Source organism: Littorina saxatilis, linkage group LG14, assembly GCF_037325665.1.
Source record: "Littorina saxatilis isolate snail1 linkage group LG14, US_GU_Lsax_2.0, whole genome shotgun sequence".
NCBI classification, from domain to species: Eukaryota; Metazoa; Mollusca; class Gastropoda; order Littorinimorpha; family Littorinidae; genus Littorina; species Littorina saxatilis.
The window spans coordinates 1726019-1793518 of record NC_090258.1 but is presented as its reverse complement, the minus strand read 5'-3'; the positions used below and the strand labels follow the sequence as shown (position 1 = coordinate 1793518).

Here is a 67500-nt window from a genome sequence, read left to right as displayed (position 1 = left end):
ATTTAAATGTAACGGTTTTTAACTGCCAAAATTATGTTTTTCTTCTGGAAAAGTATGGAGTGAAAATCAGTTGGGGACAACGAACCTACCCACAAAATTTCATAAATATCGATGAAGAATTGAGATTTAACGGTTTTTAACTGCCAAAAATAAGGTTTTTTGTCTGGAAAAGTATGTCTTAAAATTCAGTTTGGGACAACGGACCCACCCTCTAAATTTCATAAAGATAGGTGAAGAATTGAAATTTAACGTTTTTTAACTGCCAAAATTATGTCTTTCTTCTGGAAAAGTATAGAGTGAAAATCAGTTGGGGACAACGAACCTACCCACAAAATTTCATAAATATCGGTGAAGAATTGAAATTTAACGGTTTTTAACTGCCAAAATTATGTTTTTCTTCTGGAAAAGTATGGAGTGAAAATAAGTTGGGGACAACAAACCTACCTTTAAAATTTCATAAGAATCAGTGAAGAAATAGGATTCAACGATTTTTTAACAGCCTTGACACTGAACATTTGATAAATCATTGGTGATGTCATCATAACCCAGTCGTTGTAGTTGTCGTCGTAGTTGTTGGTGTTGTTGTTGTCATGTTCGTTGTCGTGATTGTTGTTGTTCTCGTGTTGTTGTTGTTGTTGTTGTTGTTGTTGTTGTTGTTGTTGTTGTTATTGTTGTCGTCGTCGTCGTCGATGTCATTTGTTGTTGTTGTTGTTATCGTCGTCGTCATCGTCGTCGTTGTCAGAGGTTATTTCTAAAGATTTCATTGATAGTCTTTGTTCTCGTCCCCAAGACTTGCTAAGAACAAGCTTGGAACAGCAAGAGTTCCAAGAACAAGATTAGAACAACTCATTACAACACTACCAGTACGTCATTTGTATTTAGAACACACTTTAGAAAAAAACTCTTCAGCTACAAACCAGTCACCCTCACATGTCGGAGGTGTTTGTCTAAACCACTTACTGAAATGTTTTGAGGTTTAATGACCATACACATGTTGAACCGGTGAGTGTCTTCCGCTGCTTAATTCGCAAATAACTATTTTATTAAAGTCCGCTTGAAACGCTCAAAGATGAAATTCCATGTTAAAAAGTGACAAAAGTTTCACATTTTCCCGTTGTAACAGCTTCCGATGATATTATATGAAAATTCTGATCCTCTGAGAGGATTCCCCGAAACAAAATCAGTTTGTACGCCTAATTTTAATAGAATTGTCCAAACAGTGTCGCTAATATTGTGCTAAAAGATGAATTCTAGAACAATGTTCACAGACAGACACCACTTGGCAAAAAAATTTTCAGTGCTGGGAGATGAAAAAAAAAACTACCTCGCTACGCGCGGGCTTCGCCCGCGCTCCGCTTGGATTAAAAATATAAAAATTATGATCAAAATTAAATTTTCGAAATCAATTTAATAACACTTTCATCTTATTCCTTGTCGGTTCCTGATTCCAAAAACATATAGATATGATATGTTTGGATTGAAAACACGCTCAGAAAGTTAAAACGAAGAGAGGTACAGAAAAGCGTGCATGCTATCCTTCTCAGCGCAACTACTACCCCGCTCTTCTTGTCAATTTCACTGCCTTTGCCATGAGCGGTGGACTGACGATGCTACGAGTATACGGTCTTGCTGAAAAATTGCATTGCGTTCAGTTTCATTCTGTGAGTTCGACAGCTACTTGACTAAATGTTGTATTTTTGCCTTACGCGACTTGTTGTATACTATAAACAGCAAAAAACACAGCTCAGAGTATACGTTTTTAAGTATACGGTGATATCGTTTTCTCCCATTATTACGCGCGCTCGCAGATTAAAGAAACTAAACACTGTCAAGTTTACCAAAAAACACCCTGCCCACACAACCCCACCAACAATTCACTCCAACACTGAGACAAGGAAAACACAACGTAACAGAAACCCACCCAAATATAAACACAACGTAACAGAAACCCACCCAAATATAAACACAACGTAACAGAAACCCACCCAAATATAAACACAACGTAACAGAAACCCACCCAAATATAAACACAACGTAACAGAAACCCACCCAAATATAAACACAACGTAACAGAAACCCAAATATAAACAAAACAACACGAGTCCACCGTTGTTCGCGCGCTTAAAGCTATACTAAAACATTTAGTCCTTGTCAGCCTTAAACTTTGAAAATAAACACACTTGATACTTTTCACCTAAAAAGACTAGTAAGTCCTTGACTGGCCAGTATTAACAGCTAGTGTGTTTTTAGCGTAGCAATAGGCTCCGATATTTAGACGAGACAAGTATAATTCAGACGAATCAAAGCATAATACTTGTTCGAGTCTAAATATCGGACCTTATTGCTACGCTGACAACACAATAGCGTTTATATTGCTAGTCTGACGTGAAATTCTATGTTTGAAACTTGTTTTTATCAGCGACAACTACCCGCATGGTCCATGCTGGCTGTTGCGGACGACGTTTTAGTGCGCAAATCTCGGTCGCATGTACAGACGGAAGCACGGAGAAGACCGAGATAACCGGATGCTTTGCATTGCGTCACTTTGCCTGGTTTCATATTTCGTCACAAAGCATATAAATATGTAACATTCCATTTGCTATTCAAAAGTCTGGCTTCTGCTGCGAATAGCTTTTTCGCGAATTGTTATAATTACTGCAGTTACTCTGTTGATGCTAGGAGAACAAGAATTGTTTCAGAAGAGAGTCAACGATTGAATTTTTCAGATTCTCGCGATCACCATTCAAACGCAATTCATTCAGTGAAGCATTGACCTAATCTAAAACACAAATGAGAACAAAAAACCGATTAATTTCAGAACAACAACACATTCCCCACACAATCCCAAAGCCAGACTAGACAGACTGGATTACACCACCCAAAGACAAAACAAAGTGACACCACAAAAACACAACTTAAGCGACAAACAGATATATAGTAACGCCCCCTCTCACTACGACGACTGCTATACCCATCATGGACACCATAACCGCCACATCCATCATCATAAACCCCAGCCGTTCCAAAATGGCTGTAGACAGACAGTTCACAGACGGTTAACGTTCACAAACATCATTCAGACAGTCAACACAGCTGCGACTATCTTCCAGAGACTCGTATCTCCCTTTCTCATCCATGGACAATTTAAAACCTTCTGGCAGAAAGTCTTTAGAGTCTTGGCACTGTGTCCCTTGTCGGAAATGCGCATCTCTCGCCATCGTCCATTAGCGACTTAGAACCTTCTGGCAAGAAAAAAGTCACTACAATCTCATGATACTCGTGTATTTTCAAATCCACCCCCGCGTATTGGTACCCGCACAAGAATGGCGGAAGACCAGTACGAGAGAAACGCTGTTCAAATTCCCATCAACGTTATCAGATTTGAAGTACTGTCATCACCACCTACTCTTTCCCTCAAGGGCGTGATTGCACGAGCGAAAGGCCTGGGTTTAATTCACACCCTTAAGCCCGTGTTAGACTTAGGAATCACCAGTCAAACCGAGACAGTGTACTCCAAGGGGATATGGGGAGAGCCGCCATCTGGTGGGAGAGTTGGTACCTCGTCCAATTTATGGTCCAATTTCTTCTCAAGGCATTAAGCCGGGCTAAAATGATGCGTAGGAGATTGAGAGAGAGAGAGGGGGATCTTTGTAGGGACCTAAATCAGGTTAGTCGGTTCGCGAGTGACTATGGTCGCGGCCTGTGGTGATTCGTTTCTCTTATTTCGTTTTCATGTCTGGTCGGATTGTTACTTTTGTTTGTATAGTGTCTGTACGGGCTGTGTGCTTGTCATGCCTTGTTTGTTTAGTGTCTGTACGGGCTGTGTGCTTGTCATGCCTTGTTTGTTTAGTGTCTGTACGGGCTGTGTGCTTGTCATGCCTTGTTTGTTTTGTGTCTGTACGGGCTTTGTGCTTGTCATGCCTTGTTTGTTTTGTGTCTGTACGGGATGTGTGCTTGTCATGCCTTGTTTGTTTTGTGTCTGTACGGGCTGTGTGCTTGTCATGCCTTGTTTGTTTAGTGTCTGTACGGGCTGTGTGCTTGTCATGCCTTGTTTGTTTTGTGTCTGTACGGGATGTGTGCTTGTCATGCCTTGTTTGTTTAGTGTCTGTACGGGCTGTGTGCTTGTCATGCCTTGTTTGTTTAGTGTCTGTACGGGCTGTGTGCTTGTCATGCCTTGTTTGTTTTGTGTCTGTACGGGCTGTGTGCTTGTCATGCCTTGTTTGTTTTGTGTCTGTACGGGCTGTGTGCTTGTCATGCCTTGTTTGTTTTGTGTCTGTACGGGCTGTGTGCTTGTCATGCCTTGTTTGTTTTGTGTTTGTACGGGCTTTCTGCTTTCCATGCCTTGTTTGTTTAGTGTCTGTACGGGCTTTGTGCTTGTCATGCCTTGTTTGTTTTGTGTCTGTACGGGCTGTGTGCTTGTCATGCCTTGTTTGTTTTGTGTTTGTACGGGCTTTCTGCTTTCCATGCCTTGTTTGTTTAGTGTCTGTACGGGCTTTGTGCTTGTCATGCCTTGTTTGTTTAGTGTCTGTACGGGCTTTGTGCTTTCCATGCCTTGTTTGTTTTGTGTCTGTACGGGCTGTGTGCTTGTCATGCCTTGTTTGTTTTGTGTCTGTACGGGCTGTGTGCTTTCCATGCCTTGTTTGTTTTGTGTCTGTACGGGCTGTGTGCTTTCCATGCCTTGTTTGTTTAGTGTCTGTACGGGCTTTGTGCTTGTCATGCCTTGTTTGTTTTGTGTCTGTACGGGCTGTGTGCTTGTCATGCCTTGTTTGTTTTGTGTCTGTACGGGCTTTGTGCTTGTCATGCCTTGTTTGTTTTGTGTCTGTACGGGCTTTGTGCTTGTCATGCCTTGTTTGTTTTGTGTCTGTACGGGCTGTGTGCTTCTCATGCCTTGTTTGTTTAGTGTCTGTACGGGCTGTGTGCTTGTCATGACTTGTTTGTTTTGTGTCTGTACGGGCTGTGTGCTTGTCATGCCTTGTTTGTTTTGTGTTTGTACGGGCTTTCTGCTTTCCATGCCTTGTTTGTTTAGTGTCTGTACGGGCTTTGTGCTTGTCATGCCTTGTTTGTTTTGTGTCTGTACGGGCTGTGTGCTTGTCATGCCTTGTTTGTTTTGTGTCTGTACGGGCTGTGTGCTTGTCATGCCTTGTTTGTTTTGTGTCTGTACGGGCTGTGTGCTTGTCATGCCTTGTTTGTTTAGTGTCTGTACGGGCTGTGTGCTTTCCATGCCTTGTTTGTTTTGTGTCTGTACGGGCTGTGTGCTTGTCATGCCTTGTTTGTTTTGTGTCTGTACGGGCTGTGTGCTTGTCATGCCTTGTTTGTTTTGTGTCTGTACGGGCTGTGTGCTTGTCATGCCTTGTTTGTTTAGTGTCTGTACGGGCTGTGTGCTTGTCATGCCTTGTTTGTTTTGTGTCTGTACGGGCTGTGTGCTTTCCATGCCTTGTTTGTTTAGTGTCTGTACGGGCTGTGTGCTTGTCATGCCTTGTTTGTTTTGTGTCTGTACGGGCTTTGTGCTTGTCATGCCTTGTTTGTTTAGTGTCTGTACGGGCTGTGTGCTTGTCATGCCTTGTTTGTTTTGTGTCTGTACGGGCTGTGTGCTTGTCATGCCTTGTTTGTTTTGTGTCTGTACGGGCTGTGTGCTTGTCATGCCTTGTTTGTTTAGTGTCTGTACGGGCTGTGTGCTTGTCATGCCTTGTTTGTTTTGTGTCTGTACGGGCTGTGTGCTTGTCATGCCTTGTTTGTTTAGTGTCTGTACGGGCTGTGTGCTTGTCATGCCTTGTTTGTTTTGTGTCTGTACGGGCTGTGTGCTTGTCATGCCTTGTTTGTTTTGTCTCTGTACGGGCTGTGTGCTTGTCATGCCTTGTTTGTTTAGTGTCTGTACGGGCTGTGTGCTTGTCATGCCTTGTTTGTTTTGTGTCTGTACGGGCTGTGTGCTTGTCATGCCTTGTTTGTTTTGTGTCTGTACGGGCTGTGTGCTTGTCATGCCTTGTTTGTTTTGTGTCTGTACGGGCTGTGTGCTTGTCATGCCTTGTTTGTTTAGTGTCTGTACGGGCTTTGTGCTTGTCATGCCTTGTTTGTTTTGTGTCTGTACGGGCTGTGTGCTTGTCATGCCTTGTTTGTTTTGTGTCTGTACGGGCTTTGTGCTTGTCATGCCTTGTTTGTTTTGTGTCTGCGCGGGCTTTGTGCTTGTCATGCCTTGTTTGTTTTGTGTCTGTACGGGCTGTGTGCTTGTCATGCCTTGTTTGTTTAGTGTCTGTACGGGCTTTGTGCTTGTCATGCCTTGTTTGTTTTGTGTCTGTACGGGCTGTGTGCTTGTCATGCCTTGTTTGTTTAGTGTCTGTACGGGCTTTATGCTTTCCATGCCTTGTTTGTTTAGTGTCTGTACGGGCTGTGTGCTTGTCATGCCTTGTTTGTTTTGTGTCTGTACGGGCTGTGTGCTTTCCATGCCTTGTTTGTTTTGTGTCTGTACGGGCTTTGTGCTTGTCATGCCTTGTTTGTTTTGTGTCTGTACGGGCTGTGTGCTTGTCATGCCTTGTTTGTTTAGTGTCTGTACGGGCTGTGTGCTTTCCATGCCTTGTTTGTTTTGTGTCTGTACGGGCTGTGTGCTTGTCATGCCTTGTTTGTTTTGTGTCTGTACGGGCTTTGTGCTTGTCATGCCTTGTTTGTTTTGTGTCTGTACGGGCTGTGTGCTTGTCATGCCTTGTTTGTTTTGTGTCTGTACGGGCTGTGTGCTTGTCATGCCTTGTTTGTTTTGTGTCTGTACGGGCTGTGTGCTTGTCATGCCTTGTTTGTTTAGTGTCTGTACGGGCTTTGTGCTTGTCATGCCTTGTTTGTTTTGTGTCTGTACGGGCTTTGTGCTTGTCATGCCTTGTTTGTTTAGTGTCTGTACGGGCTTTGTGCTTGTCATGCCTTGTTTGTTTTGTGTCTGTACGGGCTGTGTGCTTGTCATGCCTTGTTTGTTTTGTGTCTGTACGGGCTTTGTGCTTGTCATGCCTTGTTTGTTTAGTGTCTGTACGGGCTTTGTGCTTGTCATGCCTTGTTTGTTTTGTGTCTGTACGGGCTGTGTGCTTGTCATGCCTTGTTTGTTTTGTGTCTGTACGGGCTGTGTGCTTGTCATGCCTTGTTTGTTTTGTGTCTGTACGGGCTTTGTGCTTGTCATGCCTTGTTTGTTTTGTGTCTGTACGGGCTGTGTGCTTGTCATGCCTTGTTTGTTTTGTCTCTGTACGGGCTGTGTGCTTGTCATGCCTTGTTTGTTTAGTGTCTGTACGGGCTTTGTGCTTGTCAAGCCTTGTTTGTATAGTGTCTGTACGGGCTTTGTGCTTGTCATGCCTTGTTTGTTTAGTGTCTGTACGGGCTGTGTGCTTGTCATGCCTTGTTTGTTTTGTGTCTGTACGGGCTGTGTGCTTGTCATGCCTTGTTTGTTTAGTGTCTGTACGGGCTGTGTGCTTTCCATGCCTTGTTTGTTTAGTGTCTGTACGGGCTGTGTGCTTTCCATGCCTTGTTTGTTTAGTGTCTGTACGGGCTGTGTGCTTGTCATGCCTTGTTTGTTTTGTGTCTGTACGGGCTGTGTGCTTGTCATGCCTTGTTTGTTTTGTGTCTGTACGGGCTGTGTGCTTGTCATGCCTTGTTTGGGTTCTTCTCAAGGTCAGTTTGGTCTCGCTGTTCTTTCCGACAGTAAGGATAATGTTGACCTTGGGGAGATAACTGTCCTCGGCCATTGTTGTCCTGGAAGATTATCTTCCTTGGTGATTACAGTCATTAGAGTGTTGCCTCGTATGCAGAATTCCAGTTTTGACAATATCGACGATTGTTTTCGATGTGACGAAATATTTGCTTTTCAACGCTACTAGGCGTTAACTGTAGGTCTGGGGTTTTCAGCTTGGATAATGCAGGAACATGAAGGTTTTTTTCCCTTTAAATTATTCCCCCCTCTGCTGCTTTCCCTCTGTACACTAGAAAGGGTGTTTATTCGCGGTAATCACCCAGCACCTGAGCGATAACCGCCCAGCAACCCCCGTGAATCCTCGAGAGCTCACGGGAAAGTAGTCATAGTTTGTCGGGACTACTTTTTCGCACTAAGAAGTTCTAAATGCCCAAAATGTATATAACACACATCTCTGGTGCATATAACACATACATGAAGCATTTAGACTGGCAACTGGACGCTTAAACACATGCACATCAATACAAAAAAATAACTTAAAAAACCCTCTAAAAATAAATCCAAAGACTATTTAAGCTTGTTACTAATTGTTTGTCTGTGCACTTAAAAGACCGTTGAGTCAATATATTCGTCATTGTAACGTATTGTTGTGTCAATAACACACGTTGCAACAGCTTACCTTTCTTGGGTTTTGATTCTATAAAAACAAAACAAAACAAGAAATTCCTCCGAGGTAGGAAAAACACCCCCGTCAAAGGGAAATAACCTTCTCAGTTAGTGGCAGTGACTGAGTGAGAATGGTTATTTCCCTTTGACCATTAAGATGTCCCTCTATAAGTCCTTGTATAATTTTAATCCACCAATAACTCCCTAACCGTGTGTTTGACTGGTCCCAATTTTTGTAAGGACCGTCTCAGGAATGTATAGAACCTGTTCATCAAGTTTGGTGACGATCGGTCCGTTCATTCTTGAGATCTATATGCGAACACAAACACACAAACAAACAAACAAACAAACAAACAAACAAACACATCGACCGAAACCTATACACACCCCTATACCGGGGGTGTAAAGACTTGGGCTGTGTTCTGAATCAATATTTACTTTGTACGAAACAGCGCGAGTGAACCTGCAAACTATGACAGTAGCGTCCCTTGGTATGAACCAAGGGCCGCCACTTTCTTTCTTCAAAACTTCGTCGACTGCGAGTCGTTTCGAAAATCAACAATATTTAATTCTAAAACAAAACACACCCCAAAAAAGCACACACTCAATCAAATCTAAGCAGAATAACAACTTAACAGTCTACTTGATTTTATTCAAAACAAAACAAAACTACCATCAAGGGCTGGCAGAATTGAATGATTTTTACGGACGTAGTATAATCACTTACCTACGCGAATACACTGGCAAGTGATCAGGATTGGATCAAACTGTGGCACAAAAACGCCTTTTTTCTTTGAAAAGTGAAGAAAGGAGGAACAAAAAGATTACACACCTCGTCTCAGTTGATATTGAAAATAACGGTCTCAGTTCCCGGTTATGAAAAATCTTGCTTAAGCTAGCATTTGTCATGATCCGCAAACTTCGACCATTATTTTTCATATCCACTGACATTCGGCGCGTAACATTTACATGTGTACGAACAAGGAGAAAAAGATAAATTGGTATTTAAAACTTTTTTTCTTACATCTCGGGACATGTTTTGTCACATCATTTTTATATTTAGTCAAGTTTTGACTAAATATTTTAACATCGAGGGGGAATCGAAACGAGGGTCGTGGTGTATGTGCGTGTGTGTGTGTGTGTGTGTGTGTGTGTGTGTGTGTGTGTGTGTCTGTGTGTGTGTGTATGTGTGTGTAGAGTGATTCAGACTAAACTACTGGACCGATCTTTATGAAATTTGACATGAGAGTTTCTGGGTATGAAATCCCCGAACGTTTTTTTCATTTTTTTGATAAATGTCTTTGATGACGTCATATCCGGCTTTTCGTGAAAGTTGAGGCGGCACTGTCACGCCCTCATTTTTCAACCAAATTGGTTGAAATTTTGGTAAAGTAATCTTCGACGAAGCCCGGACTTCGGTATTGCATTTCAGCGTGGTGGCTTAAAAATTAATTAATGACTTTGGTCATTAAAAATCTGAAAATTGTAAAAAAAAAAAAAAAATTTATAAAACGATCCAAATTTACGTTTATCTTATTCTCCATCATTTGCTGATTCCAAAAACATATAAATATGTTATATTTGGATTAAAAACAAGCTCTGAAAATTAAATATATAAAAATTATTATCAAAATTAAATTGTCGAAATCAATTTAAAAACACTTTCATCTTATTCCTTGTCGGTTCCTGATTCCAAAAACATATAGATATGATATGTTTGGATTAAAAAGACGCCTCCCACCCCTAACAAAGAATACAAGGAGTTTCTTTTTGTTTTGTTTTAATCTCCCTCTCTCTCTCTCTCTCTCTCTCTCTCTCTCTCTCTCTCTCTCTCTCTCTCTCTCTCTCTCTCTCTCTCCCTCTCTCTCTCTTTCTCTCTCTCTCTGTCTGTCTGTCTCTCTCTCTCTCTCTCCCTCTCTCTCTCTCTCTCTCTCTCTCTCTTTCTCTCTCTCTCTCTCTCTCTCTCTCTCTCTCTCTCTCTCACTTGAAGAAGCTGAACTCGCTCCAGCGTAGAGCTGCTAAACTAGTTCTGCCCAGTCCATCTCTTTCTACAAAGGAAAAGATGAAAAGTATTGGGATGTTAAGCTTAAAAAAGCAGCTTTTGTATAATAAATGTTCATTTATGTATAAAGTCGTCTATAAGGACGCCCCAACATATCTTATACAACTCTTCAAATCATCTCCGTCATATTATTCAAACACTCGAAATAACCTTGCCTTGTCAAGGCCCCGCATCGATTTGTTTAAAACTAGTTTTTCTTATTCTGGTGCGTTCCTTTGGAATTCACTACCTGTAAATATCAAGTCATGTCTGTCATTATCTTCTTTTAAAAGACAGCTCCGAAAGCACCTCTCTAACGACTAAGTCGGTGTACAATTTGTGCGAGTGTGTGTGAAAGAGAAAGTGTATAGTATGCTTCCATTAACAAGCACACTTTTGACTTTTTTTATTTTGTTATACTTTTCCCCACATAATTTTGTTTTATTTGATTTTTTGTTTAAATGTTTTCATTCTTCATATTTGTTCTTTGTTTCATGTGTGTATTATAGTAGGGACTAGCTGTAAGAAAGGACCATATGGACCTAATGCTATCATCCCTCGGTAATAAAGTTTTCGAGTTCGAGTTCGAGTTCGAGTTCTCCCTCTCTCTCTCCCTCTCCCATCCTCTCTCTCTCGCTTTTTCTACCCACCCCCCCCCCCCTCCCCCTGCTTTTTCCAAATCATTCCCCAAACACAACCCCTCACTCTCCCCTCCCACACACGTTTTTGTCAAATCGTAAGTACCTTGTCAGATGTCTCACATTAAAAGCGCACGCCACCACCACTGCCTGACGAAGAGGCACGACACAAGAGAACACACACATACAATCGATACCATCCCAACAGTTTATGAAGAAAGACACAATGTCTGGAGTGTTCATCGGGTCTTGTGCAATCAGAACACCTCTAAAATTGCGCGTTGGGACAATCGCGTAGCACGTGCCAGAGACTTCGGACAATGGCGTTTTGCACCAGACCACCACGCTTATCGGTGAGACGCGAAAAATCAAATATCCTTCAATTTGCTTTCGATACTCTGGATCATAGTTGTTTTTGCTTTGAATTTTTCATGGAGAAGTGAGTTGGGGTGTTATTGCCCGGGCAGACACACATGGAGCTTGTTTTTGATGTTTGAAACTGATACTGCGGAGTAAGACATAAAATCCGAGTGCCATAAGGTAGAATAACGAATAAGAATAATAATAATAATAAATGAGAATTGATATAGCGCAACATCATAACTTTACAATTATGCTCTTTGCGCTTGACACATTTAAAATTAAAACACAGTTATACAAGCATTTACATCTACATTCATGGTCAGCAACGCTGAATTAAAAGCATACACCATCAAACATACATTACAACAGATTCTTCCACTAACTAAGTAATAAAAACATGAATAAAATAGATAGTGAAAACAAGGAAATACCAGCTGAATACCCTTAATCAAACAGAACATGTTATCAACAATACTGAAAACAGCCCTAGATGTTTATATACATTATCACATTATCACTAAAACAACAAATACACTACATGTAGCCTACTGATGGACTGAGAAAACAAAATCAGGGGTTGTATTTCTTGAAGAGGTGCGTTTTAAGTGCTCGTTTGAATGCTTGGGGTGACTGAGAGTGGCGGATGTGCAAGGGGAGAGAATTCCATTGTGTGGGTGCGCAGAAAGTAAAAGTGCGTTGTCCGTATGTTTTGGTTTTGGTGTGTGGAATGGTGAGGATGCGACAGTCAGAAGAGGCACGGAGTTGTCTTGCTGGAGAATAGACGGTGAGGAGTTCAGAGAAGTAAGCAGGAGACGAGCCAGAAAAGAAGTTAAAGCAGAGGGTGGACAGTTTGTAGGCAATGCGGGTTTGAATAGGTAACCAGTGCAGTGTGTGAATAAGTGGTGTTGCGTGATCTCGTTTTCGTGCTTTCAGAATAAGGCGTGCTGCCGAGTTTTGGACTTTTTGTAGTTTATGCAGGGGGTACAGAGGACAGCCAGAGAGAAGAGAGTTGCAGTAGTCAAGTTTAGAAAGAACAAAGGCACAGACAAGAGTGTTAGTTGTGTAGCGGGAGAGCCCTACTAGCTCAGAGTTGCAGGTACTCAGTGACCCCACCTTCCTTCTAGTCACCCCCACCTTTCCTGTAGATACCCCCATCCCCTCCCTTACAGCCAGCCCACAGCGATCACAGAGAGGGTATAAAAGAGGCCGGCTCTGCGAGTCTCGTCGATCTTAGCGTACAACCCCTTCATGTCCCAAATAGATACTTATTCTGGGGACACAAATCGAAACTTACATACATACGAGTCTCGTCATATCTTAGCGTACAACCCCTTCATGTCCCAAATAGATACTTATTCTGGGGACACAAATAGAAACTTACATACGAGTCTCGTCAGTCATCGCTGAATAAGTGCTTGCTCTCTTTCCCTCGTCTCTCTCTCTCTTTCCTACACGCTGCATAAGTGTGTACTCTCTATCACTTTTATCTGTCTCTGTTTCGTTGTTCGTTTTGTCTCTCAGCGTTGAATTTAAATGCTGTGTGTTCTGCTTGTTCGTTTTGTCTCTCAGCGTTGAATTTAAATGCTGTGTGTCCTGCTTGTTCGTTTTGTCTCTCAGCGTTGAATTTAAATGCTGTGTGTTCTGCTTGTTCGTTTTGTCTCTCAGCGTTGAATTTAAATGCTGTGTGTTCTGCTTGTTCGTTTTGTCTCTCAGCGTTGAATTTAAATGCTGTGTGTCCTGCTTGTTCGTTTTGTCTCTCAGCGTTGAATTTAAATGCTGTGTGTCTTGCTTGTTCGTTTTGTCTCTCAGCGTTGCATTTAAATGCTGTGTGTCTTGCTTGTTCGTTTTGTCTCTCAGCGTTGAATTTAAATGCTGTGTGTCTTGCTTGTTCGTTTTGTCTCTCAGCGTTGAATTTAAATGCTGTGTGTCCTGCTTGAGCCGTAGGTGCTAGTTACTGATCGGACTGAGTTGGGGGTAAAGGCTAGGTAAAGTTAAGGATTGTTTTGTGCTTTGTTTGATGGGTTTGTTTACTTGCTTTTCATGTAATATAGTGTAAATAAAACCTTGTAACTGTTCTCTATGAGTTATGGTGAACATCACTGCACGTACGAGAGGTGAGCGTGAACATGCGTGTGTCGGTGAACGAACGTAAGTGTGTGAGCTTGCTTTCAGTGTGTCATGTATTGTGACTTCTGCCTCTCCTTGACTGTTGTCCTGTAAACATGTGTTGTTAAAACTGTACGTGGCAAATTCTGACATCCAAAACACACTTCACAATATTGATGTAACACACAGTCTAGATTACTAAGAAACACAGGGTTTCCTCTGAATACCGAGGTCGGCTAGTATTGTAGGCACATGTATTGAACACAACGCGAGGCATAGACTAAACTGATTGTGCAACTACATTACATAGGGCTAGAGTAAAGGAAGATAAATAGTTGCTCTCCTCGGCAATCTTCAGCCTCCCCCTGAGAACAAATAATGAGGATACGGACCCTCTCTAGGGCTCCGGTTACACTTGTTTGAGAGGAGAGTGTGTGGTGCTGATCTTACGAAGCTCAAAATAAGCTTTGTTTGTTTGTTTGTTTGCTTAACGCCCAGCCGACCGCGAAGGGCCATATCAGGGCGGTGCTGCTTTGACATATAACGTGCGCCACACACAAGACAGAAGTCGCAGCACAGGCTTCAGTGTCTCACCCAGTCACATTATTCTGACACCGGACCAACCAGTCCTAGCACTAACTCCATAATGCCAGACGCCAGGCGGAGCAGCCACTAGATTGCCAATTTTAAAGTCTTAGGTATGACCCGGCCGGGGTTCGAACCCACGACCTCCCGATCACGGGGCGGACGCCTTACCACTAGGCCAACCGTGCCGGTTTCAAAATAAGCTGCTCTACAGACTAAAGATATATGTTTGTTAAGGGTCATGTATCCTTGGCATTCGATGTCATTAATCCAACAAATAAGCCCACAAATTTGTGGGGCACATTTCCAGTTTGTGGACCACAAAATGAAGGCCAAAACAAAATGTGGGGCACAAAATGTGCGCCATAAAAATAAAGGCAAATAAAAGTAGTCCTTAAATAAAATATGAAGCAAGTTTTTGTGGACCATAAAATTCGATTGATCACTTTCCCGAGAAGTCGGGTTTAAGACGCTCTTCCTCAGTGGAGTACATGGATAGTAGTGTTGACGAAAAAACATGGCTCGCAAACGAAGATTCGTCCAAATGATGGTTAAAAACAACCTGCAGCGGACGAAAGCTGAAAAGTAAAGGTACATACAGTTCAAACAATCATTCAGCTGTATTTATTTGACCTTACACAGACTGTAGGAAGAGGCAAACCGTCTTGAACAATATTTTTCCCCATAAAGCGACTCCAAGAACACAGAAGACTCGAAGGTGAGTGACGTACCTTGTAGTCTTTCTGTGATAGTAGTAGTCCAGTGGACGATACCTTCCGCCTGTGCCGACTGACACAGTGACACTGAGTCGACTGACAGTGAGTGACTCGAGTCAGTGAGTCGAAATGACACCTGTTGCAACACATACTACCATAAACCCACTCTCAGTTATGAAACGAAACATGGAAACTTACCTCTCGTTATATGCAAAGGTTCGCCCGTCCCAATTCTCTCGCATTAGCAAACATCATTGCCTATTGGAGATTCTTTCCAAACAGAGAGCCTTCGATCCGCCATTAACTAAACACCGAAACGCAGTAGGTCTGAAAACCACGCTCAACGTCCAAAATAAGGAGGAAAAAAAAGAGCCGCAAAAACACTGTTTAAGCCCCACAAATATTTGTCCTTATTTTTTATGAAGCTTAATTTGTGCCCCTTATTTTATGCTCCACAAATACAGTTTGTGGCCCACAAAACCAAAATGTGTCCCATAAAAATAAGCCCAAAAAATTGTGAGGCACATTTGCAGTTTGTGGGCCACAAATGTGTGCCCTTATTTTGTTGGATTAATGACAACGAATGCCAAGGATAGTCATGTCAGATGAAAGGGTGAATCCAAGGTTTCTAGCTGATGGTGAGAAAAGAATGTCGGTGTTGCCTATTTGAACAGAAACAGGTTGGGGAGAGGGAAATGTAGTGTTCTTCTAGACAGGAAAAAGCAAGAAATAAATAGATAATTGAAACTAACTGAGTAACTGACCAACTAATTAACTAACTAACTAACTAACTAAAAACTAACTAACTAACTTTAAACAAATAACTTACTATAAAAACTAACTAACTGACAGACCGACCGACCGACCGACCGACCGACCGACCGACCGACCGACCGACCGACCGACCGACCGACCGACCGACCGACCGACCGACCGACCGACTGACTGACTGACTGACTGACTGACTGACTGACTGACTAGCTAAGTTATGCATTGAAAAGGCAGATGCATTCAATGAAAATATACAAAACTACAAAAGTAAGAACACAAACACACACACAAAAACGATAAACGTAAACACGCTGTGATTTGCATGTACAGTTTCACTGTGCAAAAGACATAAAACACAAGAAACAGAAGACAAATAAAGTATGGAATGAAAAAGGAAAGTGAGTCATTGTAAATACTATATCATCTTATTTTACATAAATAAAGATGAAAGGCTAGATATTACTTTTACAAACTTTTTTTTTAAGCGAGAACATTCTACCAAATTACATCTACTTAGGCAACGAAACTCTAGCAGATTTACCAAGAAAAAGATACTTCATAAAGAGGAACGAAGCGTTTTCGTTTGTTTACCAAAGCGATGACAAATAAAAACATTACCCACAGTGTCTCGTCGCACAGGATGTTTTAGATTCATAAGGGCGTATTTTTTTGTGAAAACAAAAACTGCCTACACAAAAGGGGAAATACTTCTTCCGACAATGCCGTTCGAGGGAATCTAGCAAACCAATTACAGTTTAATCGCCTTAGCTCTACGGTGAGAAGTGGGCAGTGCGGAAGAACACAGTATCAATTTGTTGTCATTATGACAAGACTGCGTCATCTCAATATCATTCAAATAGCATCTCGAGATGAACTCTGTCAGCAGATTTGTAGAAAAATCCTTTCGCACTATGTTTTCGACTTAAAATGTACGCCTGGCTGGTTTTGCCATGTAATATTATTTTGTGGTTCTGACAAAACGTCTGTACTTTTAGTGTGCGGTCTAGGAGCAGAAACACAAAGTATCGGTGCAATACAAAGAGAAACACAAAAACAGCGACGTACTCAGGTGGAAAAGTGTAACATAACATGTACAACAACCATGAAAACAACAACAACATCACCAACAACATCATCAACAACAACATCATCAACAACAACATCAACAACACCAACAACAACATTGAGAGAAATGTAAGAAGACCTCACACACACTCGCACACACACACACACGCACACACACACCCACACACACACACACACACACACACACACACACACACACACACACACACACACACACACACACGGATGGGGCCTCCAGCAGACCGGGCATGTCCTCTCAAGAGTAAACGTAGCAGAGAAGGGTTGCTGTTGTTTTTTGCGGACGTCTGGTACAAATGTTAGACATCATTCCTTCTTCGTTCTCTTTATTTGTAGGTCCCCAACTCCGCCATTTTGGACTGTAAGTTAGACTGGGATGCGGATTCCAAAGCGTTCTTCACACAGAAAAAGCGAGATGAATATTGGGAAGATTTCGGCAAGCGATCTTCGGTGTAATAGGATCAACCAGCGATTAGACTGCACTCATGGTGTGCATGTTTCATACAAATGTGAAATTAACAAGTCAATTCAGTAGGGTGGGTTTAAAAAAAATTTTTTAGGTATATGTGTGAATAGAATTGCTATTTTTTTTAATTGCCGTTTCAGGCATGTTTCGCACAATTGTGAAATTTTTTCCATGATACAGAATGACATTTAAATGTGGAATTTGTGTATGCATAATTATTAGCTATATAAATGTGTACTTGCATGATTAAGATGTTTCGTTTATTAAATCATGTCACCTGCATGTGTTATTCTGTGAACAAAATTATGTAATTGGAATTACAATTACCTGTTACGGACTACATGCTTACACGTATTGTTTGAAACAAGAATTAAAACCAAGTCGCGTGAGGCGAAATTACAACATTTAGTCAATCTGTCGAACGCACAGAATGAAACAGAACGCACTGCATTTTTTTTTACCAAGACAATACAGCTTCGTCAATCCCCGTGGCAAGGAAATCGCTCACTTTTCACGTGCAAAACGAAGTGAAATTGACAAGCCAATTTAGCGCGGTAGCGTATTGCGATAAGCTTGAAAGTGCATGTTTCTGTATTCTTTTTAAATTTTGGAGCTTGTCTGTACTGCATAAAAAAAAAACCACATTATGTCTATATGTTTTTGAAATCAAGAAATGGTAATAAGATGAAATCTTTTTGGGATCGATTTCTAAAATTCTAATCGTAGTACCTTACTAACCTATTTGTGTTTATTGTGATCACATTTTTAAACATAACATATGTATCTATTTTTAGATTTAGAATGCGATGAAGAATACGATGTAATCATTGTTAAATCTGTTTGCGAAAATTCGATTTAAATGACAATTTAATGAGCAAACTAATTAATTAATTTTGAAGCTTCTAAGCTGCAATGCAATCCCATAGTCCGGACTTCGTAAAACATTGCTTGACCAAAATGTCAACCAATTTGGTTGAGAAATTAGAGCGTGACAGTGCTGCCTCAACTTTCACATAAAAGCCAGATATGACGTCATCGAAGAAATGTATCCAAAATATGAGAGAGAAAAATCTGGGGATATCATACTTAGGATCTCACATGTTTCACGAAGATCGGTCCAGCAGTTTCTCTGAATCGCTATACACACACACACACACACACACACACACACACACACACACACACACACACACACACACACACACACACACACACACACACACACACACACACACATACACCACGACCCTCATCTCGATTCCCCGTCTATGTTAAAACATTTCGTCACAACTTGATTTTGCTGTATGGTTGTGAGGTGTGGGGATATGATTCATTAGACATATTGTCAAGGTTTCAATTGCGATCTTTAAAAATGCTTCTTGATGTATATAAAACTACACCCACTTGTATGGTCTACGGAGAGCTTGGTCGTTATCCAATTAGAATTGAGGTACAATGTCAGTTACTGGTTTATTGGTATAAACTGATGAAAGAAATGAACGATGGTGCGAATAAGATGTCCTGTTTAATGTTAAAACTACATTTGAAGTTGTACCATGTACAAAACGTTAAATTGCCCTGGTTGTCGCATGTCAATACTATGTTAAATAAGTTGAGTCTATCATATTTATGGACAACTCAGAGTCTTGCCGTCTCAGGTTTTAAAAACGTTGTAAAACAAAGGCTAAGAGATCAATTCCTGCAGGAATGGAACACTGACGTGAATGCCTACAGCTTGTGTTTTAATTACAGAATATATAACAAGGATTTTTGTCTGGAAAGGTATTTGCTTTGGTTGCCTAGGAAATTCCAAGTTAAATTAGCAAAATTTAGAACAAGCAATCATAAGTTGCCAATACATCAGCACAGATTTTTTAATGCTCTTAGAAATGAAAGATTGTGTGATATGTGCGATAAAAATGAATTAGGTCATGAGTTTCACTATTTGTTCATTTGTACCGACGAAAGTATAGTGTCTGAAAGAAGAAAATTAATTAGTCCTTACCCAGCAAACAATTTTACGTTGTATTCACGTTATATTCACGTTGGGTTACGTTGGGTTTACGTTGCGTTTCAACGGTTTTTTACGTAGATTTGTATGGACGAAATCACGTGGGAATAACGTTGGAAAACAACGTTGCATTTTACGTGACACCAACGTGAATGCAACGTGAATTATTGGTGGAGGTGGATTGTTCGTAAAAACATTACATGAATGTTACGTTGTCACAACGTGAATTTTTGGTTGTGGTTGTGGTTTGGTTGAAATTGCGTTGCATTTATACGTAATGTCCACGTGAATGGAACGTAAATTTTAGGTCAAAATTTCACCGTAGATCAAAAATTACGTGAATTCTACGTTGACACAACGTAAAAGTTGTGTTTTGGTGCATTTTTCCTGATAAAATTGACGTGAATTACACGTCGACACAACGTGAATGTTTGGTTGTGGTTGTGGTTTGGTTTGATTTCGACGTGAATGCAACGTTGAGAGTGAATGTAGGTTTTGGTAAATGTATCCACGCACACACACACCAACTTTCACACTCAGTCACAGATCATAAGGACTATTACATGTAACACCATAAACTCAAGATACGATCAACAATTTTATTTCATAACAAAAACATGCATATTATGTTGCGGAGAAATTAAAATGCAAGCAGCTTAGCAGGGCAACAGCACAGCATATTCAATCGATTTCATTCTTTGTCCTGGTGGTCCTCTTCTCCCAGACAGTCCTCTATGCGCCTCTTTGATGCTGGTCGCTAAACAAAGCAAAGACAGCACATTGATATTAGTGACACCAGAGCCTCCATAATGTCTGGAGTAGAAATACACATCTTTTCAACTTAGGTCACTTTTTAGTAACTTTCCACTGCCTACTATGTCTCTGGCCTACTGCCAACTGAGTGTTGACACTACATGTATTTCTTTTTAATATATGAAATAAAGCATTATGTCCCTTCTTCGAGCCTTGTTGTGTCAGATTTAGGCCGCAAGCCAAGACAACAAAAGACTGTGTGCCAGTGTGTATTCCTTCCATAAGAAATGAAGTATTTCAAACGAAAATTGATCGTTTAAGAACAGTTTGGGGGTATTTTATTTGTATTTGCATCATTAAGACATTTGACCTGGAAGGGAAACTGTCTTTAATCTGTGTACAAGAATTAAATGTTTGTAATTGTCCAAACAGAAATAACATCCGTTACTGCTATATATATATACGAATCACACACACACACACACACACACACACACACACACACACACACACACACACACACACACACACACACACACACACACACACACACTCACACTAGCGCGTCACCTTATTCCCACTAAACACAACTACAATAAGCGATAAACCAGGGGCGGATCAGTTGCTTTGTAAGGGGGGGGGCACTTTGAATCGAAAGTGAATGTGATGGGCGCGAAGCGCCCGAATTTGCTAGGGGGGTCCGGGGGCATGCCCCCCCGGAAAAAAAATTTGCCCAAAGAAGCAAAATGGTGCCATCTGGTGCCATTTCAACTTAGAAATGGTCATAAAATCAGCATAGAAAAATCTTTTTTTTTTCTTCTCCTTTTTTTTTCTTCTTTTTTTTTCGGGGGGGGGGGGGGGCACGTGCCCCCTGTGCCCCCCCCCCCCCCTCGTCCGCCCCTGGATAAACGTTTCATATGCTGATCAGGATGCAATGAACTTTGACACGCTCCAAAGCCCATTATAGGGGCCGGTGTCCGTCTCTCTCCTTGAGGATAAAAGGGCTCACAACCTTTTCAACATTGTTATCAAAATCAAATTCTTTCGGTAACCTGGAAAGCTCCTCGGAGCTAGTACTGTCTCAATTATCCACCGATCGCCGTAGGTCGAAGTTGAAGACTATCAAGTGTATGCATGTTGTAGAGGTGGGAGGTGCACAGAAAATGGAAGCAATCATTACAATCAAACTTTGTTTGTTAAATACACTACTCCTTGTCATCGTAAACTAAAAGTTATTTGGTTTTGGCCTTTTTTTTCACAGATTATACATTGTAAATGAAAAAAAGCAAAATGAAGCAATACCAAATAAAAACAAAATTTTCAGAAACATACATGATACATGGGTAGTATCAAAACGGTTGGTTGGTTGGTTAACCTAAGCTTAACGTCCTCACAGAAACTAGTGCCAATTAGGGACATGAAGTGGTTATATGCTGGGACAAAACGGTTGGGAAAAAGGAGAACTTTAAAGTTGCCATCAAGCAAGAGAGGGATGGGTGGTTTCAACTTGCAAGGGTAATAAGAAAGCAGTGAGAGAGACAATTAAGGGCGACATGTGCGATCAAGTTGAATTTGAAAGTCCAGCACCTATAATTACAAGTTTTCCACGTTATATTTCCAGTGTTATCCATGCCAAGAAGGTTCCTTTTTTTCTAACCTTCATCTGTCCGACACGTGCGATCTCACTTTTTCAGTGAGTTATTTTTTCCCTCTAACATCTGGTTGCCAGACTTCCGTCAACCTCTTGTCAAATTTCACACTGTGATTCTCACGTATCTGATCGCTTCTTTAAGAGCACTTGACAGTGTCCAGTCAATCACTTCTTTCAGACGGGTCATAAAATTGCAAAGGCTCCTAATTGCCCCGCTCCTGTACGCTTCGTTGGGAAAAGTCGAAGAGGCTAGCGGAAAACTTTGGGGGGAGGGTCTATGGGGGGGGGGGGGGGGAGGAGGGGGATCTTAGATTGAGAGGAGACGGCCTCTCACTCGTGCAAAATTGCAGAAGTCGTTAGATTAATCACCTCACATACACACACAAAAACAAGAAATCAGCCTTATTTCACACATAAGAAAAACACACTTTTCTCAACACTGAACTGCACTGTTTTATGTAATTTTGAAATGCAAAGCATGTTTAAATGTATATTTACTGTACCGAGAATCACCTAAATTGTACAAAGACAGTACACTTCCAACCAGACACACATTCAGTGACGGCAATTTTTTTTACCAGAATGCACAAAAACACCACTAGATAACATTCATTCATTGAGCACAGTGATTCAATAATGAATGGAAACCCCCACTACTACACCACAAAAGAGAACATTTTAGCCAAACAGAACATGTAAAACACACAAGTTACAAGCCAGAAACTCATGTGTGTCTCAACAATCAAGGAAAAATACCAGATCAACAAAACAATGACTGTTCTCAGTTTCAGTCTCAACTTGTTGTTAGATCTGTTATCTGTTAACTCGTATCAGTTGTCTCTCTGACCGGACGCTACAGTCCTACGCGAATCTATCAAAACAAGAATACAGAGTTATCTCCCATATGTTTTTCGCGAGCACTGATCTAAATTTGAGATGTTCGCGAGACGAAAAAGATTGCAGATTGGCCGACTTCGACAGTGATCTCCGTTCTGTTCTTCACAGTTATGACTAGAATAAAGACATCGTTCTAAGGTCAAAACAAGTCGACATTTTGGGACTGCTGCCGGAAGGAGACCGTAATATATGGTTTCATCACTGTCAACTGGTTACAGAAAAAATCGTCTGCTCCAGTGAGCGCCGAAACCAAACGGTTGATTATCACGTGACACTTTTGCCATATTTAGAGTTGTTTGCGCAGTAAATACAGCCGCGAAAAATAGCTCGCTTGAAACTGTCTTACATATCAATTCCTTTGTAATTCAAACATTACAAAACACCATGAATAATCATTATCGACGATCGCGAATCTGCTTATAATTATCAATAATACATTACAAAAAGACAAGGAAACTCAAGGCATCCTGTCAGGAGAGAATGAGCCGAACTCATTTTGACCTGAGTTCAGGATGGTAACAACTTACACCTGCAGGCTCCCCGGCTCCCGTCTCTTTCTAGGAGAGCGGCTTAAAGGCACAGTGAGCCTCCCGTAAACCATCACAGATACGGTCAGGCTTTTACACACAGTACAAACACCCTTTCATTTAAACACTCACCGATTGAGAACATCCTAGGTGCCCTCCGTAAAGAGCGAACAATTTTCAAAGAATTTATTTGTGCGTGGTTTATCTTACCCCTGAGCCATCGTGAACCCGTGTGATCTAGTTTCCCTTTTTCACAATGTAGTCGTCAGTTAGTCATTTGAATGCGACTCGATGTGAGCTTATCTACAATAGCACGTTTTTATGCACGAAACAAACGGCTGTGGTTCACAAGAACTCTAGCGATGGCTTTTGACTGTTGAGAGGAACGGCGATATGCATAAACCGTCGTCTGCTACGACCCTTGCGTAACCCTGCTTCCGGGATTTTCTTTTTTCAAACTTTCACAACTTCGAATTGTACTGATCTTGTCTTGATGAAAAAAGAATTCTTTTATGATTAAAGAATGTTTGTGTAACAAGCTGTCAATTTATTATTTAGATTTTAAAATTTAGGTCTAGCGCAAAAACGCACCACGGTCCAAAAACATTCTGATAATCATCGATCCACGGCTTTGACCAGTTTACATCGATAGAATGAGACCCGAAGGGAAGTAACTCATTTTTGACCTGAGTTCAGGATGGGTCCAAAAAGTGTTCGAGACAATCTGCAAAATTAATTCTTTAAAAATTGCTCGCTCTTTACGTAGGGCACCTAGGATGTTCCCGTTTGGTGAGCGTTCAAATGGAAGGGTGTTTGTACTGTGTGCAAAAGCCTGACAGGCTTACTGTCCGGGCGTGATTTCCGGTATTGACGATTCATAACAGCCTTCCAGCACCAAAACGAGGCGCCATTGTTGTAGAGGAGCAAGTCCACGAAAATAAATTCTTTGAAAATGTGTCACGCTCGACAGAAAGCAGCCAGGATGTTCCCGTTCGGTGAGCGTTCAAATGGAAGTATGCTTGTACTGTATGTAGACGCTCGGGGAGCTCTGTGATGGTTTACGGGAGGCTTACTGTGCCTTTAAGTTCAACGGATCAAAGACTAGTCAGAACATGGACACAGACGGCAAAGCGTGCTTTGGATCTACCGGTGACTGGACATGTGCATCTCAACATTTAACTTAAAACAGATAATGGCATTACACAAAACATAAAGCGATCGGCAACATGAACTACAAACACTAGACTGGACAATGACAAAACTTTACTCTATAATTGGTGACTGGTCACCCTGTCACAAATGTACTAAATGGTTATTACTTGCTACGTACTTGTTTCTTTTATACTATTCCTCAATTCACGAAGACTTTTTACGCGCTTTTGCTTGTTCGAAACTTGTGTTCATTATGCATTTGATCAAAATGTTTCATCTTTATTTGTGTGGATGTCTTTTGTTAATTTGTTTGGTTGCTTGTTTTTTTTATGTATTTTTTTTATTTGTTTGTTTGTTTGCTTTGATGTTTGAGTCTTTTTTGATTTGTTTGTTTGTTGTTGTTTTGGTTTGTTATTTCAACATTTTTATAACGTATTATCATTAGATTAGTCCCTCCCATAGGCGAGGGCTGGATGTAAAAAAGCACCTGTTTGCTTATACCATTATATACCCTCGTTAATACAGAATCTGTCTTGTCTTGTCTCTCTCTCTCTCTCTCTCTCTCTCTCTCTCTCTCTCTCTCTCTCTCTCTCTCTCTCTCTCTCTCTCTCTCTCTCTCTCTCTCTCTCTCTCTCTCTCTCTATGTATGTGGAAAGGTACAAATTATTTCACAACTTTCAATCTGGGTTTCGTCCGAAACATTCCTGTAGTACAGCTCTTTCATCACTATGTGATAACTGGCTATCGGCAATTAATCGTTCGGACATATCAGGGGCTGTATTTCTTGATTTTAAGAAAGCTTTTGATCTTGTAGATCACACATTACTTTTACATAAACTCGCATTGTACGTGAACAATCCCGCAACGTGTTCATTCTTTAAATCATATCTTGTCAACAGAACACAGTATGTTTCTATAAACGGTAAAACATCTCCCAAAGGATGTTTAAAGAGTGGAGTCCCCCAGGGGTCAGTTTTAGGGCCTATCTTGTTTTGTGTATTCATTAATGACCTCCCCCTTCATATATCTAATTCCAAAGTTAAAACGGAATTTTTTGCAGATGATTCGACGCTTCACACAAGCTGTAGGACTGTTCAAGAAATTGAAATTTCCTTACAGTCTAGTCTGAATGAAGTCAATAGTTGGTGTAACCAGAATTGTATGACAGTGCACCCAGGAAAGACAAAAAGCATGATTATTACAACAAGACAAAAACACCAGTCACGACCTCTTAAGTTAAATCTTTCTCTGGAATCACAACCTGTTCAGCAGGTAACGGAACATCGTGTTTTGGGTGTGATAGTCGATCAAGAATTAAAATGGCAATCTCATGTACATTATATTTGTCAAAAAGTATCCAAGAATTTGTTTCTGCTATCAAAGTTAAAGCAATATGTCGATATCGCAACACTAAAACTATTTTATCATGCCCACATCTTATCCCATATTAATTACGCATCAACTCTTTGGGATGGCGTCTCTGATATTCACATGAAAAAATTAAACTCTCTACATCGTCGGGCAGCTAAAATCATGGTAAATGGTCCACAATTATCAGCTGATTTGAAGTTAAAGAATCTAAACTACCTGCCGCTAGTTAAACAGTTACAGTTTAATAAGACTGTAATGATGTATAAAGTATATCATGGCGAAGTGCCCATCTATATTCAGGACCTATTTCACAGAGTCACCGAAAGGTACGGGTCTATCAATTTTCTACCACCAATACCCAGGATTGATTTGTTCAAAAGTAGTCAAGCCTTCTCTGGCGCTATGGTGTGGAACTCCATTCCGTCTGTAATAAGATCATTAACCTCACTAAAGAGTTTTAAACAAGCTCTGCATAATCATTTTATGTCTACCTAGATGGCTATACTAGTCTTAACACGTGCAAGTAGCTGTCAACAATTGGCAAAGCTTTATGAATTACACAAATATGTTCTTTATTATATGTATTATGTGGAATTTATGTTGCGATTTTCCATCATCACTTCATCATCATCATGATCATCATGATCATCATCATCATCATCATCATCATCATCATCATCATCATCATTATCATTTACACCATATAATCATTATTAGCATTAGTGTAAACGTTGGTATCGTGTGAATTTTACCGTCGATCACTTTCCATACATGTGTTAACATGTTGCATGTTTCGCTTTCGATTTGTATGTTGCTTACTTTGCCATTTTATTGTTTATGTTTATTTGCTTGTTTGCTTACTTGTCGATTGTTTGCTGGTTCGTTCGTTTACTTTGTTTATTTGTCATGTTGCTTTACTTGTTTATCATTTATTAGATATTTGTATTAGAAGTAAGGACCGGTTGTAAGAAAAGGCGTCGCCTTAAACCTCTATCCTTGAAAAATAAAGTTCCATCATCATCATCATCATCATCTCTCTCTCTCTCTCTCTCTCTCTCTCTCTCTCTCTCTCTCTCTCTCTCTCTCTCTCTCTCTCTCTCTCTCTCTCTCTCTCTCTCTCTCTCTCTCTCTCTCTCTTTTTCTCTCCCTCTCTCACTGAAGTTGCTAACATAAATTTGAATAACGATAATATATAATATGCGTAAATGTATACCGATGATTAGTATGGGTTAGCACAATTGCTGGTCATCGTCTGTTTTTCATGTCTGGTGTGTTTGCTCTGTAGTGCAGAAATGGACACAATCTTTATGGCCGTGTCTTTTTATATTTAGTCAAGTTTTGACTAAATATTTTAACATCGAGGGGGAATCGAAACGAGGGTCGTGGTGTATGTGCGTGTGTCTGTCTGTCTGTCTGTCTGTCTGTCTGTGTGTGTGTGTGTGTGTAGAGCGATTCAGACTAAACTACTGGACCGATCTTTATGAAATTTGACATGAGAGTTCCTGGGTATGAAATCCCCGAACATTTTTTTCATTTTTTTGATAAATGTCTTTGATGACGTCATATCCGGCTTTTCGTGAAAGTTGAGGCGGCACTGTCACGCCCTCATTTTTCAACCAAATTGGTTGAAATTTTGGTCAAGTAATCTTCGACGAAGCCCGGGGTTCGGTATTGCATTTCAGCTTGGTGGCTTAAAAATTAATTAATGACTTTGGTCATTAAAAATCTGAAAATTGTAAAAAAAAATAAAAATTTATAAAACGATCCAAATTTACGTTTAACTTATTCTCCATCATTTGCTGATTCCAAAAACATATAAATATGTTATATTCGGATTAAAAACAAGCTCTGAAAATTAAATATATAAAAATTATTATCAAAATTTTTTTTTCGAAATCAATTTAAAAACACTTTCATCTTATTCTTGTCGGTTCCTGATTCCAAAAATATATAGATATGATATGTTTGGATTAAAAACACGCTCAGAAAGTTAAAACGAAGAGAGGTACAGAAAAGCGTGCTATCCTTCTCAGCGCAACGAATACCCCGCTCTTCTTGTCAATTCCACGTGCACTGCCTTTGCCACGGGCGGTGGAGTGACGATGCTACGAGTATACGGTCTTGCTGCGTTCAGTTTCATTCTGTGAGTTCGACAGCTACTTGACTAAATATTGTATTTTCGCCTTACGCGACTTGTTTATATTTAGTCAAGTTTTGACTAAATATTTTAACATCGAGGGGGAATCGAAACGAGGGTCGTGGTGTATGTGCGTGCGTGCGTGTGTGTGTGTGTGTGTGTGTGTAGAGCGATTCAGACTAAACTACTGGACCGATCTTTATGAAATTTGACATGAGAGTTCCTGGGTATGAAATCCCCGAACGTTTTTTTCATTTTTTTGATAAATGTCTTTGATGACGTCATATCCGGCTTTTCGTGAAAGTTGAGGCGGCACTGTCACGCCCTCATTTTTCAACCAAATTGGTTCAAATTTTGGTCAAGTAATCTTCGACGAAGCCCGGGGTTCGGTATTGCATTTCAGCTTGGTGGCATAAAATTTAATTAATGACTTTGGTCATTAAAAATCTGAAAATTGTAAAAAAAAAATAAAAATTTATAAAACGATCCAAATTTACGTTTATCTTATTCTCCATCATTTGCTGATTCCAAAAACATATAAATATGTTATATTCGGATTAAAATCAAGCTCTGAAAATTAAATATATAAAAATTATTATCAAAATTAAATTGTCCAAATCAATTTAAAAACACTTTCATCTTATTCCTTGTCGGTTCCTGATTCCAAAAACATATAGCTATGATATGTTTGGATTAAAAACACGCTCAGAAAGTTAAAACAAAGAGAGGTACAGAAAAGCGTGCTATCCTTCTTAGCGCAACTACTACCCCGCTCTTCTTGTCAATTTCACTGCCTTTGCCATGAGCGGTGGCCTGACGATGCTACGAGTAAAATGGCATTGCGTTCAGTTTCATTCTGTGAGTTCGACAGCTACTTGACTAAATATTGTATTTTCGCCTTACGCGACTTGTTGTTTTTTCTAGAGGCATCATTTATTTGTTTTAGTGTCATTTCAATGCACCATACGGCTTTTTGACCAATCAGGACTGAATGATAGTGAGCCGAAAGAGTATGCCTATAAGCAGACGGGTCCCTCAGACGCACTATGTATCGTTTGCTTGTTGTTTTACCTGTTTATGGGCTCTTTGTCTAGAGGCTGAGGCTAAACCAACACTGCATAACCTAAGAATTGATTTTAGATGGAATAAATAATGAACGATTTGTCTCGCCCTGTGCATGGTTGCGTGCGCGTGTGACCTGAAACCAAAAGATCGCAAAGTACGTGCTTGCGTTCGCGTGCGTTCGTGCGTGCGTTCGTGCATGCGTTCGTGCGTGTGTGTGTGTGGGTGTGTGTGTGTGTGTGTGTGTGTGTATATATGTGTGTGTGTGTGTGTGTGTCAAAGTGTGGGTGTGTGCGTGTGTGTGTGTGTGTGTGTGTGTGTGTGTGTGTGTGTGAAATGAGGAAATATACGTGCGGGCATGCGTGTATGTACAGTATGTGTGTGTGTGTGTGTGTGTGTGTGTGTGTGTGTGTGTGTGTGTGTGTGTGTGTGTGTATATATGTGTGTGTGTGTGTGTCAAAGTGTGGGTGTGTGCGTGTGTGTGTGTGTGTGTGTGTGTGTGTGTGTGAAATGAGGAAATATACGTGCGGGCATGCGTGTATGTACAGTATGTGTGTGTGTGTGGGTGTGTGTGTGTGTGTGTGTGTACGTGTGTGTGTGTGTGAAATGAGGAGATATACGTGCGGGCATGCGTGTATGTATGTGTGTGTGCGTGTGTGTGTGTGTCTGGGTGCATGCGTGCGTGCGTGTGTTTGTTTGTGTACGCGTGTGTGTATGCGTGCGCTAGCGCGTCCACTGGCACCTTTCAGTTTATTTGATGTCTTTGAAGGGTTAATAACTGAAAACGAAGCTCTTGCTGCACTTAAACAAATGAAATCTGGGTCGGCCCCTGGGGTTGATGGTATTACTGTAGAATTTTTGAAAGTGTTTTGGACCCGCATCAGAACATTGTTAATTGCGTCTTTTAATGCAAGTTTTGACGATGGAAAATTGTCCTCCACGCAGCGCAAAGCTGTCATTACCCTTATACACAAGGGAAAGGATTTGCCTAAAAATGAATTAAAGAACTGGAGACCCATCTCCCTTACAAACAGCGATTATAAACTGATAGCCAAGTGTTTGGCAAAAAGGTTAGGAAGCGTTATTGGTGATATTGTTCAGAAAGATCAAGTCGGTTACATTAAATTTAAAGGCAGAAAAGTATCTACAATATTAAGGCTAATTGATGATGTAATCGAACAGTCACACGAGTTAAATCAACCTGGTCTGTTGGTCGCAATTGACTGTGTTCAAGCGTACGATAGTATTTCAAAAGAGTTTATTATTAAAGCCTTTCAAAAATTCGGGTTTGGGCCAGAATTTGTTCAATGGGTGACTGTGTTAATGAACGACACGGTTAGCTCAGTGCAGTATTGTGGATGGTTGTCTGATTTTTTTGATGTGAAAGCCGGGATTCGTCAAGGGTGCCCGTTTTCATGTTTGGCCTTTGTACTAGCCATTGAATTGTTGGCATCAAAAATAAGACAGTGTAGACGTATTAAAGGAATTTCGTTATGGAATAATGCTGATATTGCAACCGTTATTAAAATTGCTCAGTATGCAGACGATATCACCCTTTTTTTAAAGGATGAGATTGATATGTATTATGCACTTGAAATAATGAATGACTTTTCTAGCTTTTCAGGCTTAAGGATACATAAGAGAAAGTCTGAGGCGATGTGGTTGGGTAGTAGGAAACATTGTGATGAAACATTTTATAATTTTGTTTGGAAGAAGAAGTTGAAGATTTTGGGTGTATATTTTTGTAATGATAAGAGTGCTTCTTTGGTAGAAGATAACTGGACTGGAAGAATAAGGAATATTAAGCGATTGATTTGTGCATGGGAGAAGCGAAATTTGAGCATTGTAGGGAAAATATGTATTGTGAAAACGTTTTTAATTTCACAATTTGTGTATATTATGCAAGCGTTTGTATTACCTGACTGTGTTTTGAATGAAGTCAATACCTTATTGTTTAGATTTTTGTGGCGAAAAAGAGATTGTAATCGGAAGGCCTTTGAAAAGGTGAAAAGAAGCGTTGTATGTTTTGAAATTGAAAAAGGTGGTTTAAAAATGATCGATATCAGGCAAATGCAAATCTCTTTTTTATTACAATGGGTTTCACAACTTACTACATCAAATGAAAATGATAATTGGAGTTTCACTCCAAAGATGATGTATTTGCGTTTTGGAAAACATTTTGAATGTTTCTTATCGAATGTAAACAGTGCAAGATTTAAAGGGTTAGACCTAGTGAAATCACACTTTTGGAAAGCAGTATTAAAATATTGGCTGGATAATAACCACTACGATCGTGGGACAATCGGGCCGATTTTATTATGGAATAATGCATGCATATCGTATAGTGGCAAAGTTTTATTTTTTGAAAGTTGGATACAACGAGGTGTATTGGTATTAACTGACATTGTACGTTCGGGAGATATATTATCATATCAAGATATATGTGATTTGATTGGATATTCGCCAAACCGAATTCTTGAATATAATGTTGTAAAAGCTGCTGTGCCATTATTTATGAGGAAAAATGCTGTAAATATGACTGATGATGTTTGTATTACCTTACCACTGTTTAACGGCAAAAATGTGTTAAGTGCCAGCGAATACAGGAAAGAGATTATTAATATGAAAACAGATGTACCATGTTCCGGATGATTTTGGAAGAGAAAGTTTAATGTAGAAATTGATGAACGATCCTGGATAGTTGACTATCAGTCAACACAAGATACTAGATTAAGAGTTTTACACTGGAAAATTATGCACATCATTTATCCGACCAACATTCTCCTGTGTAAAATGAAAGTAACGGAAACTAATAAATGTAATTACTGCTGTGATGTAACTGATTTCAGTGAACACTTCTTTTTTAAATGCCCGGTTGGGCCAAAAAAAAATAGGTGTGGTTACGGTAACATAGCCCAAAAAAATAGGGTAGGTAGGTAGGCAATCACTTTTTTTTTTTTAACTTTTTTTTCTAATGTGTACAAATTAAACCTACTTGACAGGGAAATAAGTGTGCGACTCGTGCGCTTTCGCTTTCATTGCGTTTTTTGCACTGGTTTTTTTTTTTTTTTTTTTTTTTTTTTTTTTTTTTTTGACAAATGTAATAAAAAGTTATAGGATCGGCCCCTAAAATTAGGGTAGGTCGGGTTACCGTAACCACACCTATTTTTTTTTTAGGCCTTGTATACAAATTCTGGAAGTTTATTGAAGAATTTATTTTTCGTACTTTAGAAATTAAGATTATTTTGAATGTTAGTGATGTTTTATTTGGTATGCATTTTGTAATGGTGAGAAAGGCAACTATGTATAAATTGAACCACATTATCTTAATCGGAAAGATGTGCGTTAGTATATATAAAAAAAACAAATTCGTTTTTACCGTTGGAAAGTATTTTTAATAGGCAGTTACAGATAAGAAGCATTTTTGTGTGAGTGTTCGAAGAACAAAACGTTAAAAAAGTTAGCTTGTTGTTCTCGATAAGTTGTATTTAATTCATTGTATGAGATATTGTTAATTGTTGTTATTTATGTGAATAAAATTGTTTGAAAAAAAAACAAACAAAAAAACCCAAAGTCTAAATATCTTCGCGATGGCGTTAGCTATAACCGGCTTTATTGTGTAGTTGTATGCATGGGCGTATGTTTCTCCAGGCGAGTGTGTGTGTGTGTGTGTGTGTGTGTGTGTGTGTGTGTGTGTGTGTGTGTGTGTGTGTGTGTGTGTGTGTGTGTGCGTGCGTGCGTTCGTTCATGCGTGCGAGTGTGTATGCGCGCGTGTGTGTGTGTGTGTGTGTGTATGTGTGTGCGTGCGTGCGTTCGTGTGTGTCTGTATATGTGGGGTGTGTGTGTGTGTGTGTGTGTGTGTGTGTGTGATTTGAGGAAATTGTTCTCCTCGCACATAAACATGCTTGCAAGCAGGCAACTTGGAATGAGCAGGGCGAGCAAGTAGATGATGCAAAGACAGTATTTATTTGCCGCTGACACATACAGAATTGAAAACATCTCATACACTTAAGCAAAGTCAACGAATTGGTATTTGAGAAGAAGAACAGAAAGACGAAATAAAAACTCCACTAAGAGAGAATTATAGCAAGGAAGACGACGAGCCGACTCTTATTTTCTACAAGTTCAGACCAAGATGACAGGCGCGGTCAACATGCTTTTAAAAAGGTTTCATTTAATCATCCATTGGCTAGCTACGTAGGAACCATGTTAAAATCAACAATAAATAGTTACCCAATAGTGTTTATTCTGATCGAGGTCTACTTGGAACAGGCAAAACAGATGACGATTTTAAAGTCGTGAAAGGGAAAACATGGCAGACTGCCTCTGTTCGGTGAGCACCAAGTAAAGTTAAAACCTGTACTTGTTCTCAGCATCATCAGCCTCATTTCTCATGATGCAACGACAAGTTTACTCAGAATAATACGGACGAAGCATTCTGACAACAAAAGTATTTAGCATCAATTTGATAGAGAAAAAAAACCCGCGAAAGGTAGCGGACTTTTGCCAAAATGCAATCTGAAATAAACGATGTTCGGAAATAACTCTAACTGTCAAGTTTCTATTTGGTTGTGGAAGAGTAGCTTTCCCTTGTTTCCATAGAAATACTGAGGCAAGCATACAGTGACGTGGACTGGGTGGCCGAGTGGTAACGCACTTGCGCTCGGAAGCGAGAGGTTGCGAGTTCGACCCTGGGTCAGGGCGTTAGCAATTTTCTCCCCCCTTTTCCTAACCTAGGTGGTGGGTTCAAGTGCTAGTCTTTCGGATGAGACGAAAAACCGAGGTTCCTTCGTTGTACACTACATTGGGGTGTGCACGTTAAAGATCCCACGATGGACAAAAGGGTCTTTCCTGGCAACATTGTATAGGCATAGATAAAAATGTCCACCAAAATACCCGTGTGACTTGGAATAATAGGCCGTGAAAAGTAGGATATGCGCCGAAATGGCTGCGATCTGCTGGCCGATGTGAATGCGTGATGTATTGTGTAAATTCCATCTCACACGGCATAAATAAATCCCTGCGCCTTGAATATGTGCGCGATATAAATTGAATGAAAATCAAAAAAATTAAAAAATTAAACATTCCCTGCGCTTAGAACTGTACCCACGGAATACGCGCGATATAAGCCTCATATTACGGAGATTTAAGAAACGAAACGTTGGGACGTTTCGTTTTGAAGTTGTGGTAAACGTCATTATTTCGGGGGTCTCTCGCTGGAAAGGTGAAGGTCAACTGAAACGGAACGTGGAACGTCAAAACGCAGTCACGTTTTCCACCCCCAAAAAACGAACAATATTTCGTCAACTTTTGTGAGTATTTTTGCACACTAACAGTTTTATTTGTTGGCCATTTTATGCATTGCTAGATTCATCAACCCTTTCACAGTCTTTCAGCGCTGAGAATGTGTTCATTGGAGGTAGACAACTGTTGTGAACTGAAATATTTTGAAGGGTGCTGATCCTGGTACATTTATCCAACTTCATGGTGAGAAAGCAAATGGCGAAGCAGAAGTAGGTCATCGCATCGAATTTTTATTCTGGCTTCGTATGTGATCAGGTGCATGAATTGAAAAATGTGAAGCTCTTGTGCGTGCAATGCGAGTATGTCAATCCTTTATTGACTCGTGGAGTTGAAATTATGCCATGCCCAGTCAGCGGATCATATCCTGCCATGCCCGGCCTTTCATTCCGAAACGAAACGTGAATACATCTAAATCTTGTCTGCGGCCTATGCCGTCTCGTTACACGTTCCGTTTCGCGGGGTGACTCATTCACCAAACGAAACGAGCTGCAAAACGAAACGTGCTGTTTCTTAAATCTCGCTATTGATTGATTGATACAGTGACGTGTAGCTTGCCCCGGCGTTTCTATCGAGACAAACAAGGGAAAGTAACTCTTCCACAACCCATGAAAAGCGGACAGAGTTATTTCCGGAATTCGTCTATAAGAAAGCTCCCCCCGGCGTGGAGGGTTAATTTACTTGGAGCAGACAACGCAGGTGGTGACCAAGTTGTCCTCGTAAGGAGGGCAGGGCAGACTGCCGCACTTGGTCAGGACCAGGTAGAGCAGAAACCCGTTTTTGTTTGGCTCCCCACCAACTTCGGCCTCAGGACTGCCGTCCAGGCACAGGTATTCGGTCGCTGCGCGCCCGTAGTACCCCGATACCAGGTGCCCGGAATACTGGGCCGTCCACCCCTCCGGGCAAGTGATCCTGGCGGGCACCATGATGGTGGTGGCTTTGGGGGCCATGCAGACCGAGCAAGGCACGTCCTGGTCATGGACGTCGCCGATATATTCGTACTCCGCTCCGTACAGATAACCAAAGTAGACCGGTTTGGTCGTGTTGTCGTACTCGGGCTCTTTGGTCAGACACAGAGCGTTGGTAGCGCCGCCTGCATGGGCGTAGTGCCTGCCACCTACAACGCCTGCACGGAGAATGCAAAGTGATGAGCCTCACACACTGCAGCCCCCCCCCCCCCCCCCCACCTAACAACAACAAAAATGTTTTTAAAAAAGTAGAAAAAAGAATAGAAAAAGAAACAAAAAGGAATTGTTTTTCCCCCACTGGTTAACGGATGCACAGTATGAAGATGTTTCATTTATGTATAAGCATTGCGTGCTTTTTCTTGGACCTTTCTGTACATTTGTCAAGTAAATTTCAAAAACATTTCTCGCTCAGTTCAATTATTTATTTACCCAATTCGCCCTATTCTCTGACGTGTCGGGTGCTTTTACTACTACTCCTCCTCCTCCTCCCCCCTTCCTCCTTCTCCTCCTCCTACTCCTACTACTACTACTACTACTACTACTACTATTAGTACTACTACTGCTACTACTACTACTACTACTACTACTACTACTACTACTACTACTACTGCGGTTACTTCTACAGTTGCTTCTTCTACTACCTCTACGAAGAAGAAGAAGAAGAAGAAGAAGAAGAAGAAGAAGAAGAAGAAGAAGAAGAAGAAGAAAAAGAAAAAAAAGTAATAGCAACAAACAACAACAACAACAACAATAACAATAACAACAACAACAACAACAACAACAATAACAAAAGCAACAAAACTTGACTAAATATAATAATACAATTGTATTCTATAGTGTCCCGATTTTCTGTGGCATCACTTGTCATCACACACACGTACACAAATTCCATGGTCTAACACGATTATTTCAGCTACATGATAACCACTCGCCAGCACTCAGCACTAACTATCACTCACCAGCATAGACCTGCGACGCACCGTCTGGGCAGGTTTTTCTTCCCCAGCGAACGTAGCTCGAACCTGCAGCATGGAAACAGATTATTCTTCAACTGATATGCACAACAAACAACAACAAAACCACACACACGCGCGCGCACGCACACACACACACACACACACACACACACACACACACACACACACACACACACACACACACACACACACAACACACACATACAGTAACACACAAACACAAAACACGCACAGGGAACAGTATTCAGGGTAGAAAAATAATGATCGAAGCTGCTTAATTACTATCCTCTCTTTCTTCCAAGTATTTACTTTTATCGCTACTGTTCAGCTTTAAGTAGTCAACCTGAGTTTTCGGGGGAGTTGTAGTGTACAATGATGAGGGTTTACACGGGACGATAGGAAAGCTTAACGGAGTGAACAACAAACACAACCCACCTCCTCCCGATCCGGATCCGGAGGCAGCTACAGAGGCGATTTTGCTCTCGAATTGCGAAATGAGTGTTTGAAACTGGGATTGCATAGCCTGCAGAGAATCTGTCTCGTTGTCTTCAAGCGATTTCACTTGCTTCTCGAGGTCCTCTATCTGGCCAGTGAACCTGTTGTCAGAAACAGACATATAAATATCCCAGAACAACACACACACACACACACACACACACACACACACACACACACTGAATTAATTTCGTAGATAGACTTAGGCGTTAGTTGCACAATAAATTCAGAAGTAAAAAACATTGTTCCGTCTGTAATGAAAAAAGTCAGAGAATAGATTTACAACATGTGTCAAAGTGGAATGATGCAATGTAAACTGAAGTGTTCCACTTTTGAACATAGAGAATACTACATGGCTTGCTGTGTCGTACCAGATTTACACGAGTTGTTTTTTTAAATATTGAACTGCGAGCGAAAGCGAGCTGTTCACTATTTGAAAAAGCAACGAGTGTAAATCTGGTACGACACAGCAAGCCATGTAGTATTCTGTTTATCCTACATACTGTATTTACGTGTACTTTACTGAAAATGTCCTGCAGTCGAGGCAGCTAACTTGAAGACGCTTGTTTTGGAACCTCGATCTCTTCTAAAGCCTCGTGCAATCTATTACGTCAAAGTAAAGAAACGTCACTCTGAAAGTGTGGCGTGACGTGTTAGTTCTACAAATTCATCGAGGGTAATTAGCGAGCGCAATTTTTTTTTCTGTAATGACGTTTGTTTCGGTGACTTTGGCATCATAAGCAGTGGAAAAACAGGTCCCTGCCAGACTTGCTTGACATGATCTCATTTACATGATATACACACGTGTGATTTGAACGATTATTATCTTACGAGTGTATCTCTCACGTATGTAAGATAAATACTTTTTGTAACCAGCTGTGCACACTGTGCGATATACTATATAACTCTACTAGCAATTGCAGCACACATAGTAAACACGAAATAGTGGTTACAATGTGATCTACTTTTGCAAGAATAATAATATAGTATTCTACAGTGTTCACAATTGGTTACAAAAAGTGTGTTCAAAAGTGAAAAACTTCAGTTTACTGTGTTTTCTTTTCCACTTGCAGCCATAGGTAGGACGTCAGCCGGCTTTGTTTATCTCACAAAATTAATACTGACTATTCCCCTCCCCTCCAAAATTCTGCTGATCGAACTTTGGACCATGTATTCCCCCTTTGGATTCTGGTTTGTGATGAGAAATGGTATTTTAACTTTGAAATTAGTTTCAACGCAAAATATTTCTTTTTATTATACAAGGGACGTAACTGCTCGGTGCGTTTTCGAATAAATCGAATTTGGGGTAAAATCGATCGAATTACATCACAAATCTGCATCAGTTGCAAGATCTTGACATGCTTTTCTCCCTCGAGATAATTGTACAGCTTGAAATTGGCGGAGAAACATTCAGTCTGAAGTTAATTTTGGCTGACGCCTGGCTGACGTCCTCCCGATAGAACAGTATCCAGGGTAGCAAAAAAGATATTGTTGAGCATTTTTGTCAATATATAAGACTTCTTTGCTGGAAATTGTGATTTTAAGTCCTTCTTAATTGTACAGGGTGACACGAAAAAAACAGATCCCACCAAAAGTTTAATATTTTCTGAAATAATCAGCCGATTCTTTTATTTTTTCAGGTGAGCCAAGCTGAAATGATGTTCTAACAGCCCACCAAGTTTGAGCTTCAAGATGTCATGGACAACGGAGCATAAGACATTTATAGTCGAGGCCTATTTTCGGTCGAATTCTATCCACGCTGCTCAACTGGAATTCAAAAGACAGTTTGGACGTAGAGACTTTCCTGTTAAATCAGTTATCTATGGATGGAGGGATAAGTTCAGAGACCATGGGACTGTCAATAACCTCAATAGTAAAAACCCTAACAGGGGATCCCACTCTGGTCGACCTAAATCAGCAAGGACACCGAGGAATATTGATTCAGTCAGAGAGTCTGTTGTGCGCAGCCCGAGCAAATCTGTTCGCCGGCGAAAATAGGCCTCGACTATAAATGTCTTATGCTCCGTTGTCCATGACATCTTGAAGCTCAAACTTGGTGGGCTGTTAGAACATCATTTCAGCTTGGCTCACCTGAAAAAATAAAAGAATCGGCTGATTATTTCAGAAAATATTAAACTTTTGGTGGGATCTGTTTTTTTCGTGTCACCCTGTATGACAATGCAGGATAGTGAACGTGTTCTAAAAATGTCCTGAAGGAGTTCTTCAGCGATGGTCTAAACACTTTTAGGTGTTCAAAACAGGTTACAGCAGGTTGAAAACGTTTTAGTGTTCATATGTGAACACATGTTGACATGTAAAAGTGTGTTCAAAAGTGGTTACCACAAGTGTGTTCAAAAGTGAAACACTTCAGTTTAGAGTGTAGAGGAGGTATGGCTATCTGGCGAACTTCGACTTCGTCTGTTACGCCAAACTTGACAGAATCTGATGCACATGCCCACCGTGGTAAGCGTCAAAAAGGGGGATTTTTGCGTCTATTTTGAGGGGTTACACAACAAGATAAGATAAGATTTCATAAGATTTTTTATAAAGTCCTGAGAGGTTACCCTCATGGAATTTCGGGCTGCTTTCTCACTGGGGAAAGCAAGCTGCAACACAGTACGGCGCTACCCATTTATTTTTTTTATTTTTTTCTCGCATGTGTGTATTCAAAACAAAAAAACCAAAAAACCCCGTCATATCAACACATTTGTGATTATAAATAATTTGTTAATAATCCAGTTTGACCTATTTCTGATTATTAATTGCGAAGTGATGAGCTTAATTATATCATTTTTTTCATAATTTCTTTTTATTGTAACTTGCTTTTCAAATTCAGGTAACCTTAGTTGTGTTTTATAAAAATAAAATATTGCCTTGCCTTGTATATTTATGTTTCCAAGCCCTGAGACTTTCGCACTGAACTTGGGTTATTTATCGTGCGCATACGTGCACTTGGGGTTTGTTCGGACACCGAAGAGAGTCAGCACAAAGTTGACTCTGGGAAATATATCCCTCGCCGAACATTCTTAAGAAATTCGCAAGAAATTCGTATATGGATTCGTTTGCATTCGCAATGATCGGTAGACATTCGCAATCACTCGCAACTATTCGTTAGACATTCGAAAGGATTCGTTAGACTTCACATTTTCAATATTCTTCCTGTCCATTCGTCTCTTTTTTTTGCCGAATGCAATATTTTCATAATCGCAAGGATATTCGCCACTGTGTAAGAGTAGCAAACAACCAAATCACTGACAATAACATATATGTATACACACATTTGCACGGAAAAATACTTACAGCCTTTTCATGTTGCGCTGAATCTTCTTAACTTTCACCAGTTCTGCCAGAATGTCTGCGTCCGTGGCGGAATCGTCTGGTGGTGGTGGTGGTATCCCTGCCCACCCTTCAGTAACCAAGGCGACGAGAATCATTAGACCGGGAAGCAGCAACATGGCTCTCATCTTGTGATCTTGGCTTTCACTTGGCTAGGACTGGAGTCAGATAGCAGCAACAGTCAGTTGTGTCCCAACAGAGCAGAGATGGCTGATTTATACACAAATTCTGATTGCCAAGAAAGCGTGGAATTGTTTTTTGCAGGCGTGGGCTTCATTCTGGCCAACAAAATTAATAAGTAAAAATAACATAGATTAATGAAAGGAGAATGATCATGGTAATAAAACATAAAACCAAAAACATTTGCCAATTAGCAACCAGCATTTGTATTCGGGGGATTGCAATGGACCAATCAAGGACTCTAATAATCACAGAGGCTGGGTTTCAAAAAGAATATTTGAGTCCAGGGGCTGCTATTGCTTAATTTGTTTCTTTGTTGAGTCTAATTATCTCCTTGATTGTATAATTACAACTATGTGACAGCTCGATCTGTTCAGACCATTTGGCACTTGGATGTTTTCCTTTGTTTAATCTGAACAAAAACTGTGCATCAATTGCTGTGTATTTCTCTCAGAATCGATTCAAGGCAAGCAAACCGCTATGATTTTGCGAGTGTAATAATTAAAGGTGTGGATGCTAATTATGTCTTCATAATAACTACTCACAGACAGGCTTTGCAAGGCCTCACTGCAAGCTAAATCACTTTGTTTTCATCAATAAAACTCATTTTCAACGCACAGTTTACACGTGCAAACGCGTGCTTTTACGAACTATTACTTCAGTTACTAAATAAATACTGCTCTTCAAAACAGAAAGCGATTGATCTACCGATGGAAAAAAAACACAAAACATAAAAACGTCTGAATAAAAGTGTCAGAAAACAGAACTGACAAACCAAGGACAAACATGGACGAATCTTAAGAACTTATACGTGACACTATCATTTCTATCGTTACGTTTGTTGCTGTTGTTGTTGGTGGTGGTTTTTTGTTTTGTTTATGTGTTGTTGTTGTTGTTGTTGTTGTTGTTGTTGTTGTTGTTGTTGTTGTTGTTGTTGTTGTTGTTGTTGTTGTTTTGACATCAAAGATTTCACGAGGCTTTGAACGAGATCGAGGTTCCATAAGACGCGTCTTCATTCAGGGCGGTTGTACACCCGTTCCATTTTCAAATATTGAAAAGCTCGCGTACAAAATCAAAACAAAAATCGTCTAAATCTGGTATCACATAGCAAGGCCTGTATAGTATTCTCCTTTTTTTTAACAGTATTTAGACCCGTGAAACCAAAAGATCGAAAAGTACGTGCTTGCGTACGTGTGTGTGTGTGTGTGTGTGTGTGTGTGTGTGTGTGTGAGTGAGTATATATATATATATATACGACTTGTGTCTGTCTGTCTGTCTGTCTGTCTGTGTGTGTGTGTATGTGTGTATTCGCCATGCACGGCCAAAGTTCTCGATGGATCTGCTTCAAATTTGGTGGGCTTATTCAGAGAGACCCCGGACACAACTTCATCGATGAGATATTTCAACACGTGCTCTCAGCGCGCAGCGCTGAACCGATTTTGGTTCCACCTGAGCTACCCGGGCCCCCATACCGACACATCAAAGCCAAAGTTCTCGGTGGATCTTTTTCAAATTTGGACACCGTATTCAGCTACACCCCGGACACAATATCATCGATGAGATATTTCAACACGTGCTTTCAGCGCGCAGCGCTGAACCGATTTTGGTTTTTCTCTTCATTTCACCATTCCCAGTAACTCTTCCTTATCTTCTCCAGTGTTTTGCGTTTATCTCCCTTCCTTCGTGTGGCTTCAATCCATATTCCCGTTTCTACGTTACTATTTTTAGAATGTCACTGCGCTGTCCAGAACGCTTCCCTTGCACCCGTAAGTTGTTCTTACTGTCAAAGTGAAAAGGTCGAATCAATGTATAGCCACGCGAAAAATACACTGTCACCTATCTCTATATATTTATAGATATAGATATACATATATATATACGGCTTCTCTGTGTGTGTGTGTGTGTGTGTGTGTTTGTGTGTGTGTGTGTGGGCAAAACCTGTGGATTCTAGAGTTCTGTTTGTGATGGGGTCTAACGGCTTTTGTCTGTCTGTATGTTCTGGCATTTGAGAAGCCACAACAGATCGGCAACAGTATCAACGTACAGTGTTGTAGGCTGCATGCTGATTCTGAGACAGGTTGCTAGTGTTGGAGTGTCAAGCTCCGTCTGGTTCCATCGACAATCTCAGTCTTTAATTATAGTGTCCGACGTTATTAGCTTTAAGGACACACACACACACACACACACACACACACACACACACACACACACACACATGGCTGTCGTTTATTCATATTCTGCTAGATCTTGACCTGTCCTTGATGTCCGAAGAAATAACAAGTCGCGTAAGGCGAAAATACAACATTTAGTCGAGTAGCTGTCGAACTCACAGAATGAAACTGAACGCAATGCAATTTTTCAGCAAGACTCGTAGCATCGTCAGTCTACCGCTCATGGCAAAGGCAGTGAAATTGACAAGAAGAGCGGGGTAGTAGTTGCGCTGAGAAGGATAGCACGCTTTTCTGTACCTCTCTTCGTTTTAACTTTCTGAGCGTGTTTTTAATCCAAACATATCATATCTATGTTTTTGGAATCAGGAACCGACAAAGAATAAGATGAAAGTGTTTTTAAATTGATTTCGAAAATTTAATTTTGATAATAATTTTTATATTTTTAATTTTCAGAGCTTGTTTTTAATCCAAATATTATACGTTAATTGGATCTGTGATCCAAACATGGCTTTTGGTCAATCGAGATGGAAGTTTATTCCACAAGCCCGTAGGGCGAGTGGAATAAACTGCCATCGAGATTGACCAAAAGGCATGTTTGGATCACAGATCCAATTAACATATATATCTCGACATTCACTGGTCTTAGGGTTTTTGTTTTCAAAGAAGAAAGAAACTTGCTTGAACACGGACCACTTCTCCGAGCAAAATCAACAAACCTAATCACTCGCATTCCACCTCAAGGTCTCGGCCAACCAAGACTATGGCATACTCGTAGCCACGGACTTACGTCCGTGCTCGTAGCAAAGCCGCCGAATGGTACCGTAAACCAAGAATAGTGACGTAAGAGAATAGAATGTCGTCTTTTGATTTGGAACGTGACGTGTTTCAGAACTTCTTCTGGACAACTCGGATGGTCTTCTGCGTAGTGGTTGGCACGAGATTCTTTTTCTTCTTCGACAGTTCATCCTCCGATACTGTAGAAAAACGTTTCATCTTTGTTTCACTTTCGAGTATGCGGACGACTGAACTTGACCGCTAAAAAGTAGTCCTTTCGGTATTATTACGCCGAGTCTGAACATGAGGTCTGAACATTGTTTTTAGGCAGGATCTAGGTGAAAGCGAGGCTGTTCTTATCTCTGTGTACAGTCGAGAGAGAGAGAAATGCATGTCGAGACATAACATATTTATATGTTTTTTGAATCAGAAAATGATGGAGAATAAGATGAACGTAAATTTGGATCGTTTTATAATTTGTTTTAATTTTATTTTTACAATGTTCAGATTTTTAATGACCAAGGTCATTAATTAATTTTTAAGCCACTAAGCTGAAATGCAATACCGAAGTCCGGGCTTTGTCGAAGATTATTTGACCAAAATTTCAACCAATTTGGTTGAAAAATGAGAGCGTGACAGTGCCGCCTCAACTTTCACGAAAAACCGGATGACGTCATCAAAGACATTTATCAAAAAAATGAAAAAAAACCGTCTGGGGATATCATACCCAGAAACTCTCATGTCAAATTTCATAAAGATCAGTCCAGTAGTTTAGTCTGAATCGCTCTACTCACACACACACACACACACACACACACACACACACACACACACACACACATACACCACGACCCTCGTCTCGATTCCCCCCTCTACGTTAAAACATTTAGTCAAAACTTGACTAAATGTAAAAATGACGAGAACTTCATGGGTCCTTATACGTAATTAATGTCTATTTGACTTATATTATTATTATTAACGAAGAAGTTTCTCGTCAACAGCAAAGTGGCTGCCCACCTTTACGCACAATCGTTCTGGTAGTAATAACTTTGGGTTCATAGTTACCCCCTTTCCCCATCCACCGTCTCCACCACATCTAGTGAGCGGGACGTTATACTCGTTAGACTACTACTGTATTATTATTATCATTATAACGTCACTTGATATAACGTCCATGGCTTTCCAAGTTGAGTCAAAATAGTGCTTTAAGAGTGCAGTATCACTTTTCTCAATTTGTCGGTTCACTGCACTTAATGTTTACCTTTACAATTTAGCCTGAGCTACCTACTCAGCCTGTCGACAACGCCCAATTGAAAGTGACGCTCAGCCTCCTCGTCGAGGGCAGTTGTAGTCTGTATTCTACGGACCAAAAAACAAACAAACGTCGTAGTCTGTTCTCATCCTCTCGACCTTCTCCTACCGTCATTTCAATAATCGAGTTTTTTTTTTTATATGCGTGATTGAAGGACAGAAGTAGACAGATCCATTCGCACGCGCTCGCGCAGGAGTAACCATGTATGCTCGATATGAAACTTTTTAAAACAATTTTTTTTAGTTAAAAACAAAGACAGGAACTCACAACACGAATGAAATGGAACATTTTTCTTTTAATTAAAAACCTAGAACACTGAGGAACATAAGTAAGGAACTCACAAAGCGAAATGAAATGAAACATTTTTCATTACTGACTAAAAACTTAGGACAGGAACTCACAAAACGAAATGAAATAAAACATTTTTCTTTTGATTAAAAACCTCGAACAGGAACTCACAAAACGCATGCAGCAAAAATGATTATGCCTTGAACCTAGTTTTCCTTGGGCCTCTAACAACGGGAAAACGGAAAAACTTGAATACCGTTAACACACAAAACTTGTGACACGTGTAGGGTAAATGAACATGCCTTGACAGTCGTTCACCATGCAAACTGCTGCATATGGGGATTGATATGACGTTATAACCGACATGGATGAGTGACGTTATAACTGGGTGACGTTATATCCGGTGACGTTATATCTGAGGTTAAAATAGTCTTGGAAAGAAGGAATTGAGCCGGGACCGGTGTTTAGGTGACGATATAACGGGGTGACGTTATATCCGGCGACGTTATAAACGAAGTATATATATACGGCTTCTCTGTGTGTGTGTGTGAATGTTAGGAAACGCTACCGTTGCTGAGCTTTGGTTCAGTTTTGTGTGTTGTATGTAGTTGACTTATTTGTACTTTGTGGGAAAGTATTGATATTATATTTTGTAAACATAATATTTATGCGTGGACGAGAATGCAGGTGAACTTTCTAGTCCTGTCAAAACAAGTTGTTTACCATGCTGTTTTTGTCGTGAGTTCGTGGCGTTCGTTCGGATTAAGTGTGTCGGCGCTTTTGATGTACGTCATAAGAGAATGTCGCTAGTTTAGTCCATGCACGGCTCGTATGGTGTAGTTGTATCGTGTTCGGTCTGGAATATTCTCGAGATTGAGTATTTACTATATATATATGCCAGCGCGATTTGAATGTTGAAAAAAACTTCTATTTGAGTTCTGCTAGATGTGCAGTTGTATGTATGTAATGCTAAATAAATCCTCGAACTCATTTTGACGAGTTGTTTTCTGTTGCTGCGAAGACGGGCGACGTAGAATAAAAGAACACAACTATACGGCGTTTGAGAACTTGTGGCAATCTCAAGTGTCGTGTAACAGTGTGTTTGTGTGTGTGTGCAAGCAACACCTGTGGATTATAGAGTTCTGTTTGTGATGGGGTCTAGCGGCTTTTGTCTGTCTGTATGTTCTGGCATTTGAGAAGCCACAACAGATAATATAGGGCTAAGAAATAAGCTCTAAAATTCTCAATCCCGTTTGACAGGACTTCGCCTTCAAAGGTGATTGTGGTGAACCGCCACGCTGTCTGTCTCTGTCTCGCGATTCACCCCGTTTATCTCCCTTCCTTCGCGTGCCTTCAATCCATACTCCCGTTTCTACGTTACTATTTTTATAATGTCACTGCGCTGTCCAGAACGCTTCCCTTGCACCCGTAAGTTGTTCTTACTGTCAAAGTGAAAAGGTCGAATCAATTTAAAGCCACGCGAAAAATACACTGTCACCTATCTCTATATATTTATAGATATACATATATATATACGGCTTCTCTGTGTGTGTGTGTGTGTGTGTGTGTGTGTGTGTGTGTGTGTGTGTGTGTGTGTGTGTGTGTGTGTGTGTGTGTGTGTGTAAGCAACACCTGTGGATTATAGAGTTCTGTTTGTGATGGGGTCTAGCGGCTTTTGTCTGTCTGTATGTTCTGGCATTTGAGAAGCCACAACAGATGATATAGGGCTAAGAAATAAGCTCTAAATTTCTCAATCCCGTTTGACAGGACTTCGCCTTCAAAGGTGATTGTGGTGAACCGCCACGCTGTCTGTCTCTGTCTCGCGATTCACCCCGGCGAAGCCGGGTATTCCTCTAGTATATATATATGTGTGTGTGGGTGTGTGTGCGTGAGTGTGTGCATAAAATTAGTGTGTTTGTGTGTGGGTGTGTGTTTGTGTTTGTGTGTGTATGTGTGTGTGTGTGTGTGTACGTGCGTTCGTGCGTCCATTGGTACCTTTCAGTTTATGTTATGTCTTTGTTAAGTGTAATTATCTCCGCGAATGCGTTAGCTATCGCTTTGTCGTGTAGATGCATTGGCGTGTGTTCGTCCAGGCGAGTGTGACAGTGTGTGCACCCAGCCTGTTTCCATGTTTTGTTTTTGTTCTTTGTTTGTTAAATTAACCTTAATTTGACCATGTTATATATATTTTTTTTGTTCAAATTGATTAATCATTTGTGGCCCTTTTTGTGGTAATTGCTGCAATGTTAATCATACGCCTTATCTTCATGCCCTAAGTAGGCCTCTTGTCATGAGTAATTAACATCTCAGTGTCAACCAATCCAACACTAAGGGTGGCTCCCGTTTGGGTGGCAACTTTTGTGCGCCTCAGCCCTGTAAAGCATAAAGGATCGTTTCAGGCTCTACTCGTATCACCTCCCCAGAGGAGCTAATAGAAACGTGTTGTCACCACACTGTGTTATGTTCAGCGTGTGATTGCATTTTGGGCATTATTGATTTGTGTAAACACAGAAATTGATACCGTGAAGATGATTTTGCAAGGTTGATTGTCTAGTCAACAGTGGTTAGATGTCTGACAATAAAACAAACTGTTTTAATGTGCAATACTGACACATTTTTTTTTACGTTGGCGTGGTTGTTGTCTATGTTTTCCCTCTCTTTGTGCGTCATGGAATATTTTTTGTATAGGTTGCATCAAGACACACACGACTATGGTCTTTGAATAGCAACGCAATAATTATAATTTCGATTCACCTGTGTTTGTATGCGTTCATGTTTGATTACATTTCTATCAGTTTATTGTACACGTGTTTCGCTGATTAATAATGCAATTATACCGATTAATGTTTTTAGGAATGCCAATTATTCCAGCGCAGATATAAACACACATAAAACAGACACTGCCGTAATTAATCAGTGTCGCAATACAATGTTTTGAATGCCGTTTATCGTGATACAAGGCGTTCCATTAAGCATATGAAATTGTTTTCGTTCATCGTGGTCACAGATATTGACCGATGCACTATTTTTGTTCTGCGACTTTGCACTCGAGTGGGCCTTTGCATAATTGTTGCGAGCCCTTGTGTGAGTGGCTGTGTGTATTACAGTGTGTTTGTAGGCTTATGAAGCAGTCAGTTTTTATTATCAACTTACATTGTTGGTATATGTATACGGATATTTTCAACGTTGTTTCAAATGATATAAAATACACGTCTTCATGGGATCGAAGATTTGGTTTAAGCGTGTTTATTCAAATTCTCATACACACGTTTCAAACAATAACAACATTGAGAACGTTAACAAGCAGATTGCTTATGGACACGTTCTTGAACTTATAATCAATACACATTCAGATAGCAAAACATGGCGAACAAGTGATAGCTTCAACACTTATCTTGATAATCTTTAATTATATTTTATACAAATAGGGTAAAGAGAGAGAGAGAGAGAGAGAGAGAGAGAGAGAGAGAGAGAGAGAGAGAGAGAGAGAGAGAGAGAGAGAGAGAGAGAGAGGGAGAGGGAAAAAGAGAGAGGGAGGGAGAGAATGCCTGGCTACATCAATTGCACAGTTAATATAATATCAGCCGAAGCGATTAGTTAACATAACATAGTCTTGTACAACAGAGAATATCTTCGTGTTCAAAGATATAGTTAAATCAGTATTTCCAAACAAGAGTGTTTTGCAGTCCAGAACGTGTGTTGGCAGACTATTGAATAAAATGGTTCTATGTTCTTTAAATTTTGGACAGTGTAACAAGAAATGTTCAGAATCTTCCGGGCATGCTCCACACGTACATTCTAAATTATCAGAGAGGTGTCGGTTAACTAAGTCTTGTTGCAAATCGCTCATGTTTAATCTCAACCTGCTGTGAAGTACCTGTCCCTGACGGTTGCCTAAATAATAATACTGTGGAACAACAACATCTCCATCGGTCAAATACCTTTTAAATTCACCAACTGACTGCGTTTGTTGTATATTTTCTGGAAGATTATTCCACAAAGCTGTCGTTGAAGGAAAAAATGAAGATTTATATAACTCACTTCTGCACAATGGAAACTTACGTTCAAGAGGGCGTCGTCTGTGGTAAGGATTTACATCGGAAACCAGGACCGGCAGTTTGGAATATAAATATTCTGGGGTTAAACGATTTACAATTTTATAATACAGCAAAAGTTTATGACGACGTCGCCTTTCTTTCAGGGGCACAAAACCCGATTCGTTATACAGTTTTTGGTGGCTTGTGCCACGTACTGCACCTACAATGATTCGGATTGCATCGAGATGCAATGTCTCCAACTCGTCTGCCAAACACTGTGTACAGTTATCCCAGATAACGTCCGCATAATCAAACAATGGTAACATAAAGGATTTATATATAACTTCAAGTGATTTTCTGTTTAAACGATGCTTGAATAAACCAAAACACGCAATTGATTTTCTACATTTAGCAATTAGACTTTTTATGTGGGAATCCCATTTACAATTATCTTGTAGAATGACGCCAAGGTGCTTGTGATTTTCAACATCAACTAAGTGTGCATCTTCGAAATACAATGGTGGAAGTAAAACATTTTGTTGCCTACAAATGTCCAACAATTCTGTCTTTTGACAATTAAAAGTGACTTTCCATTTAGAAGCCCATGTGCGAATTTTATCCAAATCAGAATTCAAAATCTCTGCTCGTACATCATCGTTATCTAAACTTAAATACATACTCGTATCGTCTGCAAAGAGTTTCAACACTGATTCAAGACCAACACCAATATCGTTAATATAAATGAGAAATAAAAGAGGTCCTAAGACAGAACCCTGAGGGACACCAGCAGAAAGGGTAGCATAACTTGATTTGGTTCCTTTCAATACTACTGCTTGTCTGCGATCGCTCAAGTAATGTTCAAACCAAACAAGCAAGGGACCTCTTATACCTATCGCCTCAAGCTTGTGGAGCAGACCGCGATGCCAGACTTTATCAAAAGCTTTGGATACATAAAAAAATATTGCCTGTGACATAATGTTTTTATCAAGTGCAACACAAAAATCATCATATATACTCAATAGTTGATAAACAGTCGAATCACCAGCAATAAAACCAGATTGGCAGTGTGTAATCAAATCATAATTTTTCAAATAACCAAACACACGGATTTGTATACATTTTTCAAGCACCTTCCCAATACAACTCAGCAAAGAGATTGGACGGTAGTTGGAACAAGCACTCCTATCGCCTTTCTTAAAAATGGGCGTAATGTGAGCAGTTTTCCAGACAACTGGAAAAACACCCTCAGACAAGGATCTGTTAAAGAGAACTGTAAGCGGTGGAACGATAACAGGTAATCCATCTACAAGCAATTTATTATGCATTCCGTCAGGGCCCACGGCCTTGGATAAATTTAAATTCCTTAACACTTGGACAACTTCAGCTTCTGTTAATTCAAAAGTCGATAAAGATGTATTACACCAATTTGCCTCGGGCAGGGGATCGTCTGGATTTTCAACTTTAGACTGGCTTTCAAAATAATTATTAAACAAAATCGTTTTTTCACAAATGTTATCAATAATTTTTCCATTATCTTCTAGCGGTGGAATTTCGTTACATGCAACACCTTTTTTCTTCAAGAAGGAATTAACAAGTTGCCACCAATTTTTGCTTCCGAAGTTCTGTTTACAATTTATCCTCTCATCAAGTTCAAGAAAATAATCTCTTTTTCTTTTACGAATTTCATCTGTATACTGATTTCTAGTCAGGCGGAATAATGCCCACTGCTCAGGTGTATTTAAGCGCTTAGCAACATGATGTATACAATTTTTTGCGTTTCGTAATTGTAAAATATGTTCAGTCATCCATGGGGCATCATCTTCACGTACTGTTATTATCTTAACAGGCATACATGTTTTTGCAACACGGAATAAATGTTCAGAAAACAAGGCAGCAGCTTCGTCAATGGACGCATTTAAAACTGTGTTCAAAAGATCAATTTTGTTCAATTCAAACAAAAATGTATCAACATCTAACTTGGCATAATTATATATAGTCCTTTTGAACTGACCTTTTTTTAATCTCTGTGACGTTAATTTTACACATGGCACAGAATGGTCACTACAAATGGGGGGTAACACTACAACTTCACTGATTAAGTTTATACTCGTGGTCAGGATCAAATCGATGCATGAGGATTTAGTTTCTGTAATACGTGTGGGTTCAGTAACGAGCTGGTGCAGATTGTTTTTTTGTATTAAATTAAGAAAGTGGGGAGATGGATTATTAAAAAAATCTTCGTTAAACTCTCCAAGAATTAGAAATTTATGTGGTGTTCTCATTACTTGCTTTACAGATTCGTCAACCAAGTGCCAATAATCAATCCGAGAGTCTGGTGGTCGGTAAAATGAACCAACCAGCACAGTTTCTTGCAATAATTTAGTTTCTACCCAGACTGCTTCAAGGCCTGGAATTAACAAATCAGGCCTTGGTTTGCAAATAAAATCGTTTTTCACATAAACAGCTACCCCTCCATATCCATCTGGCCTATCAAGACGCACTGGGGGATGAAATCCTTTGAGGCATAAACTGTCGTTTGATATCGAGTCACACAACCAAGTTTCTGACAAAGTCACAATATCGTGCTCTTTAACTTCACATTGTAAAATATCAATCTTGTTTCGCAAACTACGTACATTTATATGCAAAATAGAGGTATCTTTAATAACATGCTCTCTACAAGGCGGGCCTGGGTTTGGGTGGACATCTCCTGACAATAAAACCATCAGCAAAATGACAAAAACATGTGTCACAAAACTATGCACGAATATAATGTTCCAAAGCATATGCCCGTAACGCTTACTTCCAATTGGTTGACTAAAATAGGAAGGTTGCGAAGATTTAAGGGACTAAGGAGATTATTGTCACATCGGTAAAGTGCATACACAATCTGGACAATTTTTATTGTTTTAAATGAAAGTAAAAGTAAAACAAGTGATAAACAACATTTTAGAAATTGTGTTAAATGAAAAAACAACGCAGCATTATAAAAATCCAAGGTTTTTCCTTTTTCTTTTCTAAACACACACCCATACACACACACACACACACACACACACACACACACACACACACACACACAAACACACAAACACACACACACACAAATTAACACCTGCACACACACACACACACACACACACACACACACACACACACAGAGTTAAAAAGAAACAAACAAAACGGACTGGCGATCAGATATGCAGACCAAAGTAAAATATCTAGAGATGATTCCGAAATACTCAACAGAGATAATGGAAGTATACGATCAACCTAACAATGCGCTCAATGGAGGGGAAGCAAAAGATAAAATCCTGGACTTGTTTCAGCTCGACCATCTAATCATTTATTCAATGCATCGCTTTTTTCACGCTTCAATTCGATGTCCTGACAGCTTTCACTCTCTGGCCCTTGAAAACGCTCTCTTGTAGCCAGTCTGCGATTGCGTCTCCGATAAGGGAGAGAATCGAGGACTAATGGGGTTATCTCAGTAAAAGAGAATAAATTGTATGATCAATAATTCCTTGAACCAATAATTCAATTTAATATCGAGAAAAATAAGCATGCAGATATTTCTGTGTTGACAGCACTTTGTTTCGTGTATTTGTGGCAAGACAATTGGGGGTAAAGGACGGTATTTGTGGCAAGACAATTGGGGGTAAAGGACGGTATTTGTGGCAAGACAATTGGGGGTAAAGGACGGTATTTGTGGCAAGACAATTGGGGGTAAAGGACGGTATTTGTGGCAAGACAATTGGGGGTAAAGGACGGTATTTGTGGCAAGACAATTGGGGGTAAAGGACGGTATTTGTGGCAAGACAATTGGGGGTAAAGGACGGTAGACAATGAGAGCTAGTCTGTCCCACTTTATCTCTCTGTCTGTGTCTGTCTGTCTGTCTGTCTGTGTCTGTCTGTCTGTCTGTCTGTGTCTGTCTGTGTCTGTCTGTCTGTCTCTCTCTGTCTCTGTCTCTTTCTGTCACTGTCTGTCTGTCTGTCTCTGTCTGTCTGTCTCTGCCTGTCTGTCTGTCTGTCTGTCAGTCTGTCTCTCTCTCTGTCTGTCTGTCAGTCTGTCTCTCTCTCTCTCTCTCTCTCTTGCTGTCTATCTGGTTTTTATATCTGTATCTCTATGTGTCGCCCTGGCTGTTTCTGTCTCAGTCTCTATCTCTCTGTCTTTCTCTATCTCTGTCTATATCTTTAATTATGTCTATCTCTCCCCCTCTCCCCCTTTCTCCCACTCGTCTTGTGTTATCTCTCTCCCTCTCCCCCTTTCTCCCACTCGTCTTGTGTTATCTCTCTCCCTCCCTCAATCTGTCTATTCCTCCCTCTTTATCCCCGCTCTCACTTTCTCTTTCTGTCTTTCTGTCTGCCTCTCTGTCTATCTGTCTCTCTGTCTGTCTGTCTGTCTGTTTGTCTGTCTATCTCTGTCTCTCTTGTCTCTCTCTGTCTGTCTGTCTGTCTGTCTCTCTCTGGCTCTCTCTGTCTCTCTTTGTCTCTCTGTCTCTGTCTCTGTCTCTGTCTCTGTCTCTGTCTCTCTCTCTCTCTCTCTCTCTCTCTCTCTCTCTCTCTCTCCCTCTCTCTCTGTCTCTCTCGTGCGTTCCTTTGGAATTCACTACCTGTAAATATTAGGTCATGTCTGTCATTATCTTCTTTTAAAAGACAGCTCCGAAAGCACCTCTCTAACGACTAAGTCGGTGTACAATTTGTGCGAGTGTGTGTGAGGGTGCGTAAAAGAGAAAATGTATAATATGCTTCCACAAGCACACCAATGTTTGTTATACTTTTCCCTACATGATTGTGTTTTATTTGATTTCTTTTTTTTTACTCTTCATACTTATTCTTCGTTTCATGTGTGTATTATAGTAGGGACTAGCTGTAAGAAAGGACCATATGGACCTAATGCTATCATCCCTCGGTAATAAAGTTTTCGAGTTCGAGTTCGAGTTCGAGTTCTCTCTCTCTCTCTCTCTCTCTCTCTCTCTCTCTCTCTCTCTCTCTCTCTCTCTCTCTCTCTCTCTCTCTCTCTCTCTCTCTCTCTCTCTCTCTCTCTCTCTCTCTCTCTCTCTCTCTCTCTCTCTCTCTCTCTCTCTCTCTCTCTCTCTCTCTCTCTCTCTCTCTCTCTCTTCAGTATATGGAGATCTGTAAGCTTTTTCACCCGTCTCAATCTGGGTTTCGTCCAAAACATTCTTGCCATACTGCTCTTATTAAGATGTGTGATTCTTGGCCGTCAGCCATAAACCGGTCTGAAATAGTGGGCACTGTCTTCCTCGACTTCAAGAAAGCTTTCGACACAGTGGACCATACCACATTACTTTCAAAGCTATCCGTGTATCTCCCTAAGTCTCTATTTCTAGCCTTCTTTCGTTCTTATTTAAGTGATCGAAAGCAATATGTCCTTCTTAATGGGAAACTGTCTACTACAGGTCGTGTCACAAGTGGGGTTCCTCAAGGTTCCGTTCTTGGTCCACTTTTGTTTTGTATATTCATTAATGACTTGCCACTCCATATTTCTGATCCTCGTGTTATCAATGACCTTTTTGCTGACGACTCATCTGTGTACACTTTCTCAAAAAATCTGAACGTGTTAGAGTCATCACTTCAAAGAAGCCTCGATGAAATGTTTACTTGGTGTAACACTAATACTATGATAGTTCATCCTACAAAAACCAAAAGTATGGTAATCACTTCTAGACAGAAACATCAGCTGGCCCCACTTGTTCTAAAGCTTAACCTTGGATCATCACCGATTGAGCAAGTGCGTGAACATCGGGTTCTAGGAGTCACAATAGATTCTGAGCTAAACTGGAAATGTCATTTAAACAATATAAACAAAACGCTGTCGAGAAACATGTTCTTATTCTCGCAGCTACGATATTATGTCGACACTTCAGTTCTTAAATTATTTTACCATGCACACATTCTTTCGCATTTAAGTTATGCTTCTACGTTATGGGACAACTGCAGTGATGTTCACATGATCACACTGAATTCTCCCCATCGTCGTGCAGCTAAACTTATGATACCTAACTCATTGGTCACTACTGACTAAAAACTGAAACTGCTTGGCCTCCTTCCGTTGAACCAGCATCTTAAACTGAATAAATCATTATTCATGTTTAGAGTTATGAACAAGGAAGTCCCTGAGTACATTCTGTCGCTGTTTCAAAAAGCAACCAACAGGTATGGTTCTAGTAAATTCATTCCACCTCGCCCCCGACTAGATTTGTACAAGTCTAGTCTTGCATGTTCAGGGTCATCAGTGTGGAATTCACTTCCAACAGCATTAAAATATATTCCATCAGTCAAAGCCTTTAAAAAGCAAATACACAGACATTTGTTTCAAATCTGATTCCAAGTGGAGCGTTCCACCGTTATCGTAACCTAGTGGTGATTCAAAATGGGTTTACTCCGATGTATTAAACCGTCCTAATGTTATCATACATACCGGTTATCTTATAGCAGTCTCTTTTCAGGGTTGCTGTTTCTATTGTTACTGTTGTGTTGGTATATCCTTTGTTGTAGTTCTTTTCTTCCTTTTGCTATGTTGTCGGTATCTTTTGTAAAATACAAATGACTTACTGTTTGTTATTTTGCTTGCTTGCCGTTGTTGTTTCATTTGGACCATATGTTTCTAGTGCTCGTGACATTTTTTATTTTTTTTTGTGTACTTTACTTTTGAGTACACTTGACTTGCTGTTTGTTGCTTGCTTATCATCATCCGTTTTGGTTTTTTTAATTTTTAATTTTTTAATTTTTTTTTATATTTTTTTTTTACAGTCAGTATTGTTATTATCGTTATGACATCATCATGATTACCATTATTTCTATTTTCATATTTCTATTGCTGTTATTGTATTTAATAGTATCAAATACTATAACTATTTATTATCATATGTACGATTATTTTTGCCGTCAACCTCTTTTGCTCTTATAAAGTTTTCATGTCTGTTTTGTATTCATGTTAGTTAGCAAGGACAGATTGTAAGACTAGGCAACGCCTAAAATCTCCATCCTTCTGTAATAAAGTTTAATCAATCAATCAATCAATCTATCTCTCTCTCTCTCTCTCTCTCTCTCTCTCTCTCTCTCTCTCTCTCTCTCTCTCTCTCTCTCTCTCTCTCTCTCTCTCTCTCTTAATTGTGTGTCTGTGCATCCCGAGGAAAGATTGTTAGAAGAGGCAGAGCCTTAAATCTTAATCCTTGTAAAACTAAAAGTTCAGTTCTGTGTCTCTCGCGCTCGGTCTCTCAATCTCGTTTTTTGCTCTCTCTTTCTCCCCCTCTCTCACCCAATTCACCTATTCCCCCCCCCCCTCCCCTCCCCCATCCCCCATCCCCCCGCCTCACTCATAACTCCTACGCACTCACCGTCACGACTCACGACACGAGAAGTTTGACTAACTCGAGGCGAGGGGCAGATATCGATGTCCTAAATCCCGCTCTGCTAGCACGATGGACAGGGGATAGAAAATATTGACATGTTCAATCGCCAAGGATCAATGTCACATCGTGTCAGCATAATCTCCTCTTCCTTTTCTCTCATGCTGATGACTGCAAAGTATTAAAGCTACAATAGCCAATATTTTTCAGGGGCGATTTGTGTTGGGCGGCGTTTTTACTGTAGAAACACCCTTGCATTATTTTACCACAGTCATAATAAAAGGAGATGTTCTAGAGCAACTGTGATAAGCTGCAGTACACATACGGGTAGTTATATCATTTTAATCAATAAAGTTGTGTGTGTTCATTGTGTGTCCGTTGTTGTTCCAATGTTAACCGTTCATTGAATGATACACTGTTTTCACACGTGTTTTAGTTTTTTTGTTTTTACATTGCATGCTCAATGGCGTTAATCTATATAATCATGAGAATGTGCCAAGGAAGATTGATTACATAATTATTTACAACGTTTTCTCACGTGGACAGGCCCTAAAACATCCGCAACGCAGTCCTACATAAATTAAAGTAAACTCATCAAGCTTCCATTGTTAATGTTAAATGCTTTGTGACAATAAAGAATGGCAAATGGTGTTCTCGTCACAATTCTACTCGGATGCCATCAACGAAGTCACACTCTTTAAGAGTAATGAGCCATTATTTTGTCTGCAGTTAGATGTCATTAATCAAATACAAATGTGGATTCAATTATCCCGGTTCATTTAATGACGACACGAAGGGAACGCGCGTCTCGCCTGTTTAAGGGAAGCCTTCATTGCGTGCCGGAAGTGACGTCAAACACACAGGTAAATAAGGGGTTCGTGGACGTGTGAGAATGATAATAATATTATCATGTTGTTGTCTGGCTTGCGTCACCTGTCCGTCACTTCTCTCAGTTACCTGTCATGTTGTCTCAATTTTGGCTGAGTCCATATGTGACGTCATGCTGCGTTTCTGCTGTCCATGCGTTCTCGCTAGTCTCCCTAATCTGGAATGTGTGTGTGTGTGTGTGTGTGTGTGTGTGTGTGTGTGTGTGTGTGTGTGTGTGTGTGTGTGTGTGTGTGTGTGTGATTGTGTGTGATTGTGTGTGTGTGTGTGTGTGTGTGTATGTGTGTGTGTGTGTGTGTGTGTGTGTGTGTGTGTGTATATGTGTGTGTGTGTGTGTGTGTGTGTGTGTGTGTTTTCCATATAAATATGATTTAGGCAAATCATTATTTTGTGTTTTGTATGCCAAAGCTTGGATGTATTGTTGTTATTCTAATTTAGTGATTCCCAGTCCCATGTTCACAGAAGATGTTACGTGTTTACAATGTGTATTGTAATTCGTATTTTGATATTTTCAAGCGCGGAGAGCACAGACCTATTCTGTTGTTTGAGCTATATAATTGCTCATTAAAATTATTATTATTATTATCATAATTAATGTTTTGCCACACTCACAATACACTTGGTATAAACATGTTTTTATTCACTTTTGGTTATAATAAAATCGTTCCACAAGAACAAAGTATATAACGATAAGAAGCAAGTGAACACTTTATACTTTATTCCATCCCAGCATCAAGTTCACATTCAACATCTCTTCCTCAGCTGTGGTCTTTCTTGACATCTCCATCTCCATCTTGCATGGTCGCTTCACCACCTCTGTCTTCTACAAAGAAACTGACGCTCATTCATACCTTGATTTCAACTCTTCTCATCATCCTGCCAACAAAAGCAGCATTCCTTTCTCTCAATTCCTTCGTCTTCGGAGGCTATGCTCTGAAGACGACGACTTCCACCAACAGTCTGTCTTGATGACGTCTTTCTTTTTGGCCCGCAACTACCCTGATGCACTCGTCCGTGACGCCCTTCTGCGGGTTACCCAGGTCTGTCGAGAGTCCGCCCTCAGTCCTTCACCATCTAGGGACAGTGACAGACCCGTTGTTTCCCTACTGTTTCATCCCCACAACATGCCAGTAAGCAGAATCCTGAAATCAAACTGGCACATCCTTCAAGGAAGTGACTCTGTTGGTTCGATCTTTGCTCAAAAACCACTCTGTGCTTTCAGAAAAGACCGCAGCGTTCGCGACCTCTTGGTGAGATCCCGTCTTCGCAGTCCCACCAACCCCACAGCCCCTGGGACATTTCCTTGTTCCAAACGAAATTGCAAATCTTGTCCCTTCCTCCACCCTGACACCTGCCTCCAAGGCCCTCGTGGCTCCTTCACGGTCAAGAGAACGTTTGACTGTCAAAGTCACAACGTTGTCTATGCGATCGTCTGCCTCTCTTGTCGCCAGATTTATATCGGAGAAACCGCGCGCACCCTTGAGGTGCGTTTCTCCGAGCATCTGGCTGACATCCGTCATTCCCGCAATAGGCCAGTATCCCTTCACTTCACCGCCGCTGGTCACTCACTTGATCATGTCAGAGTCATGGCTCTGTGGCAAGTACGTGGCGACTCCTTCGAGCGCAAACTCAGGGAGTCCCACATCATATCATCCCTTGGCACTACCTGCCCCGATGGAATTAACATTCGCCGTTAATTCATTCATCTCAACCTTCCCCCCGCTGTTCCACCTTGTGTGTATGTGTGTGTGTGTGTGTGTGTGCGTGTGTGTGTGTGTGTGTGTGTGTGTGTGTGTGTGTGTGTGTGTGTCCGCACGGGTACGCGAGTCTCCTCTTTCGTTCCCTTTCACGCACCCCCCCCCCCCCCCTCACATTTTGTTTGGTCTACAGACCTCAAAACTGCCGCTTTTCATTCTCCTCGAGTAGCTTCCCTTGCTTCTCTGTCTTTGTCATTTGTCGGTTTGTGCAGTGCAGTTGTTTTGTCAGTTGTTCTCCTCTTTATTTGTTCTATCGTCTTTCTTCTTCTTTTTTGTGTGTGTACTTTTGTGTTTTTGTGCCTGAAGAAGACCCTTAGGTCGAAACGTCGCCGTTATTCGTTCCGTGTTCGTCATTTTAACGTGAGTACATTGCTTTTTGGTCTCTTTACTTTATACCAGTTCGCCAGTGCAGTGCAAAGATACAGTTTAGTCTGTATGATCTGGACGTTTCTGGCATGCGTTACATTTATCTTTGTTCGTTACGCGTGACATGACTGTGCACCGAATAGTCTATCTGTTAGTCACTCTCATCTGGAACTTTGTGCGACATCTGACGTCGGTGCGTGTTGATAGTTGTGCCTGACGTCATACCTTGGTGTGTGAGTGTTGATAGTTGTGTCTGACGTCATACCTTGGTGTGTGAGTGTTGATAGTTGTGTCTGACGTCATACCTTGGTGTGTGCGTGTGGATAGTTGTGCGTGACGTCATACCTTGGTGTGTGCGTGTTGACAGTTGTGCGTGACGTCATACCTTGATTTGTGCGTGTTGACAGTTGTGCCTGACGTCATACCTTGCTTTTTGCGTGCTGATAGTTGTGCACCGATGAGACATTTTGATAAAACACTTCGCCAGCATTTTGCAAGCGAATAGCCACACGATCTTGAGGTAAGTTCATTATCTGTTTCATAAGTGTCTGTCTTGTCTGTCTACTTCAAAGACCTGAGGGTCGACGTCCTAGTAACTGTAACGTACTGTAACTGTAACGTACTGTAACTGTAACGTACTGTAACTGTAACGTACTGTAACTGTAACGTACGGTAACGTACTGTAACTGTAACGTACTGTAACGTACTGTAACTGTAACGTACTGTCACTGTAACGTACAGTCACTGTAACGTACTGTCACTGTAACGTACTGTCACTGTAACGTACTGTCACTGTAACGTACTGTCACTGTAACGTACTGTCACTGTAACGTACTGTCACTGTAACGTATTGTAACTGTAACGTACTGTCACTGTAACGTACTGTAACGTACTGTCACTGTAACGTACTGTCACTGTAACGTACTGTCACTGTAACGTACTGTCACTGTAACGTACTGTAACATACTGTCACTGTAACGTACTGTAACGTACTGTCACTGTAACGTATTGTAACGTACTGTCACTGTAACGTACTGTCACTGTAACGTACTGTCACTGTAACGTATTGTAACGTACTGTCACTGTAACGTATTGTCACTGTAACGTATTGTAACGTACTGTCACTGTAACGTACTGTCACTGTAACGTATTGTAACGTACTGTCACTGTAACGTACTGTCACTGTAACGTATTGTAACGTACTGTCACTGTAACGTACTGTCACTGTAACGTACTGTCACTGTAACGTATTGTAACGTACTGTCACTGTAACGTACTGTCACTGTAACGTACTGTCACTGTAACGTATTGTAACGTACTGTCACTGTAACGTACTGTCACTATAACGTACTGTCACTGTAACGTACTGTCACTGTAACGTACTGTCATTATAACGTACTGTCACTGTAACGTACTGTCACTGTAACGTACTGTCACTGTAACGTACTGTCACTGTAACGTACTGTCACTGTAACGTACTGTCACTGTAACGTACTGTAACGTACTGTCACTGTAACGTACTGTCACTGTAACGTATTGTAACGTACTGTCACTGTAACGTACTGTCACTGTAACGTATTGTAACGTACTGTCACTGTAACGTACTGTCACTGTAACGTATTGTAACGTACTGTCACTGTAATGTACTGTCACTGTAACGTACTGTAACGTACTGTCACTGTAATGTACTGTCACTGTAACGTACTGTAACGTACTGTAACTGTAACGTACTGTCACTGTAACGTATTGTAACTGTAACGTACTGTCACTGTAACGTACTGTCACTGTAACGTACTGTAACGTACTGTCACTGTAACGTACTGTCACTGTAACGTACTGTCACTGTAACATACTGTAACGTACTGTCACTGTAACGTACTGTCACTGTAACATACTGTCACTGTAACGTACTGTCACTGTAACGTACTGTCATTGTAACGTACTGTCACTGTAACGTATTGTAACTGTAACGTACTGTAACTGTAACGTACTGTCACTGTAACGTACTGTAACGTACTGTCACTGTAACGTACTGTCACTGTAACGTACTGTCACTGTAACGTACTGTCACTGTAACGTACTGTAACTGTAACTGTAACGTACTGTCACTGTAACGTACTGTCACTGTAACGTACTGTCACTGTAACGTACTGTCACTGTAACGTACTGTCACTGTAACGTACTGTCACTGTAACGTACTGTCACTGTAACGTACTGTCACTGTAACGTACTGTCACTGTAACGTACTGTCACTGTAACGTACTGTCACTGTAACGTACTGTAACGTACTGTCACTGTAACGTACTGTCACTGTAACGTACTGTCACTGTAACGTACTGTCACTGTAACGTACTGTCACTGTAACGTACTGTCACTGTAACGTATTGTAACGTACTGTCACTGTAATGTACTGTCATTGTAACGTACTGTAACGTACTGTCACTGTAACGTACTGTTACTGTAACGTATTGTAACGTACTGTCACTGTAATGTACTGTCACTGTAACGTACTGTAACGTACTGTCACTGTAATGTACTGTCACTGTAACGTACTGTAACGTATTGTAACTGTAACGTACTGTCACTGTAACGTATTGTAACTGTAACGTACTGTCACTGTAACATCCTGTCACTGTAACGTACTGTAACTGTAACGTACTGTGACTGTAACGTACTGTAACTGTAACGTACTGTCACTGTAACGTACTGTAACGTACTGTCACTGTAACGTACTGTCGCTGTAACGTACTGTCACTGTAACGTACTGTCACTGTAACGTACTGTAACGTACTGTCACTGTAACGTACTGTCACTGTAACGTACTGTCACTGTAACGTACTGTAACGTACTGTCACTGTAACGTACTGTCACTGTAACGTACTGTCACTGTAACGTACTGTCACTGTAACGTACTGTAACGTACTGTCACTGTAACGTACTGTCACTGTAACGTACTGTCACTGTAACGTACTGTAACGTACTGTCACTGTAACGTACTGTCACTGTAACGTATTGTCATTGTAACGTATTGTCACTGTAACGTACTGTCACTGTAACGTACTGTCACTGTAACGTACTGTCATTGTAACGTACTGTCACTGTAACGTACTGTCACTGTAACGTACTGTCACTGTAACGTACTGTAACTGTAACGTACTGTAACTGTAACGTACTGTAACTGTAACGTACTGTAACTGTAACGTACTGTAACTGTAACGTACTGTAACTGTAACGTACTGTCACTGTAACGTACTGTCACTGTAACGTACTGTCACTGTAACGTACTGTAACTGTAACGTACTGTAACTGTAACGTACTGTCATTGTAACGTACTGTCACTGTAACGTACTGTCACTGTAACGTACTGTCACTATAACGTACTGTCACTATAACGTACTGTCATTATAACGTACTGTCACTGTAACGTACTGTCACTGTAACGTACTGTCACTGTAACGTACTGTAACGTACTGTAACTGTAACTGTAACGTACTGTCACTGTAACGTACTGTCACTGTAACGTACTGTCACTGTAACGTACTGTCACTGTAACGTACTGTCATTGTAACGTACTGTAACGTACTGTCATTGTAACGTACTGTACTGTCACTGTAACGTACTGTCACTGTAACGTACTGTCACTGTAACGTACTGTCACTGTAACGTACTGTCACTGTAACGTACTGTCACTGTAACGTACTGTCACTGTCACTGTAACGTACTGTCATTGTAACGTACTGTCACTGTAACGTACTGTCACTGTAACGTACTGTCACTGTAACGTACTGTCACTGTAACGTACTGTAACTGTAACGTACTGTCACTGTAACGTATTGTCACTGTAACGTACTGTCATTGTAACGTACTGTCATTGTAACGTACTGTCACTGTAACGTACTGTCATTGTAACGTACTGTAACTGTAACGTACTGTCACTGTAACGTACTGTCACTGTAACGTACTGTCACTGTAACGTACTGTCACTGTAACGTACTGTAACGTACTGTCACTGTAACGTACTGTCATTGTAACGTACTGTAACTGTAACGTACTGTCACTGTAACGTATTGTCACTGTAACGTACTGTCATTGTAACGTACTGTAACGTACTGTAACTGTAACGTACTGTCACTGTAACGTACTGTCACTGTAACGTACTGTCACTGTAACGTACTGTCACTGTAACGTACTGTCACTGTAACGTACTGTCACTGTAACGTACTGTCACTGTAACGTACTGTCACTGTAACGTACTGTCACTGTAACGTACTGTCATTGTAACGTACTGTCACTGTAACGTACTGTCACTGTAACGTACTGTCACTGTAACGTACTGTCACTGTAACGTACTGTCACTGTAACGTACTGTCACTGTAACGTACTGTCACTGTAACGTACTGTCACTGTAACGTACTGTCACTGTAACGTACTGTCACTGTAACGTACTGTCACTGTAACGTACTGTCACGTACTGTCACTGTAACGTACTGTCATTGTAACGTACTGTAACTGTAACGTACTGTCATTGTAACGTACTGTCACTGTAACGTACTGTCATTGTAACGTACTGTCACTGTAACGTACTGTCACTGTAACGTACTGTCACTGTAACGTACTGTCACTGTAACGTACTGTCACTGTAACGTACTGTCACTGTAACGTACTGTCACTGTTACGTACTGTCACTGTAACGTACTGTCACTGTAACGTACTGTAACGTACTGTCACTGTAACGTACTGTCATTGTAACGTACTGTAACGTACTGTAACGTATTGTCACTGTAACGTACTGTCATTGTAACGTACTGTAACGTACTGTCACTGTAACGTACTGTAACTGTAACGTACTGTCACTGTAACGTACTGTCACTGTAACGTACTGTCACTGTAACGTACTGTCACTGTAACGTACTGTCACTGTAACGTACTGTCACTGTAACGTACTGTCACTGTAACGTACTGTCACTGTCACTGTAACGTACTGTCATTGTAACGTACTGTAACTGTAACGTACTGTCACTGTAACGTATTGTCACTGTAACGTACTGTCATTGTAACGTACTGTAACGTACTGTAACTGTAACGTACTGTCACTATAACGTATTGTCACTGTAACGTACTGTCACTGTAACGTACTGTCACTGTAACGTACTGTCACTGTAACGTACTGTCACTGTAACGTATTGTCACTGTAACGTACTGTAACTGTAACGTACTGTCACTGTAACGTATTGTCATTGTAACGTACTGTAACTGTAACGTACTGTCACTGTAACGTACTGTCACTGTAACGTACTGTCACTGTAACGTACTGTCACTGTAACGTACTGTCACTGTAACGTACTGTCACTGTAACGTACTGTCACTGTAACGTACTGTCACTGTAACGTACTGTCACTGTAACGTACTGTAACGTACTGTCACTGTAACGTACTGTCATTGTAACGTACTGTAACTGTAACGTACTGTAACTGTAACGTATTGTCACTGTAACGTACTGTCATTGTAACGTACTGTAACGTACTGTCACTGTAACGTATTGTCATTGTAACGTATTGTCACTGTAACGTACTGTCACTATAACGTACTGTCACTGTAACGTACTGTAACTGTAACGTACTGTCACTGTAACGTACTGTCACTGTAACGTACTGTCACTGTAACGTACTGTCACTGTAACGTACTGTCACTGTAACGTACTGTCACTATAACGTACTGTCACTGCAACGTATTGTCACTGTAACGTACTGTCACTGTAACGTACTGTCACTGTAACGTACTGTCACTGTAACGTACTGTCACTGTAACGTACTGTAACTGTAACGTACTGTCACTGTAACGTACTGTCACTGTAACGTACTGTCACTGTAACGTACTGTCACTGTAACGTACTGTCACTGTAACGTACTGTCACTGTAACGTACTGTCACTGTAACGTATTGTCACTGTAACGTACTGTCACTGTAACGTACTGTCACTGTAACGTACTGTCACTGTAACGTACTGTCACTGTAACGTACTGTCACTGTAACGTACTGTCACTGTAACGTACTGTCACTGTAACGTACTGTCACTGTAACGTACTGTCACTGTAACGTACTGTCACTGTAACGTACTGTCACTGTAACGTACTGTCACTGTAACGTACTGTCACTGTAACGTATTGTCATTGTAACGTACTGTAACTGTAACGTACTGTAACTGTAACGTACTGTAACTGTAACGTACTGTAACTGTGACGTACTGTCATTGTAACGTACTGTCACTGTAACGTACTGTAACTGTAACGTACTGTAACTGTAACGTACTGTAACTGTAACGTACTGTAACTGTGACGTACTGTCATTGTAACGTACTGTCACTGTAACGTACTGTTACTGTAACGTACTGTAACTGTAACGTACTGTCACTGTGACGTACTTTTTGTGTCTATAATCAACGTTCCCATTACCTACCATTCTTGTTTTTTGATTGCGCACCGATTTTTGTTGTTTTTTTGTTGTTGTTGTTGTTGCAGTTTGTTTATCTTGAAGGTTCTTCGACGCCTGGCGTGATACTTTGCCTTTGACGTGTTGAAAGTGGTGAACCGATGAGGTGTTTTTTTCTCTATCTGTCTCATGAATCTAGAAGTTTCTAGGACGTCTGACGTCATGCTTTGCCTTAGAAGTGTTAATTAACATTGCACCGATGAGAGTGTTTTTCCCGCCGTCTATGTCATCTGGAAGTTTCTGCGATGAAGACATAAAAACACGTATCTCCTTGTCCTTCGCGTGCAGAGAATGCACAAATAAAGCATGTTGGATCAGTGGTCGCAATCACGTGACTACTGAAAAGGGAGATACAATCTCTGGTTTTGTACGGGTTCTAGTGATTACAGAACTGTAGAGAAAAAGTATGTAATGTTACAAGAATTCCTGCTTGCCTTCATGCTTCGGTAAAATGTCCTGTCATAGAAGTCAGTCGGTGAGGCAGTCACTTCTTTTTTTTAATGTTGAATCAGAGTACCGCTTCATTTTTGTTTACGTTCTTATTAATGCTGAATAATTTAATATTATCGTGAATAAAAACAAGTATACATTGTATGATAACATATGCGTATTACTGTTTTTGTACGGCTAGGACTGTTCGTTTAATATATTCAACACATTTATATATATGATGAAAATTGTTTGGATTTGTCATATTTCAAACACACAATACTGTACACGACTGTGACTGTGTATAACTCTCGTCGTTCTGCTCTTCTTTCATTCATGCTTCATGACAAGAATAAGTTGCTTTCAACTGAACAGGGTTAAGTATTATATTGGATTGGACCGGCACGGTTGGCCAAGTGGTAAGGCGTCCGCCCCATGATCGGGAGGTCGTGGGTTCCAACCCCGGCCGGGTCATACCTAAGACTTTAAAATTGGCAATCTAGTGGCTGCTCCGCCTGGCGTCTGGCATTATGGGGTTAGTGCTAGGACTGGTTGGTCCGGTGTCAGAATAATGTGACTGGGTGAGACATGAAGCCTGTGCTGCGACTTCTGTCTTGTGTGTGGCGCACGTTATATGTCAAAGCAGCACCGCCCTGATACGGCCCTTCGTGGTCGGCTGGGCGTTAAGCAAACAAACAAACAAACAAATAGAGCTTAAACAATGACCACGAGTTGATTACTGGAAAATAAACCACGAGTGGGTATTTGCAGCCGCTTGGTAATTCACGAGTGTGCGGAGCACACGAGTGAATTACCAAGCGGCTGCAAATACCCACGAGTGGTTTATTTTCCAGTAATCAACGAGTTGTCATTGTTTAAGCTATTTATACAACGACCAACACGGGTCGAACATGCAGTCATGCAGACGACATTTTGTAGGCAATTTCATTTCAGCCTAATCACTCAGAGTGTCAAATGCGCGTCATTCAAATAGTCCCTATTCTTTTACTTTATTCTTAGTCTCCGACTTGTCGGCATTATACTTGTCTCGTCTAAATATCGGACCCCATTGCTACGATTAAAACACAATGGCGTTTATATAGCTATTCTGACATTACATTCTGTGTTAAAATCATGTTTTTGTCAGCAGCAAGGACCAGAATGGTCCATCCCGTCGTTGATTGCAGACGACGGTTCCCTTTCCGCATGAAGCCACGGAAATAACCGAACATTGAAAAACCCACGGACATGTATTACGGAGAAAACTCGGGATAACCGGATGTTTAGCATTACGTCAATATGCTAGGAATCCTATGACGTCATGACGTATCATACTTGCCTACGTAGATTGTATACATGTTCGAAAGTCTGACTGTTGTGAATTCGCGTGGTGAAGACTGCGGTAAATCTGTAGATGATAAGAGAACAAGGATTGTCTCAGAAGAAACGACTAAATGTTTCAGACCGGTAACTTCATTTCAACATTGCACTATATAATGGACGTTCTATGTGACAGGAGAGTTTGCTGATTTTGTGTTAAACATTGGAGAGATCGTCTGCTAGAATCAGAGATAGGTCGCTTCAGATTGCAGCTTCTGGAAATTTGCAAGGTTTGTTGCCTGTTAAAGAACTGGATTTTACACGTAATGTATGTCATGTACAGTAAGCAACAACAAAACACACACAAAG

General features: G+C 40.6%; 1 protein-coding gene across 1 annotated transcript; it reads right to left on the bottom strand.

Annotated features, from left to right (window-relative positions):
* Window positions 1-32621: 32621 nt before the first annotated feature.
* On the bottom strand, window positions 32622-39954 carry LOC138946866 (short-chain collagen C4-like). The gene is made up of 4 exons (XM_070318267.1): window positions 39716-39954; window positions 36356-36516; window positions 35903-35965; window positions 32622-35101 (listed from the first exon to the last, which is right to left on the bottom strand). The coding sequence occupies exons 1-4, from the start codon at window positions 39877-39879 to the stop codon at window positions 34653-34655; spliced, it is 837 nt and encodes a 278-aa protein (XP_070174368.1). The 5' UTR covers window positions 39880-39954; the 3' UTR covers window positions 32622-34652.
* Window positions 39955-67500: the final 27546 nt, after the last annotated feature.

Bases quoted from the DNA above. Each gene is read 5' to 3' on its own strand.
- LOC138946866 (XM_070318267.1), bottom strand. From the start codon at position 39,879: ATGAGAGCCATGTTGCTGCTTCCCGGTCTAATGATTCTCGTCGCCTTG. The intron at 36,517-39,715 runs GTAAGTATTTTT...TTCTGACAACAG, and splicing joins CAGCGCAACATGAAAAGGCT to GTTCACTGGCCAGATAGAGG. The intron at 35,966-36,355 runs GTGGGTTGTGTT...TCCATGCTGCAG, and splicing joins CGGATCCGGATCGGGAGGAG to GTTCGAGCTACGTTCGCTGG.